The 72,089-nt window shown below is 37.6% G+C and overlaps 2 protein-coding genes, 2 long non-coding RNA genes and 1 pseudogene across 4 annotated transcripts; 2 read left to right on the top strand and 3 right to left on the bottom strand.

The window, feature by feature from the left end:
* Positions 1-17,231: 17,231 nt before the first annotated feature.
* Positions 17,232-18,959, bottom strand: LOC145736746 (uncharacterized). Its single transcript, XM_081991157.1, has 2 exons — positions 18,836-18,959; positions 17,232-17,692 (listed from the first exon to the last, which is right to left on the bottom strand). Exons 1-2 carry the CDS (start codon positions 18,957-18,959, stop codon positions 17,232-17,234), a joined length of 585 nt encoding a protein of 194 aa, XP_081847283.1.
* Positions 18,960-29,612: 10,653 nt separating this feature from the next.
* Positions 29,613-30,674, bottom strand: LOC145736530 (uncharacterized). Its single transcript, XR_014179993.1, has 2 exons — positions 30,435-30,674; positions 29,613-30,371 (listed from the first exon to the last, which is right to left on the bottom strand). It is a non-coding gene; the product is annotated as an uncharacterized LOC145736530 (long non-coding RNA).
* A 1,072-nt stretch (positions 30,675-31,746) lies between these two features.
* On the top strand, positions 31,747-32,846 carry LOC145736529 (myb-related transcription factor, partner of profilin-like). The gene is made up of 2 exons (XM_081990985.1): positions 31,747-32,381; positions 32,474-32,846. The coding sequence occupies exons 1-2, from the start codon at positions 32,193-32,195 to the stop codon at positions 32,675-32,677; spliced, it is 393 nt and encodes a 130-aa protein (XP_081847111.1). The 5' UTR covers positions 31,747-32,192; the 3' UTR covers positions 32,678-32,846.
* A 24,111-nt stretch (positions 32,847-56,957) lies between these two features.
* Positions 56,958-57,985, top strand: LOC145736528 (uncharacterized; annotated as a pseudogene).
* A 7,047-nt stretch (positions 57,986-65,032) lies between these two features.
* Positions 65,033-70,696, bottom strand: LOC145736533 (uncharacterized). Its single transcript, XR_014179996.1, has 2 exons — positions 70,509-70,696; positions 65,033-65,141 (listed from the first exon to the last, which is right to left on the bottom strand). It is a non-coding gene; the product is annotated as an uncharacterized LOC145736533 (long non-coding RNA).
* Positions 70,697-72,089: the final 1,393 nt, after the last annotated feature.

Here is a 72,089-nt window from a genome sequence, read left to right as displayed (position 1 = left end):
CTATGACAGGCTTGCCAGCCGTCACGTTTGCCCTGCCGCCGACCGTTCACTCACCGCCCGCCGTTTCTGGATCCCCGTTTACCACCGTACCGCCGCCGACTGCCCATGTGCAAGTACACAACTGGAAAGTGTACTTTGATGGCCGAAACGACCCCGTGGCGTTTGTGGAGCGTGTCCAAGAGCTCTGTGACGCTCAAGGCATTTCCATGGACGTCTTATTGCCACATATGCCTGATTTGTTACAGGGTGAGGCCGCTTTGTGGTTCCGTAACAACAGGGGAAGTTGGCGATCCTGGGGGCAGTTTCTGGCTGATTTTCGCAGCTTCTACTTCCCCATAAATTATGCCGAAGATTTGGAGCTGGAAATCAGTCGGCGACGTCAGCGACCGAATGAATCGGCTGGTGCGTATATAACTGAGCTGCAGACGTTAATCCGCCGTCATGGGGGAATTAGCCCGGAAGAAGAGCTGAGGTGGCTCTATCGTAATTTGTTGCCGGAGTACCGCCAACAAATCCGTCGGGGCGATTTTTCGGATCGCACCAGCTTTGCCCGATCGGTTCGAGAAACCGAACTATTGTTCAAGGAGCTGCACTCACCGCCGCCGCCTATAATTCCCGCCTCCGTACCGTCGTCACGGCCATTCTCAGGGCCCCGAAATTTTACTAACACCCGTCAATTTACAGAAAATCAAGCAAACCGGGCAATTAGGCCAACGACAGTGCCGCCAGCTAGACCATCCACTGGGACCGAAGAACGAGCCGGACCAAGCCAACAGGCTACGGATAACGGCCCTCAATGCTGGAACTGCGGTCAAAAAGGTCATTACCGTTCGGCCTGCAGAAACCAGGCAAGGCTGTTTTGCTCCCGTTGTGGCAAGGCCGGTGTATTGAGCCGGGATTGCACCTGCCGGACGGGAAACTAGATCGGTGTTGCATTGCAGCAAGGTCCGTCCAGCACCGTCAAACCGAAACCTTGCCTGTCCGTACAAAAGAAGATTGCCGTCCGCACCTGCCTGTTACAATTTTAGAAACACCGTTTAGGGCATTAATAGATACCGGAGCAGCTCATTCTTTCATAGGTGACGCCGTTAGGGAGTTGTGTGTTGCTAAACGTTCGCAACAGATCACCCCGCACACCAGTTCCGCTCAAGTCGCTAGTGGAGGCGTGGTCAAGATCACCGAAGCTTTCCGGCTTACCGTCTCTATTAATGATCTTAGTTTGCAGGCAGATCTCAGCTATTTGCCAAATCTCACTTCCGACGTTGTGTTTGGCATGGATTTGTTAAAACAACATGCTTTTCAGATTGATCTAAGCACCAGTCAGGTTACCGTAGTACCGCTGCCTCTTCCATGCAGTCCGTTGGGTCTTACCGCACCGCCGAAACTGTTGCTAACCGCCGATGAAGAGGTCCGACTTCAGAACTTTTTGGCCGCCGAACTACCCGGTTTTGAGTCTATAGAGGGCACAACACTGCTGATTTACCACCACATTAACTTGACACAAAGCGACCCCATAAAACAAAGATACCACCCCCGCAATCCGAAAATGCAGGAAGTGATCAACACAGAGGTTGATCGGATGCTGGAAGAGGGCGTTATTGAGCCTTCCATGAGCCCTTGGAGCTCGCCGGTGGTGATTGTCAAGAAAAAGGATGGTAAGCACCGGTTCTGTATCGATTTTCAGAAAGTGAACTCTGTGTCTCGTCCGGATGCGTACCCGTTGCCGTTTATCAACGCAATACTAGACAAGCTGCGCAGAGCCAGATACATTTCTAGTATAGACTTGAAACAGGGTTATTGGCAGGTACCGTTGACGGAAGAAAGTAAACCGATTACCGCGTTTACCGTACCGGGTAGAGGCCTGTTCCAGTTCCGAGTAATGCCGTTTGGTCTTCATTCCGCCCCCGCCACCTTTCAGCGCCTAATGGACCGTGTGATCGGGCCTGAGTTAGAGCCGTACTGTTTCGCCTATTTAGATGATATAATAGTACTGGGCGAGACATTTAACGAGCATTTACACTTTTTAAAACAGGTATTTGACCGTCTACGAGCCGCCAACCTGAAACTGAATCCAGAGAAGTGTCAATTCGGGCGCCGGTCGCTCCGGTATTTGGGTCACTTTGTCACATCCGAGGGAATCCGCACTGACCCGGAAAAGGTCTCGGCAATACTCAGTTTACCGCCGCCGACTAACGTGAGGGGCGTCCGAAGATTTCTGGGAATTGCATCGTGGTACCGCCGTTTTGTGGAAAATTTCTCACACTTAGCCGCCCCGTTGAACCACCTGTTGAAGAAAAACGTACGCTGGCAATGGCAGGAGGAACAGCAGGCTGCATTTGAGCAGTTAAAAATCCGGCTTACAGAGGCGCCCGTATTAACCTGTCCTGACTTTACCAAGCCGTTTATTTTACAGACCGACGCCTCCGACGCTGGATTAGGGGCAGCTCTGATTCAGCATGACACCGATGGTGACCATGTCATTGCGTACGCCAGCCGTAGTCTGTCCGCCGCCGAAAAGAAGTACTCCGTGACTGAAAAAGAGTGTCTGGCCATAGTTTGGGGCACCGAAAAGATGAGACCGTACTTGGAGGGCTACCGGTTTACCGTAGTGACTGACCACCAGTCGCTCCGCTGGTTACACTCCTTAAAGAGCCCGTCCGGCCGTTTGGATCGATGGAGTGTGTATTTGCAACAGTTTGACTTCGAAATTAAATACCGTAAGGGAATACTTAATAAGGTAGCCGATGCTTTATCTAGGAGTCCGGTAGGCAAGCCTGAAGACGATGTGGACCCCGTTTCCGCTCTCGAAGACTTCGTACCTTGTCCTTGGTACAGTTCGAAGAAAACCGCCGTGGAAAAGAACCCCGAAGCTTTTCCGGATTTTTGTGTGCGCAATGGCCGTCTCTATCGACATTTCTGGGACACGACCGACTTGACTGAGAACGAAATGGCCGATCCATGGAAGGTTTGCGTGCCTAAAGATGCTCGAAGAGCTGTACTGGATGAAAACCACTCTCAACCGACCGCCGGCCATCAGGGCATAGCCAAGACAATAGCCCGCATTGCCCGCCGCTATTATTGGCCAGGGATGTTCCGAGATACCGCTCGGTTCGTCCGGAATTGCTCTGTTTGTCAGCGATTTAAGGGTGAATCTCAGAAACCGCCTGGAAAGATGCAACCGTCCCGCAACTGTCAACCGTGGGAAACCGTTAGCACTGACCTAGTGGGGCCGTTGCCGAGGTCCTCTAAGGGTAACTCTTATTTGGTTGTGTTTCAGGATAGGTTTACAAAGTGGGTCCAGTGCAAAGCCATCCGCAAAGCTACCGCCAAGGCCGTCAGTCAAGCTTTACACGAGGAAGTCTTAATGCGCTTTGGGTGTCCGAAAACCGTGATTTCCGACAACGGGACCCAGTTTACTGGTAAACTGTTCCGTGGTTTACTGAAGGAAATGGGAATAAACCACCGTCTGACTCCGCCGTACACACCGCAAGCAAACCCGGTAGAGTGTACAAATAAAACTTTGAAAACTATGGTGGCTTCCTTTTGTGAGGAAAACCACAGAAAGTGGGATGTTTATCTTACAGATTTGGTTTTCGCCGTGAACACGTCCCGGCATGAGTCTACAGGGTTTACTCCGGCTTTTCTGAACTTCGGCCGAGAGTTGGAGCCGCCCGCTGCATTGTCCCGTCCGCCCGTCACCGACCTTACAAACGACCCGCCCGTCCGCCGAAACCGACTACCAAGGCTATACCGAACATCTCCGAAAGCTTGCTGAAGTTTATGAGTTGGTCCGAGTTAATCTGGGCCGAGCTTTCTCCGCTCAGAGCCGTAACTACAATTTGCGCCGGCGAGAATGGAGATGTAAGTTGGGGACCGAGTTATGAAACGGGAAAATCCGTTGTCATCCGCCGACAAGGGTTTTGCTGCAAAGTTAGCCCCGAAGTTTTCCGGACCGTACTTGGTAAACGAGTTGTGTCACCGGTGGTGTACGACTTAAGGGATGAGAACGGAAAATGGTACCGCCGTATACATATCAAGGACTTAAAACCATTAAGTTCTGCGGAGGTGATGTATTAATGTACCGTAGAGTCCCGGGGGTTGTAATTGAGGTTGTGCCGTTTTTTTTTGTATCGTCTAGTGATTATGTGGGCAGGTAATGTGCCGAAACACCCGTATTTTACGACTATGTTTACAGAGAATGACTCCGCCGCCGTCAAAGCGCCCCTGTCTCGAGCAGTTTCCCCACCTTCGGGATTGGCGAGAGGAGCTGCTCGAGTTCCTCGGCGATTTAGGGGAGCCGGACAACCGGGTGTTCGCCCCGCCGTCGCGACCGTCACCGCCGACCGTACCGCCACCCCCGCCGCCGTTGACCGACTTATTTGGCCCGCCGACGCCGCCGCCGTCTGTGCCGTCCCCGTTTGCGTCGCCTCGAACGCCGCCGCTGCCATGTCTGTCCCCCATGCCGCCCTTATTGTCACCGTTGCCGCCGTCGCCACCGCCGCCGCCGACATGGAGGTTAATCCCGGTCACTCTGCCGCCCCCAATACCCGGCCTGTCGGCGGCCGAACTACTGCTGGCACGGTATGGCGGTCGGGCACCGCGCGACGGAGAGGCTTGGCCGGACCACCTGGTTGCGGACTTTGCCGGAGTGTATCCGGACCCGAGGGACTGGCCACCCGATCTTGTGGCGGCATTGGGGGGAAGGTTCTCGGCGCCCAGCGGACGCCGCCGGGTCCTATTGACAAGCTCCACTGGGGCGCGGGTACGCGTGACGCTGCCTAGACGGTCGCAGGCACCGCCGTAGGGCACCGAAGAAAAAAAAAAAACAGTTGGTAACACCGTAATGTAGAAAAGGGGGTAGCAAGCATTGTGGGAGTAGATTGTGTTGTCTATTCGTTCTGTTCCTGGGGTACTGTACCGACACTTATTGTTTTTTGTATTTTTTTTGTACTAGCCGACATGAGCGACAGTGACGCGTCGTCAGATGTGTTGGTGGTAGTCCCAACGGGGGGTGACCCCTTCTATCGGGAGGTGGACCGCCACGCACCGTCGCCGCCGCCCCCGAGCCGACCCGAGACGCCAGTGGCAATCCGGCGCCTCCGAGAGGAGACACGGTGGATGGAGGACCACCGGGTAACGGTGCACCCAGACCTCGTGCTGGAGGTGCGGTCACCGGGGGCATTACCAGACTGAGTGCCAACTGTCGCCTCTGCTGTTTTGCTCGCAGTGTGGGAGGCTGGGTGTCACCACCCGTCGATGCTGCCCACAGCCGCTGCCGCCTCCGCCGCCACCGCGACCTTCGCGCTCCCGCAGGTCGCCCGCCAATCCGTCTCCTGTCCGCCGCCGATCCTCGTCCCGGGGTTGCCCACGGTGTGGGTGCCCCGAGAGACGCCACCGTCTAGTCGATTAGTTTTAGATTAGGTTAAGTTAGGTTAAGCTTAGTTAATTATCCTAGAGTTTCTTTTTTTTTTTGGTTTTTTTTTTCTCGTTTCTGTTAATAAAAAAAAAATATTATGTTGGGGTAAATATATTTTTTTTTTCCGTAAGAAGGGGGGGTGTGTAACGAAGTTACTAAGTTTTCGCTGATTTAGTTAAAATACGCGTGACCTTCACTGCTGGGTGCTAGACCGCGGCCGTCGTGGCGTCGATTCTATCGGGACCGTCCGGGGCCGTTCGAAATGGTTCGGTGGGCGCTGAGAGTGGGTACCGCCACTAACAGCCCCCACCGTGGGATTTGTGTATAAAAGAAGGCCCCGAGCCGGAAAATAGGGATTCTTCGATCATCAAAAGATCGAAACCAGCCAGCTAAGCCGATCCGTGCCGACCGTTATCTCTTATCTCCGCGAATTTGTAAGTAAAAAATAGACACATACCGACCGTCCGGTATTTGTTCTGTTTGCTGTTTAAAACCCGTACCGTTAACTGTAGATATTTTAATAGACTGTAAATTGGGGCATTTTCAGTATTTTCCCGGGGTTTCCGTTTGGGGCATTTTCAGTATTTCTCCGGGGATTTTCATTTGGGGCATTCACTGAATTTGTCCGGGGTTTTTTTCATTTGGGGCATTCACTAAATTTGTACGGGGATTTTCATTTGGGGCATTTGCTATACTTTTCCGGGGTTTTCCGTTAGAGGGTATTTCTGGTGAAACGGCGCCGGCTTCAGTTACTTTGTTTGTGAAACAGTCAGGTAATCCTTCTGGTCCTGTTCCTGTTTGTTGAACACCGGGGAAACGGTGTAGCAAGCGGGAACGGTGAAACCTGTGACTCGTTTGCTTAGCTCCGGGGAAACGGAGCAGTAAGCGGGTTTGGGGATACTGGAGGGATTAGCGGCTGTGTAACTGGCAACGTCACGAGACTTCAAACCTCTGTTGCCTGCTTGGGGAAACAGTGTGCAACGGAGGCTCTATTTGTGGAACCCCGGGGAGTCGGGGAGAGGCACCTAGAGGTTAGGTCGAGTGACGGGAACACCGCTGGTCACGTAATTGGGCCTCTTTGGGTTTTGGAACGAATTCCGGCGCCGAATAGTCAGTTTTACATAACCGTACCGTACCGCTGTTCTTTCACCGTGTCACAGTCAGTCTTAATCTACCGTAGTCAGGCTAATCAGTAGTGAAGGGTCCGTAGGTAGTTTTCATTATCGTTACACGCTTTCCCCGTACCACCGTATAAGGTAATTTCCGTTTCATTGGGTATTCGTTACCGTGAGTATTTACTGTAAGTATTGAGAGCCGTAATACAGTGCAATTAGTGAAAACAGTTGTTTTAATTTTGTTTTCTTCCCGAACCCTTTGGAACTTTTCTCCATCTGTCTAAAGGCTACCCAGGTACCGCAAAGTGGACCTTCAGCCACTATAAATAACGAAGGTGGCGCCCGAGGCAACGTAACCGAAGAAAACCGCGAGGAAAAGCGCTACACTAAATTATAGTTTCACATCCAACATCTATTCCTACCTCCCAATCCCCCACCAGTTGTTCCAAATGAAATATCCATAGTGACTTGTGCGTGTATTATTAATATATCAAAATTTTGCCAGGTCAAATATTGTTTATGCTGTAAACAAACATTGCGAGAAATTTTGCGACAGATATTTAATGGTGCGATAATTTAACTGAAAAATGAACTTAGATTCAGAATTACCGAGTGATATCGAAGAGGCTGCAAGAAAAGTTGTGCTGACTCTCATTCCCGAAAAATCTAAGTCGCTGTACAATACAGCTTACGAAAAATTTTAAATATGGCTTAAATCAAAAAAGGTAAAACCCATGATTCCAAGTGACTGTTAGCTAAGGTAGGCCTAAACTATTACACAAAATTTCGATATAATCACTTAGATCATTATTTTCATATTTCAGGTGGTCCTTATTGTAGGTGTAGCAGGCGCCTGTCGAAAGGTGGAATTAACGTTTCTTCGGAATGAAGATGTAATAGATGCACGCATTTTCGGGTTAACATTCCAATCACAAAACCAAAAACATCACGTGAATTTGTCATAACGGAAGGAGGTATTGAGGGAATCAGTTTTGTAGATATACTAAGAAGATACATAAATATGCGACAAAAAAATTGGAGCACAACAGATTTTTTATTAACTACCTACATGGTAAATGCAGTATACAACCAGTAGGTATTAATAGTATTGGCCAGTTAACAAAGAAAATTGCTGAATTACTTGGTTTAAAAAATTCAGGATTATTCACTGGACATTGCTTTCGAAGGTCGTCTGCTACATTTCTTGCAGACTCTGGAGCCAATTTGTTGAAAATAAAACAACATGGGGGATGGAAATCGAACTCTGTTGCCGAGGGATATGTTGAAAACTCGATTGAAAACAAAAAAAGCATTTCTGCTAGCATTCTTGGTGAAACAAGCAGTGCCAAATCACTTGCTGTAACAACAAATTCAAGCAACAGCAAGACAAATTCGGGCATCAACTTGTCGAACTGTACAAATTGTGTAATTAATATTTACAATAACTGATTTTTTAAATTGTTATGTTCCTTTTGATATTAGATTGTACTTATTTTTTACTTTCACAGAAAAGCTAATAAATTGTCCTATTCATTTATTAACTAGTTAAGAAATGGCCATTTCATCACTAGTTATAAAAAGTGCTACTTTTCATAACTAGTTACGAAAAGTAGGACGTTACGTCACTGTTGTCAGTTTCGAAAAGTGCCAATTTATATGTAAAAATTAGAAGAAAAAATATATGGATGAATGCAATCTGTAACACGCGACAGGTTACAAAACGTCATTGAACATTTTTATTATAATTCAAGCACATTTTTAGCATTTAATCAAATAAAAAATTGATCATTACGTGAAATTGTAGTTTCCTTTAATGATTAGTAGCTGCCAAACTGTACAAGTTAACCATACAACATGTTTCATGAAATGTGATCAGAATGAGAGACCGAATCAGAAAATGTCTTTGAAACATAGTCATTCCATAAGAAAAAACTTAACATCAATTCATTGCCATCTTGTGACTTACCCTGTAAATTCATTAATCACATAACGGTAAACGTTTAAAACGCGTAAATTTTTAAATACAATGTTTTTCAAATTGTAGAATATTTTTCGAAACAATTAAGGCTTGCCGGTTATTTTACACACATTTTTTAACCAAAATACATTTTTAGTAAGTAAACTACAAATTCCGACATTTCAGACTCATCTTTCCGATTTATATGTAATCAAACGCAGTTTTAAGTTATGTGGGATATAACTAAACTACGATAAATGTAATATGAAATAAAGGAAATCTAAACTAAACTTACTATCAATGCAAATAAACTCAATTTAGTCCTAATATGGTAAATTCTCCAATATTGTCCCGTTCGCTTGTCGATAGGTCTCGAAATTTTTAGCAAACTGATTTAGATAATTTTTAAAATTATTTTGGATGTTTGATGAAAACGACATTGATTAAGTACTATTTGCATGTCACTGCTACCTTAAAAATTGATTTTTATTTATTTATTTTTTTTAATATTGTTACGGTTTGGGCCTACTATGCTCGATACTGGATGAAACCGATGCGCCGCAATATCTGGCCGGGCGCGTATTAAAGTAGGCCACAGAAGGAAGCGCCATACCTGGAAGAATCGAGGCAAATCGCGAAGCGTTTCGCGGTCATTCTAGAACGTGGTTTGCGAATATAAAAGAAGCGGTGTCGACGTCGGTGTAGTGTGAGAGTAGAGTAGTAGTGAATTTGAGAACGCGGTAAAGTTTAAATAGTGAAATAGTTGTGGAATTGTAGTAGTGTTTTTAATAGCTGAGTTAATTATTGTACGGAGTGTTTTGAAGTGTAAATAAAGTTATTAATTGTTGAGTTAAATTGACTTTGTGTGAACCCACGGGAAAATCGTAACAATTGGTGTCAGAAGTGCGATCAGACTTTAGTGCGACGTGAATTGGAACTAAACTTCGGGTTAGAGACTTGTGTTCAGGACCGGACTAGAGATTTTCGGAACAGTGGTGTGTTAAATTTATTTTATGCCAATAACAAGACGTTGAAGTGCAAACATGGAGGCCCAATTTGAAGTTATGCTTAAACAAGCCAAAGAAGAACAAGAAAGGATTCGAAAACAAAACAAGGAAGAACGAGAAAGGATTCGACAACAATACAAAGAAGAACAAGAAAAGATTCGAAAACGAAACAAGGAAGAACAAGAAAGGATTCGACAACAAGACAAAGAAGAACAAGAAAAGATTCGAAAACGAAACAAGGAAGAACAAGGAAGGATTCGACAACAAGAAGAAAGAATTCGACAACAAGACAAAGAAGAAGACAGAGAGCGGCATGAAAAGCGTAACGTAGAAATATTGAACGTTCTAGCGAGGACCAAGACAGAAATCTATGAGTATGTAACCCATAGTCTCAATAAAATTCAGAATGATGTTCGGGAGGACATTAATAGAATTCGGAATGATGTCGAGATAAAGCTACGCGACTTAGAGCGGAAAATTGACAGCAGAAGAGTCAACTCTACAGTGATCACCGGAAACGGGCTCAACAAGATCAAGCCTCCCACATACGACGGTCAAACTTCATGGGCAATGTACCAACTCCAATTTGAGGCCGCTGCAAATGCAAATGGATGGAGTACCAAGGAAATGGCTGTAGCACTAGTAGTGGCATTACGAGGACCTGCATTGGAGCTGTTACAGACGGTGCCTATCGCCCAACGAAGCAACTATGAAGCATTAGTAGCTGCATTAGAACGTCGTTATGGGGATCAACATAAGAAAGGACTGTATCGAACGCAATTAATGGCAAGACAGCAGAAAACTGGTGAAAATCTAGAAGAGTTTGAAACCGAAATTCGTCGCCTTGTGCATCTGGCTTACCCAGCCGTCCCGGATGAAATCCAAGAAGAACTTGTGGCACAGTATTTTGTAGATGGGATTCGAGATCCGGAGGTAAAGAAATGGCTGAAGATGTTCAAAGGGAGAACAACAGCGAATTACTGGTTCGAGCGCTGGAAGTTGAAGCTGCGTGCAATGACTTAAAGCCAGAGAGTATTCAAGAGGAGAGAGTACCGCCAGCCGATCATGTTGCTACATTAATAGATGAAATTAAATCAATGTTTGGCCAATTAGTGCAACAAATGGCAGCATTAGGAAATGGTCAGTCCACACAGTTAGAACGATCACGTCCGATCACTAGAGTGGAGTGTTATCGATGCGGACGTACGGGACACATTAGAAGGAATTGCAGACAGCGGTCTTGTTCTCCAAACCCACAGTGTCGACGAAATCAGGACATCAGAACAAATCACCGGAACTCCTCTGCTAAAAGAAACATTACGTGTTATAATTGTGGACGTAAAGGACATTACCGCTGGAATTGCAGACAGCAGTCTCGTTTACCGACCCCGCAGAACTGGCGTAACCAGGAGCAGGAAATGAAGAATCCGGAAAGACATTTACCGCGATATGTAGAGGATCGTCAAGCTTTTGATAGTCACTTAAGGTACCGGAAAGGACAAATTCATAATGGTTGGAGGATTGGTCAAATCGCGAAAGTGACAGATAAAGAGGCTACAAAAACAATGAAGAGCAGCGTTTCTAAGGACATAATAAAAGGACAGCGCTCAGACCCTGATTTGAAAGTAATCAGAAGATGGTTGGAGAAGGATTTGAAACCGGATTGGCAACAAATTTCCGGATATGGACCAACATTAAGGGGTTACTGATTGCAGTGGAATTCGCTTCGACTGCGAGATGACTTAATTACTCGCAAACGGGAAAGTCCAGACGGAAAACGCTTTGTTTACCAAACAATAGTGCCCAATTCCTGCAAAGAGAATGTGCTGCGAGAACTACATGACAGTCGCGGAGGAGGACACTTTGGAGTAAACCAGACTTTGGCTAGAATAAGAGATCGATTTTACTGGATTAACTTCAGAAAGGACGTTGAGGAATGGTGTAAACGGTGTGACCAGTGTTCGTTACAAAAGGGATCCATCACAATTTGGGAACTTGAGAGAGAGAAGATGAAACCAAACAACGACCGTATGAAGATGACACTGGACCACAGACCAACTGGTGGCAATTATAAGGAAGGTGATGCTGTGTGGATGTTTCAATCCAGGAGGAGCAAAGAATTAAGTCAAAGATGGCAACGACACTGGGAGGGACCTTACAATGGTAAAAAGGTTAAACGACGTCGCATACAGAGTCCAACGCAGCCCCAAAGGCAAGATGAAAATTGTCCATCTGGACAGACTCAAGGAATACCAGGGATTAGATGAAGCGGATCGGGACGATCAGCTTTAAGAGGGGGGCAGTGTTACGGTTTGGGCCTACTATGCTCGATACTGGATGAAACCGATGCGCCGCAATATCTGGCCGGGCGCGTATTAAAGTAGGCCACAGAAGGAAGCGCCATACCTGGAAGAATCGAGGCAAATCACGAAGCGTTTCGCGGTCATTCTAGAACGTGGTTTGCGAATATAAAAGAAGCGGTGTCGACGTCGGTGTAGTGTGAGAGTAGAGTAGTAGTGAATTTGAGAACGCGGTAAAGTTTAAATAGTGAAATAGTTGTGGAATTGTAGTAGTGTTTTTAATAGCTGAGTTAATTATTGTACGGAGTGTTTTGAAGTGTAAATAAAGTTATTAATTGTTGAGTTAAATTGACTTTGTGTGAACCCACGGGAAAATCGTAACAATATAAAACAAAGTTTTTCTTAACATGTTATACCAGGTGTCCAAGAGCACCCTGGACATAGGAGATTAACATGGGAAAACGGTTTTGATTTTTTTTGCGAAAAATTATTTTTCATTATTACGATTTTTCAATCAAATCAACCGTACAGGCGCAAAAAAATCAAAACTGTTTTCCCATGTTAATCTCCTATGTCCAGGATGCTCTTGGACACCTGGTATAGGGTAATTCACGTTAATGGTAGATTAAAAGTATCTAGAGACCGACTCAATATTTTGTGTTGAAATTTGGCGTGTAGCTTAGGTTAGGTCCAAACTCTCTATCTAAAATATTTTGAACTTTGCGGCGTTGCCAGATCATTCGGAAAGAATATCAACTTTTGATTCTCAAATGGGGCACCCTGTTTCTAATCTCATTTTTGAGTTCCTCGCATGAAGACTAGTAATTAATGTTAATGTTTTGTGGTTTACGATCCTCGGTTGAACGGTTGATGTTAGGTTTCGGGAGTTGGATCATCAATGTCTTGAAATCAAACTTCACAGAGTAGCAAGGTTGGCTACACTGAAAAGTTTGATTTCAAGACATTGATGGTGGATTTGTCAGCAAAACGGTAGTCTAAACATTAATTAAATTCTCAAGTTCTGAAAGGTTTGCTTATGTGACCTTTTGTCTTCAGTCAGACAATACCACATGGTGGAAAAGCCCAGAGACTAAAAATGAAAAAACCTACAGGGTGGTCAATATTTACCTTTATCGGACAGATAGAAAAACTACCAGAAGTTCGTTTTATAAATGGATACACTAATGTATTATGGTTTGTAATAAAAGAACATTAAATTTAGAACTAATCTATGTATACTCTTATACATAACCGTTGCTGATTTATTAAGAGTTTTTCCTTAAAGTGCGTATAAAATCGTGATCCATACTGTAATGGCCCAAAAATGCCTTCTTCCAATTTTGGTTCTTACAAGCTTATTTTTGGGGTTCGAGGGGCAAGCGCTATACCCTAAATGACACAACCACCAATTTCGGATCAAACATTCATTCAGGTTCCAAAAACATATGAGATGAGTGTGAAAAAAAAATCGTATATCGTTGAATTGGCCTTTATAAGTACTCTTAAAAGCTGAAGTAATATACAGTGTGTTAGGTTTGAATTAAGAAAGTTGGTATACTTTGTGACTGACCCTGTATACTTGCGAACCTCATTTCACCCTCACGTCATGCGCTGTTATTTACTATAACAAGACGCAAATTTTGAGAAAAATAAAATCAGCAGTTTTCGAGATATTTACAATATTCCAGACTTTTTAGACACCCTGTATAATTACTCAGCTAGGTACGGTTCGGTTCCAGCGACTTAGGTCTAGTTAGCAATTCTGGCTTTAACGTACCTTCTGGACATGTTGAGTTGCGTTGGACAAGTGACCGGCTTTAGGTCAAGCGGCTACGTGGTTTGTTTACGAGAATTTTGAAAGGTTTTCCAAACACCTTAGTTTCACAGATCTTGCACACTTAAGAATTTTGGTAGAACTTATTTTGCACTACTGAACATAACTAGAACTTGACCCCATTGGGTCTTTTTTGGACTTTAACCGACTTTTCACACTTGTCTTCGACTTGACGACGTTTCAGTTCTGACTGCCCGATTCTGACTGACTGTTTGCCAAAATGGTGGAAATATTTATACTACGAAATTTACGTCATTCTGGGAGCAGGAATGCGTCAGTCAAAAAGAAAATTGCTAATATTTTCCCGGGGCATCACAATACTAATCTGAATACGGACACCTGCTTGTGCTCAGTTTAAACCAGGGTGAATTTGACAAATATCTGTCAGAACATGTTGTTGTTATAGAAACGACAACTGGTCATTAAGCCCAAGCAGGTGTCCGTATTCAGAGCAGTATGGATTACGATTGTATGCGCCCTTTAAGGAAAAACTGTTAGTAAGTCAGAAACGGTTGAAGTAAGGTATAGGAAGTGTATACATGGATTTGTTCTAAATTTAATGTTCTTTTAATACAAACCATAAAACAACGATGGATCCATTTAAAAAAACGAATTTTTGGCAGTTTTCCTATCTGTCCGACTAAGAGGTAAATATACTGTAGGTAAATACCGTGTAGGTTTTTTCATTTTCTCTCTCTGGGGTTTTTAACCATTTAGTATTGTCTAACTGAGGACAAAAGGTCATATCAGCAAACCTTTCAGGACTTGAAAATCTAATTAATGTTTAGACTACCGTTTTGCTGACAAATCCACAATTTTTATGAAATATCTAAGACACGATGCAAGATAGGTATAAGTATTAATATTAATTACTAGCCTTCTTACGAGGAATTCAAAAATGAGATTAGAAACAGGGTGTTCTATTTGAAAATCAAAAGTTGGTGTTCTTTCCGACTGATCTGGCAACATCGCAAAGTCCAAAATATTTTTTTGGAAAGAAAGTTTGAACTCAGCCTAGGCTACACTCAAAAAATATGAAGTCGTTTTCTAAATACTTCTAATATACCATCACCGTGAATCACCCTGTATACTTTTGTGACGCTATTTATTCGGGTGTTCGAATTAAAGGGTGTTCCAGGACAAAAGTTAATAAGAATTGCCTCGGGCGCCACCTGGTTGCAAGAAAGTATTTAGAGTTTTCGAAATGTGAACCAGGAAACACAATTCGTATGCCTTGGTAGCTTTTAAACAGCTGGAGACAAGGTTCCCGTCAATCTGTGGTAACAGTGGTTCAGTTGGTGACAACGCTAATAAAAGCCAAAAGTACCAATCAACCAACGTTTATTTTCTTTGCTTAGTCTAAAGCGCCAGCAAACTTAACCAAATCAATTAATTATTCAAACAAGCGTATCTTAAATCCCCCCTCCCCTTAATTAGACAAGAACGAGAGTGGGAGTGTGCAACTTAGTTACGGTACGGGTCCGATGCGATGCAAGACAGGTCAACGGTATAATGCAGTAACTTAAAAGCCACGCAATATGTGACGCGTTTTTGAAAATCCTTTTAACCAACCGCTTTGGACTCGGGCGCCACCTACTGAATTGTTACGTGCCAGCAGGAACACGTTTGCCTTCGGGCTGCTTTTAAACAGTGGAGAACGAAGTTTCTGGGTTTGTGAGCTCCGCAAGAATGAGTAAAACAAACTGGTAACAAATCAACTTTCTTTATTCGGGAAAGTAAACATACGGTGAAACTTAAAACAAACTTAAAACTCCGCACGGTGCAAGAAACTTAAAAAGTACCCCTTAACCATAAACTTCCGGTCTTATACTAGCGAACGCGTGGTAACCTACGGTGCCTAAAACTAACGCGGTAATGTTCGGCGGCCGTCTCGCTTTGGTGAGAACTACCATAATAGAGAACAAGAGACGGTTTCCGACACTACGCCAGGACCCAAAAGGACGAACGTCCGTACGACACTACGCCATACTTGATTCGGGACAGGACCACGTTCGACCATACGCCAAAACGTGTTGCGGTGGGGTGACGTCATGCGAACTACGCCACCAAGCCACGGTACTTACGGTTACGGACGGACGGAACGGTACGAATTGGTTTACCAGAGAGGGTCTTGCGAAGGCGGTGCGAGACTGCCTGCTTAGTGCTACGGGGCCACATTTATACTATTCTCAGGGCCCCCACTATAATGACGCGTCGGTAGTGGGGCCGCCCACTCAACGCAGGAGCGCCACAGTTTCGATCGGCTCGTCGCTCGATGCTTACCCCCTCCACAATTTCGCCAAACCGCACACGGAAGCGTATTCACAATATTCCACGGGGCACAGTTTCACCCGCTTGGTTGAATATGAGTAACGAATCTAAAAACTTCGTTACACACCCCTCCTTCTTTCTGAAAAAAAAGCGATCAAGAAACTGTTGTACCCCGGCTTCCCTTAAAACAACCTTTATTCAACTATATCTAGAATAATGCGGAAAACTAAAACAATGCGGAAAACTAAAATAACGTGGAGCACCACAACAATGAGGAAAACTAAAATAATGCGGTGACCTAAGCTCTAAATAACGGTAAGAAAAACTTATTTACAAAACGTACAACGGCATGCTTGCTGAATTTTCTTTCTGAATTCTGTGTTGACTATAGGAAGCTTAATGACATAACGAAGAAAGACAGCTACCCACTGCCGCGTATCGATGACACATTAAACACACTGGCTGGTTCCAGATGGTTTTCTACCTTGGACCTGAAGAGCGGCTATTGGCAGGTGGAAGTTCATAAGGACGACAAAGAGAAAACAATCACAATCAATTCAACGTTATGCCATTCGTTTTGTGTAACGCACCTGCCACTTTCGAACGACTAATGGAGCTTGTTTTACGTGGACTTACGTGGGGGACGTCCTTGGTTTACCTGGATGACATAATGGTTATTGGAAAAGACATTAAAGACCACATGAAGAACCTTATTCCTCTAGAACCTCCCTAGAACCTCTTAAAGAGTTATCTCAAGGCTCAGGAATGCTCATTTACAATTAAATCCAAAGAAATGTTAATTTTTCCAAGAAAAAGTTAATTTCCTCGGACATGTCGTTTCTTCAAATGGAGTGGAAGCCGACCCAACTAAAATCGAATCTGTGAAGAATTGGCCCATACCCAAGACTAAAGGAGATATCAGAAGCTTTCTTGGATTGTGTAGCTATTACCGAAGATTTGTAAAGGGTTGTAAAGGTGTTGGATTTATACTTCTCGTTTGTAGTGGACTGTATGATTCGATTGTTTTAATGAAATGAACTTTTTTGCTAATTAAACGATTATATTCGGGAATTAAAAAACGGTAACGTGTCGGCACGGCGACGGCTTCGTACGAGAGAGAGAGATGCAGCGTTGCCAGTTATTAAAGTCCAACTTTAGGCATCTCTTGGTGTGGGTAAAATTATAGGGCGCTACTCTCCCTAAGGGTTCAAATATTTACAATGTTTACAACATGCCGCCGGCCTTGAAATACAAAGATATTTCAACAGTTCGAACAACATGTCCATAGTTAAAAGAAAAATAATTTAAGAGAACAAATTCTTAAGAAAACATTAACAGTCACTGCCATTGTCCGTTATCGGCAACGGACATATTTTCGTAATAGCGCGTGACAGAACACCTTTCTTCGTGCGCACTGACACTACACGCACTAATTTATCAGCTCCGGGGTGAACAGCCACTATGCGACCCATAGGCCAATGCAAGGGAGGTTCATTTTCTTCCTTGAGTAGTACGAGAGTTCCGATCTTGATGTTCTCTTGTCGCGTCTTCCACTTGGCTCTCTGCTGTAACGTGTTGAGGTAGTCTTTACTCCTAAGACTCCAAAATCGTTGCGCTAACTTTTGCAGTTGTTTGTACTGACGTAATCGGTTGGTTGGAATGTCACTGTCGTGGGATTGGGGTACAGCGACTAGACTCTCGACGATTAAGAAGTGTACAGGAGTGAGTGCATCAATATCTGTAGGGTCATTGGATAGGGGTAGGATAGGTCGAGAGTTTAGGATGGCTTCAACTTGTGTAAGAAGAGTATAAAATTGTTCAAAATTTAAATGATTATCCCCAATGACACGTTTCAAGTGATATTTAAACGAACGCACCGCAGACTCCCGAATACCTCCATGATGAGGTGATCGCGCCGGTATAAAATTCCAATTAGTTCGATGATCAGAAAAGTAGTTAGAGTATTTATTAGAGACGCAATCTCGCACAACCTAGCAAAGTCTAAGTAATTCACGGTTAGCACCCACAAAATTGGTTGCATTGTCACTAAAAATATGCTGACATAAACCGCGTCTCAAGACAAATCGTTTGAAGGCATTAAGAAATGCTTCAGAGCTGAAGTCCGTTACAAGTTCGACATGAACAGCGCGGGTACTGAAGCAAATAAAAACGCAAATATATGCCTTAATAGTTACCCGATTCCGCGTTTTACCATCTTTCAGACAATAAGGGCCAGCATAATCAATGCCGCAATGAGAAAAAGGTCGAGATGGTACGACTCGAGGTTTTGGTAATGCTCCCATTAGTTGATTGGGGCTTGACGGTTTTATTCGGAAACAAATAACGCATTTCCTTAACACCTTTCAAACTTCGTTTCTTCCGGTAATAATCCAAAATTTGTCCCGAATTTGATTTAGAATGAATGACGGACCTGCATGTAGAAATTTCCGATGATAGTGATTGATTAACAACTGAACAAATGCATGTTTAGATGGTAAAATAATAGCATGTTTCCTTTCAAAATTCAAATTAGAATTTATTAATCGTCCGCCTGCTTGTAGTAATCCTTGTTCATCAATGAACGGATTAAGAGAAAGAATTCGGCTGTTTTTAGGCAAAACTTGAGAATTCTGTAAGCAACGAATTTCTTCCGAAAACCTTTCAGTCTGCACTAGCTTACATATTTTGTAAATAGTGCTGTCTAACTCACGGGTAGATAACGGCCCTGAAAGTTTTTCCTTATTTCGAGCATTATGAGACCATCTATAAACATGTGCAATAACTCGAATTAATGTGTTATAAGAAGACCATCTAAAAAATATCTCATTAGGATTACCGATGATTTGTTTTACGGTAGAAAAAGATAAGTTCATATTTTGTTTTCGCGCTTCGTGCAATGCTATTTTGACGTTTGGACATTTAGGCCACTGCTCACAATCTGTCAATAAAAAAGGAGGACCATGCCAGCAAAGAGGTTGAGTTTGAATGGCTACAGGATCGGAACCTCTGGAGACTATGTCAGCGGGGTTGATATCAGACTCTATATGATAACAAGTCATATTTGCGGTAAGTCGTTGGATTTCGGCAACTCAATTTGAGACAAACACTTTCCATCGACTCGGTTCAGAATTTAACCAATCCAGAACGATCATAGAATCGGTGAAAAGATTTACTTGATGTATATGAATTTCTAGAGACTTTAACAGCTTGTCGACTAATTGAGCTAATAACAGTGCTCCGCACAGTTCTAAGCGTGGCAAGCTCATCGAACTTAATGGCGCTAATCTAGATTTAGATCAAATCAGATGTGAAGAGGGTTTGTTTGAATTATCGCAAGATACGAGATAAATGCAAGCTCCGTAAGCGAGCTGTGACGCGTCCGAAAAACCACAAAGTAAAACTGATCTATAACTTATTTCGGTATCTATCACGCAACGTGGAATGTGTATAGAATTGAGTTTAGGCAATTGGTAGACAAAAATTGACCATTGATCAGCTATATTCGCAGGCACTGGAGAGTCCCAATCTAGTTGACTTTTCCAAACCTCTTGTAAGATTAATTTAGCTGTCACTATTACAGGATTAATTAAACCCAATATGTCGTAAAGCTGTCCAAGGGTTGCTAGAATGGTTCTTTTAGTTATTATAGAATGATCAATTTTTAATTGAAAATTATAATAAATAGTATCAGATTTTGTATTCCAAGCGGTACCTAACGTTTTTGTTTCATCGTCTCCTAGTATATAAAATTCTGTATTCTGTGAATCGCCAGAGTTTTTGATCACGCGGGGATTATTTGACACCCATTTTCTTAATTGTAATCCATGTTTAGACAATGTTTTGTTGATATTTGCTTCTAATTCAATTGCTTTGTCAAGGTCGTGGTGCCCAAAAATTAAGTCGTCCATGTAGAAATTGTTTAAAATTATTTTACTAACTTCGGGCTGTCAATCTTTATATTTAAGTCCAATGTCATGTAAAACACGCGTAGCTAAGAACGATGCGCTAGCTGTGCCGTACGTCACGGTATTTAATTCGTAATAAACGATGTTTCCAGTGACGTCATCTCTCCAAAGAATGCGTTGCAATTTTCGATGGGATTTGTCAATCTACAGGGTAATTCAAATTCGACCCTCACCATTGGGATCTCGGAAACTATAGGAGATACGAGAAAGTTTAAATTGGGGCAAAGTTGCGCAATGTAAATCTCAACCAAATGCAGTTTTAAAAATTTCGATTTTCCGAGTACTTCCGAAGATATCCGAAAAAAACTGAAAATTTGATTTTTTGTTTTTATTTATTTCTAATCTTATTTGAAGAGATATTCCAAAACTAAAAGCATCTTTTCATTGCCACTTTTTCTCAGCTATTCGATGATGGATTCAAATTTGCCACACGACGTTTCGTTTTTTGGCAGCCATCATCAACTTTCTTTTTTCTTATGGGCGCCATATTGGATTTTTAGCCCACCAAATAGTACGTTTTATTCTGATTTTAGTGATGTATAATAACTTATGATTTGCTTCATAAATAACAAAATAATTCAATAAAAACTATTTTTACTTTAGTTATTGGCTTTGAGTTAATGGGCCGTTTCATAAAATGTCATTATTTGACAGTACTTGTCAAACACGATAATTCGGACGATCATTAGAGCTTTTAGAGATTTTTACCTTAGTTAGCTTTGAGTTAATGAGACGTTTTATGAAGATTACTTGGTAGTACTTGTCACACGCAATTGGCCTGAACATACTTAGTCACAAAGGTGTACACGTGACTTAAACCGGTTTATTCACTCGAAGAGCTTAGGCCACTCGCTAAGCTTGTGGACCTAGTTGTTCTTATCGTGAATAAAAAACGGTTTGTCCCTTGCTGTATAAATAACTATTAAATCACTCTGAATGACATTCGCCTATTTACAGATGTAAACAAACAAACATCAATGTTACATCTACGGGGCGCGGTGCAAATTTAATAGAACTGTAATTTTAGTTTTTTTTTTTAATATAAGAAGTCGAAATTTAATAAAATACTCTATAAGACACGTGACTTAAACCGGTTTATTCACTCGAATAAATATGAATGAATAAAAAATGGTTTGTCACTTCCAAAATAAATAACTATAAACTTGCACTTAACATTATAAAAAATTGAAATTTGGCAAAAAATGAAGTTCCTAAAATGATGATCTTTCTCTTGGAAACATAAATAAGCCTTTTAAGTTAGAGATAATGCTAACAAATCTCTTTTTCTGATTAACCTAAATAGTTCAGCAATGCTTGTATAATAATAACATTTTCTGCGGGGGTTTCTTTTCTAGATACATTTTTAACTATGATCATCCGAATTATCGTGTTTGACAAGTACTGTCAAATAATGACATTTTATAAAACGGCCCATTAACTCAAAGCCAATAACTAAAGTAAAAATAGTTTTTATTGAATTATTTTGTTATTTATGAAGCAAATCATAAGTTATTATACATCACTAAAATCAGAATAAAACGTACTATTTGGTGGGCTAAAAATCCAATATGGCGCCCATAAGAAAAAAGAAAGTTGATGATGACTGACAGAAAACGAAACGTCGTGTGGCAAATTTGAATCCATCATCGAATAGCTAGGAAAAAGTGGCAATGAAAAGATGCTTTTAGTTTTGGGATATCTCTTCAAATAAGGTTAGAAATAAATAAAAACAAAAAATCAAATTTTAAGTTTTTTTCGGATATCTTCGAAAGTACTCGGAAAATCAAAATTTTTAAAACAGCATTTGGTTGAGCTTTATATTGCGCAACTTTGCCCCAATTTAAACTTTCTCGTATCTCTTATGGTTTCTGAGATCCCAATGGTGAGGGTCGAATTTGAATTACCCTGTATATCATACGGTACATTTTTTCAATGTCCGCGTCAATCAAAATTGGGTAAGTGCGCAAACGCAAAACCATATCGAATACGTCCTTTTATACTTTGGGCCCTATCTTGAGCACGTCATTTAGACTATAGCCATAATTAGTTTTCAAATTTGCGTTCAAAACGACGCGTAATTTTGTAGTGCTACTACTTTCCCTTATGACGGCATGATGGCTGAGATATACGCAAATTTCACCTGGTAAATCTAAATCAGGAGTAATGCGGGACATATGACCCATTTTCTCGTATTCCTTTAGAAAGTCAGTGTACTGGGTTTTTAACTCGATATTCTTTTCCAAACGTCGCTCCAAAGAAAGTAAACATTTTAATGCGATCGAATAAGATTCTCCTAACTCTACATAATTTTGCTTTAAAGGAAGTTTAACTGTATAACGTCCGTCTGTTTCGATTTTATGATTATTTCGAAAATCTAACTCACATTCGAGTTCTTCATTAGTTAGCTTATCTTGTTTGCTTCCTACATTTTCAATTTGCCAGAATTTTTGTATGGTGTTATGTAGGTTTTCGTAAGATTTATTGAGATTCAAAAAACAATGACTGATATTTTTCTTTCGGTACACGGTATAAGTTTAAAGGACCAACTAAAACCCATCCGAACTTGGTATTTTGCAAGATAGGACCGTCTTCACCTAACATAATTTTTTGGTCATTTAAACAACGGAAAAATAATTCGGTTCCGATTAAGATATCAATTTCGTTTGAGTTACAAAAATCGGAATCCGCTAATTGAATGTTTTCGGGCAAGTTAAGAAAAGTAGGATCGAAAGAAATTTGCGGCAATTTAGTGGTAATTTTATTTATAATTAAAAATTCAGCCTTTGCCTGGAATGAATCATTTAACGCTTTAACCGTTGTTTTGACTTTGACTGACACATTACAGGACGCGCCTCCTACTCCAAGAACAGGAACGTTTACTATACATCCTGGTAAGTTCAACTTTTGATACAAAGCTTCAGAGCAAAAGTTGGATTGACTCGCAGAATCCAATAACGCGCGACACTTTAAAGCTTGCCATTTGTGTCTATAATGTTAACGATTGCTGTTGCAAGCAAAATTTGAGTTTCACCCGAGGAATTAGTGTTGTGACAACGAGCAGCTGATGACGCTGTTGCATTGCTGACCGTTTCGTTAGCACCTGTATTTATGCTAGGTACATTGCCTCTGAAGTGAACTATCGAGTTCTTGTATCGATTGACGCGTACTGTTGTAATTTTGATCGGACATTTGCAAGATTCTGGAACCTTGTTCGCTATTTTCAAGATTAACGGTATTTTCAGAACTGACGTTTGTGGGACTAATGGCGGTAAAGGTATTATTGTTATTATAAGGAGTGTTTCGATTAAATTGGAAATTAGAATCATGTAAAATGGAGTTATGTTTACGCTTGCAAATCCTACATGTTTTACCTGTACAATTTTCATTATTGTGACCACTTCTTAAGCAATTAGTGCATATTCCTAAACGCTTCAGCTCAAGATAACGATCTTTACAGGATAACGCAAGTAATTTAGGGCACTTGTATGTATAATGATTCTTTTCTTTACAAACGTAACAATAAAAATTATTAAATTGCCCTTGATTTGCCGAATTCTGATAAAACTGTTGTGTGGAATCTCTTGTGTTTACATGAGCTACTGTACTGCGGTTTTGAGGAGCTTTTTCGTACGCGTTGTGTTGTTTATTGTCAATAGTTTCAAGTTCTTGACATTTATTTTTCAAGAAATTTAATAACTCATCGAGCATTGGCGAATCTTTATTGTTCAACACTTCCCACTCTTTACGGGTGTGATTGTCTAACTTTTGTGAAATTAAATATATTATCAACGTATCCCATTGGTCTACTGGTTGACCAAGACTCGTTAATGCTCGAAGGTTTCGAACTACGCTGTCTATGAGTTTTCGTAAATTTTGATGAGATTCTCTAGATACTGAGGACATTTCAAATAAATTTCGAACATGATTGTGAATTAACATGCGCTTATTTTCATATCTTTCACGTAGTAACTTTAATGCCTCATCGTAATTAGCTTCGCAGATTTCTAGAGATTGTAATACTTGTGTTGCCTCACCGCGAAGGCACGACTGCAAGTAATAAAATTTCTGAATTTTTGTTAAGTCGCTGTTTTTATCAACTAACGCTTGAAATACTTAGTAGAATTGAATCCACCCTTCGTACGATCCACTAAACTGTGGCAGGGAAATAGATTGTAACTTTGCGTTATTATTACATTTAAATTTGCTTCAGCACTCGAAACTACGTTATGTTCTTGTTGTTCAATTAATTCAAGCGCTATCGCAACGCTACTGTAATAATTGTCTTCAAACGACTGTCTTTCAACATCCGGTTTTGAATCTAATTCTTCGATTTTTGATTGAATGTCTTGAAACTCTGCCCAAGTTGTATCGAGATCTTTTACACGCAATTTTAAGCTAGTATATCCGGGATTTGGACTGTTCAAAAAATTAGTAAAACGAGTTAGAGTTGCCTTTAATTGGCCTCTTCGAAATACCAACCTTTTAAGCTCGTCTGTTCTTGAATCGACACCATTATCTGTGTCATCGGGCATTGTAAAAAATTGATGTAAGTTGACCGTTTAGACGTTTTTAAAAAACTAAATCTGATTATTTGCTTTAAGCTTCTCACACAAATTTTAGCATGCAGATGGATGTATTCAGGTAGGAACACTAACGGAAAGGACCTACTTTATATTTTGACGTCTTGCTTCTTTCTCGCTGCTCTACGTGGCAACGCTGTGTATGGCTCGCTGTTGTTGATCTTGCACCCGTTCACGGAACGCGGCACGCGGAATTTACATCAAGCCGATGCTTTTTGAGGTTACTTATCACTTATCACTTTGCAATCCGCTCGTATGTACCAAAATGTATGTTGGATTTATACTTCTCGTTTGTAGTGGACTGTATGATTCGATTATTTTAATGGAACGAACTTTTTTGCTAATTAAACGATTATATTCGGGAATTAAAAAACGGTAACGTGTCGGCACGGCGACGGCTTCGTACGAGGCAGAGAGATGCAGCGTTGCCAGTTATTAAAGTCCAACTTTAGGCATCTCTTGGTGGGGGTAAAATTATAGGGCGCTACTCTCCCTAAGGGTTCAAATATTTACAATGTTTACAACAAAAGGGTTTTGGACAGATCGCGAAACCTCTTCATCGACTGACAGAGAAAAACAACCAATTTTCCTGGACAACAGATTGTCAGCAAGCTTTCACGGAATTGAAGAAGCGTCTTATCACAGCCCCTATTCTGGCTTATCCATCGCAAGAAGGGACGTTTGTCTTGAACACAGATGCTTCGCAGTATGGTTTAGGAGCCTTTCTTTCTCAGATCCAAAATGGCCAAGAAGTGGTCATTGGCTATTACAGCAAGTCGTTGGGAAAATCTGAGAGGAACAACTGCGTCACTCGTAAAGAACTCTTGGCAGTTGTGAAAGCTGTAGAACATTACCACAGCTTCTTATACGGGAGGAAATTTCTTATCCGATCAGACCAATGAAGGAAATAATCAGTTTGGAACGGCTCTCATTGGTCGAACTAAAAAGGTTTTTTAATTTTATGGGCTCCCAGTAAAATGAAGGAAATAATCAGTTTGGAATGGCTCTCATTGGTCGAACAAGAAAGGTTTCTTGAATTTGACTCATAGTAAAATGAAGGAAGTAATGAATATTTTACGGCGTCCAATGATGGAACTAAGGTTTCTTGAATCTTATTGGCTTCTAGAACAATGAAGGATATAATCAGTTTGGAACGGCTCTCATTGGTCGAACTTAAAAGGTTTTTTAAAGTTTATGAGCTTCCAGTAAAATAAAGGAAATAATCAATTTGGAATGGCTCTCATTGGTTTAGCAATAAAGCTTTCATTAATTTTATTGACTCCTAGTGAAATGAAAAAAATAATGAAAATTTTACGGCTTTCAATGGTGGAACTACAAATGTTTCTTAAATCTTATTGGCATCTAGAACAATGAAGGAAATAATCAGTTTGGAACAGCTCTCAATGGTCGAACTAAAAACGTTCTGTAAATTTATGGGTTCTCAGTAAAATGAAGGATTTAATCAGTTTGGAATGGCTCTCATTGGTCTAGCAAGAAAGGTTACCTGAATTTTGTTGACTCCTAGTAGAATGAAGAAAATAATGAATATTTTACGGCTTTCAATGGTGGAACTACAAAGGTTCTTTGAATCTTATTGGATCTATACGAAAAATACGCCCAGGTGGGAAAATTTAAAAAATTGGATTTCATTTTCAGTAATTTTCCGACCTGGTCCGGGCATATTTGTATAATGCAACTTTAGTTATTTTAGTTATTTAGTTTATATGACTCAGGAGGTCCTAAGAAATCGCTAGAGCCAATAAAAATTTTCTAACTAATTTTGGACTTATTTTTTTGGATTTTTATGTTCAAGAAAAAAATATTCAAAACTAAAAATATAAAAAAACCATAAACTTATTGAACCTTTCTAGTTCTACCAATGAGAGCTGTTCTAAACTGATTATTTCCTTCCTTGTTCTAGATGACAAAGAGATTCAAGAAACCTTTGAAGTTCCACTAGTGAAAGCCGTAAAATATTCATTACTTCCTTCATTTGACTAGGAGTCAATAAAATTCAAAAAACCATTCCTGTTCGACCAATGAGGGTCGTTCCAAACTGATTATTTGTTTCATTGTTCTAGGAGCCAATAAGATTCAAGAAACATTTGTACTTCGACCATTTAAAGCCGTAAAATATTGATTATTTCCTTCATTTCACTAGGAGCCGATAAGATTCAAGAAACCTGTGTCGTTCCACCATTGAAAACCGTAGAATATTCACTATTTCCTTAATTTTACTAGGAGTCAATAAAGCCTTTTTTAGACCAATGAGAGCCATTCCAAACTGATAATTTCCTTCATTTTACTAGGAGCCCATAAACTTAAGGAACCTTTCTAATTCGACCAATGAGGGTCGTTCCAAACTGATTATTTGTTTCATTGTTCTAGGAGCCAATAAGATTCAAGAAACATTTGTACTTCGACCATTTAAAGCCGTAAAATATTGATTATTTCCTTCATTTCACTAGGAGCCGATAAGATTCAAGGAACCTTTGTAGTTCCATCATTGAAAATCGTAAAATATTAATTATTTCCTTAATTTTATTTGGAATTCAATAAGACCTTTTTTTAGACCAATGAGAGCCATTCCAAACTGATTATTTCCTTCATTTCACTAGGAGCCAATAAGGTTCAAGGAACCTTTGTACCGCCCTTGAAAGCCGTAAAATATTCATTATTTCCTCCATTTCACTAGGAGTCAATAAAATTCATGTAACCTTTCTTGCTAGACCAATGAAAGCCATTCCAAACTGATAAAATCCTTCATTTTACTGGGAGCCCATAAATTTAAAGAACTTTTTTAGTTCGACCATTGAGAGCCGATCCAAACTGATTATTTCCTTCATTGTTCTAGATGCCAATCAGATTTAAGAAACATTTGTAATTCCACTATTGAAAACCGTAAAATATTCATTATTTTCTTTATTTCACTAGAAGTAAATAAAATTTAGGAAACCTTCCTTGCTAGACCAATGAGAGCCGTTCCAAACTGATTATTTTTTTCATTGTTATAGATGCCAATAAGATTCAAGGAACCTTTGTAGTTCCACTATTGAAAACTGTAAAATATTAATTACTTCCTTAATTTAACTAGGAGTCAATTAGACTTTTTTTAGACCAATGAGAGCCATTCCAAACTGATTATTTCCTTCATTTTACTAGGAACCCATAAACTTAAGGAACCTTTCTAATTCGACCAATGAGAGCCGTTCCACACTAATTATTCCTTTCATTGTACTAAGAGCCAATAAGAATCAAGAAACCTTTGTGGTTCCACCATTGAAAGCCTTAAAATATTTATTATTGCCTTCATTTTACTAGGAGTCAATAAAATTCAAAGAACCTTTCTTGTTCTACCAATGAGAGCCATTCCAAACTGATTATTTCCTTAATTTTACTAGGAGCCCATAAGTTTAAGAAACCTTTCTAGTTCCACCAATGAGAGCTGTTCCAAACTGATTATTTCCTTCCTTGTTCTAGAATTTTTATAAATTTGTCAACGTCAAAATTCATGTCGTTGGATTGAAGATGCAATTCAGGCATATCAACCAAAAGCTCGGGGTTGTTGCTTGTCCATTTTCTGAGTTCAAACCCGGCGGAACCCGGAAGTGAAATTAGCTTATTGCGGATTACGAGTCCTTCACTCATGGTTTGCGAAAACCCGGTAATTACATCGTCAACATAGATATCTTCGCTTAGAATGCTCGCAGCTTTCCGAAAGCGGAAACCTTCATCTCGGAAACTGCCGAATACACTTGTTGGTCAAGTATGGAGAACTTTTAAGGCCAAATAAAACACGTTTGAACTTATACACTCGAACGGGTTTCTCAGGTGCGAATCTCCAAAGAAAACATTGATAATTTTGATGATCTTTCGATACCATTATTTGATCGAACATATTTTTTATGTCGCAGCTAAATACTGTCTCATAAATTCTAAATTTTAGTAAAATTGCGACAAGGTCTTTTTGGAGTTTAGCAGCACCTGTCAGTAATGTGCCATTCAAAGAAATTCCGTCCGACATTTTCGCGCTTGCGTTAAAAACGATTCTAGTTTTCCCAGGCTTTAATATGCAGGTATGCGGGATATAAAAAAAACTAGTTGGATTGCCAGTAGATTTCTCGTCGAGCAGCTCGACTATATCAGTCTATGTATTATTGAATAATATTGTTATACTGAGTGCGAATTTCTTTATTGAGTGATAAACGTCTTCCCAAGTAAACAAGTCTTTTATACGCAATAGAATAACAGCTATTTGGATCAAATGTAGGCTCATTAGGTACTTTAAAAGGTAGTTTTACTATATATCTGCCACTCGAACATGCGTGTCTTCAAAAATTTGATCGCAAAGCTCGTCCTCAGGAGATAACAAGGTCTTTTGAGGAATGCTTTCAATCTCCCAAAACCGTTTCAGGGTCTTTTCCAGATCATTTAAATCGTTATCAATTGTACTACGAGAAAGTGAAATAAAGAAGTAGTACAAGTTGAATTTTTAAAATTAGGAATCTTTCCCATAAGAATATAGCCGAAAACAGTGGGTAATAGACGGGCTCGTTTTCTTTGCCCGGTATAGGAAGTCCATTCAAGAGATACGGGAATTCCTCAATGCCTAATAAAATATCAATGGTGCGCGGTTTAAAGAATTCAGGGTTCGCTAACTTTAAATTAGCAGTATGGGGCCGGCTATTTGACCCAAGAACGTGTGTAGGTTTAGAAGGACATAGTTTTGGTAGTATGATAGCTTCAAAGTTAATGCGGGGGTTTGTTTGACCGGAAGGTTTAATTGTACAAGAAACTAACCCTTTAGACGTGGTTTTGTGACCTAAACCCTGAATGTAGAATGACCAGTCGGTACGGGACAGTCTCAACCTTTTGCATAGGTTTTCTGAAATGTAATTTGTCTGACTCCCACAGTCGAATAATATACGGACTTTGTGTGTATGACCTAATGAATCATAAATGTCAACTACAGCGGTTGATAGTAGTGCGGAAGTTTGTGAATGTGTTCGCTGACTGTTAGTTGAGTGTGTTATGATGAAACCTCACGTTAATGAGATTTCAACATTTTTTAATTAAATAGCTCAAGGTCGTGGATTAATTGCATGAGTTCATAACTAGCTATAGATGAACACACTTGGATATACTGCAGGAAATCAAACGAACCACTTGTTGTATATGTACACGTGTATATTACAAGTTAAAAAACAAAACTACAATATTTACAACTTTACAAAAATTTACAAAATTTACAAAAGTTGCCGAGAAACAAATTAGCAAAAGAATTTAAATTAAAATAAAAGAAAACAAAATTGAAGTTAAATTTAAAACAAATGGAAAAGAAACAAGAAAAGTTTTCCCAGTGCCACACCGTCTCTAATTGCCCTTACCAGCTGTCAAAGACGATGTTTGGGTCCTGGAACCTCCAGTATCCTCTTCCCAGTCGTCAGTAGTGGCCACCGCTGATTTCCAGGTAGGAAATGGGGTCCAGAGACTGGTGACAGGTACCTAAGGCAGAAAACAGCAGAACACCAGGGAAAACGAACAAACAACTTCAACACTTGTTCCGGCAACCAAAAAGGTGACCAGAGGTGATGACAAGTGTTGAAGTTGTTTAGAGCAAACTAATATTAACTAAAAAATAAAAATTAAATTAAACCAAACTGAATCAAGTGAGGAATTGTGGTGGTTCGATTCTGACCTTTTGAGACTCTGTGGCCGGTGGTCGGCTTTTCCAACACGTGGGTTGGTCCGGAAAACTCTGGACAAAGCAGTCCCAGTCAGGCTGATTCAATCCCCGATTGAAATGTTATTTGGTCGGGAAAACCCTTGGATCTTTGGTCGGAAAGCCCTTGAAATTCCGGTCGGAAAAATCTCTGAATATCCGGTTGGAAAAATCTCTGAATATCCGGTTGGGCCGAACACAATGCTGTGTTGGAAAATTGGGCCGATACAAAATAATTCAAAAGAACTAACAATAAAACCAATTTACCTGTAATTCGGCCAGATGATCACGGATTAAAAATTCACACGCGCCACACCGCTCAGAAAAAAGATCAGATGTCGGCAGTTCGAGTGCTGTAGTGGTAAAGAGACCGATATCACAAAGTGGGGTGATTAAATAGGCACATGGCACCTGACACAAAGAAACACGACCACAAACCGACGCTTCCCCGACAAAAATCGAAACCAATCACGTGACTACGGCACCTGATAACTTATCAGGGCACGCACCCACATTTACAACAAAATGTGCACAAAGTGCAATTGGAGGATTTAAGCGATCGGAATCGGTCTACTAGCGTAACTAGGCCCATGTTCATTAAAAACACAAATCAAACGAGTTAACAGACGAAAACTCTATTTCGTACGTAACAAGTGAAACACATTTGTCTAGAGATAGGAACATGCTGTTGATAATTATTATCGACAGCGTTTGTTTTCAATAGATGAAGAAGAGAATGATGCTTCTGCGAACAAGTGCGACAAGTAGACTTAGAATTGCAGTTTCTCGTTGCATGTTGAGGACTTAAGCAGTAAGTGCATATGGAGTTGATTTTGGCATAAATTAAGCGTTCTAAAGAGTTTATTTTAAGAAAATCTGGGCATTTGTAAAGAGGATGATTTAATGGGCACATTTTACATTTTATATTGTAGTTGTAACCAGAAAAGCCTCTAAAAATTGTAGGTCTTTTTACCTTTTGCACTAGATCCGTTTGACCGAAATCAACAGAATCCAAAGCATTGCGACGTAATACAAAACTTTTTAAAGAATCAAAAGTTGGAATTTTAAAGATATTAGTGCATTGTTCCATTTGGTATTTTTCCATGGTTTCCTGATCAAGGTGTTTACTAAACAAGTAATGAAAAATAAAACTCTATTCCACAACGGAAAACTGCAGATTCTTTAGAGCAGAAAGGTTTTCAGAAAATGTGTCACATAATTGTCGAAGCACCCTAGGACTTCTAGATCTACTACTAATATATGGTGTGTTTTCTATAGCTTTTAAGTGAGATAGAGCAATAATTCTTTTATTGTCATAGCGGTTTATAAGCGACTCAAAAAGCGTTCCATATTTATTTGCGGTTATAGGTGTACATTGCACCAAGGTCAAAGGTGGGCCTTCTAGAAGTGAGATTAAGTATATACCACGTGTCCAAGAGCACCCTGGACATAAGAGATTAACATGGGAAAACGGTTTTGATTTTTTTGCGCCTGTACGGTTGATTTGATTGAAAAATCGTATTAATGAAAGTTGTAGTACCTATCACGGATTAGTTTTATGTATTTTTTTCAACTTGAGCCAAAACACGAACAAAAATGAGAAAATTTAAACTTTTAGCCTGCACTGTATAAGCGGTTGTCGCACAACGGATAAACAGCAGTGGGATTGCGAACGCTCTATTCGATTCGTATCGGTCACGTTTCGAAGTGAAACGCGATTGGGAACTTTTATTTGTCGATACGATATCAACTCGATACGAAGCCAAAAACTCGATAGCTAAGCAGTCATCGAATACACACCGAATGGTTTCGAATTGGACCATTTTGCGAAAGAGAAGACTTTTTTGTAGTTGTTTTCTTTTTCTAATAAACTTAACCTAACATAGTTTAGACTTTAGAGTTTGTTGTTTGTTTACTGTTTTGCTTTGAGGTTTGATTCACAGGATTCACTGCTTCACATAATAACTATTATAGATATTCATTATAAAATCGCTATTGATTTATTTATAGAAAAGAAACTCTAAAATGTCCTGTAAGTTGACCAATGATCATTGGGAAGTGTTGGTGACTTTCATGGAAAAGCACCCACAGTTCGCAAGAGGGCAATTTTCAGGCCCGTCTGGAAAAATTGGCCAAAAAAAAATGTGGGAAGAATTGGCTGCAAGACTGAATTCGTTGGGCCATGGAGAAAAGACTACTGAAAAATGGCAAAAGGTAAGTTTTTGGTAGTTAAAAGTAAGTATAGCTATACCACTGTTATTATTGTGAGTATTGCATCAGCATTCCTGACCTTTTTGTATTTTTAGACATGGTCTGACATAAAATATGCAATTAAAAAGAAGGCTAGTACAAATAAGTCAAATTTATTCAAAACTGGAGGAGGACCTTGCACAGCCAAAAAGTTAACTGAATATGAAGAGCGGATTTTAGCCCTTTTGGGCAAAAGTTTTTTTGAGGGTGTTGGTGTTCCAGAATGTGGTGTAAAACAGGTCATAGTGTCGAAACAATAAGATTGTTTAGTTATTTTGATTTTTCAGCTTCCGAATTCTGGTTCTATGCAAGTTCCCTGTCATTCATCACCCTCAACATCAGTGTTCGAATCTTCAGTTCAAGTAATTGAGGTAGAAACGTGCAAGGCATGTACAAAATAAATAGTAGTAAGTAGAAATAATAAATGAGTTCCCTTTTCTTTTATTAATTAAGACTTATCTTTAAACTTGACTTAATATTTTTTATTTTACAAAGTTTATAGGTATTACTATCTGGTTCTTTTCTAAGGTCATATAGGTCAAGGAATATATGGGGTGTTTATTGTTTATGTGGATAATCTGTTAAAACACACACTAACTTGTCTTAGGTCCCAGCAACAGAATTACAAATTGAGCCTGACCATTCAGAATTATTTACTCTACCCTTGGATACTACAACTTATGTTAATTATGATGAAAATCCAATAGATGTTACTCTTGGTGACCATACTTATACAGTGTGACCCATTTAGAATGGAAACACCCCTATAAAATTTTAGGTTATTAACCGATTTCAATGATTTTTTTTTGAAATATTTAGGAATGAAATGTCTATTACGGGAGAAAATTTTAAATATTTATTTCAGTTTTCAGGTCATATTACGATACATTTTCTTGATAGAAAATGGAGAATTTTTATTAGCAATTTTTTTATTGAAAAAATTACTACGCCACTGGATCTATAGTGCTTTCAAATAGCTGTGACCAAAATTTCATGAAAATCCATTCATTAATAACAAAGTTATGACAAATTAAAATTCAAAAATCCTCTAAGATAACGGTCACAAAATAACACCCTGCATCAACTGTTGCCATAGAAATGGTGTTACTATTTACTTGTTTATTATTAATTATTAATTGATTAATTTCAAAAAAAATAAAAAATTAAAAAAAAACAAAATTAAAAAAAAAATCAAAAAAAAAATAAAAATTTGGTCACAGCTATTTGAAAGCACTATAGATCCAGTGGCGTAGTATTTTTTTCAATAAAAAAATCGCTAATAAAAATTCTCCATTTTCTATCAGAAAAAGTATCGTAATATGACCTGAAAACTGAAATAAATATTTAAAATTTTCTCCCGTAATAGACATTTCATTCCTAATTATTTAATAATAATATAATAATAATATAATAAATTGGTTTATTTAGCTAATAGCTATATACAAAAAACACAGAACAGTAAGTATAGGTATACAATTCTAAATATTTTCAAAATGCATTATTTCAAAAAAAAAATCATTGAAATCGGTTAATAACCTAAAATTTTATAGGTGTTTCCATTCTAAATGGGTCGCACTGTATAAAAGCCACACCAAAGAAAAGGAAAAAAAACATAACAGCAGAAGAAAGAGAAAATGCCTTTTGTGAGGAATCAGTCAATGAACTGAAGGAAATTAGAAAAGAGCTTCAAATATTAAACCAAAACATGAATGAAATGAATACAACTTTTAGAGGATTTTCACCTTAATTATTTAACATAATAAAATTCAGCTGAAATAAATTAAAAATAAAGTCACATTATCATGATGTGTGGGTCTTATCGTCTCATTCGAGTAGTATGTGTGTTGAAAGTGTTAAATATCACTTCAGAAATACCTTATTACAAATGTATGATTTTCCATTTGTATCAAAAAAAAAACTTGAGTCACTTTTTAAATCAGTTGTCATTTTTTCATAGTAAAAACAAATTTAATTATTCTTAGTCAATGCAACATTTTAACTTGTTATTCCATGTAGGTAGGTAAATTATCATGTGCATTTAGAAAAAAAAAAACATTAAAATTCATCAATCAGCAGTTTTCTTATCGACACCTTTGCGGCGATGCGACTAGACGAGTGCAATAAGGCAAGTCGGTCACACCGGCACGCGACGTCAAATAGAACTAATTAAAAGTGATGGGAAAGAACACACAGCCTTCTCTACAAAAAAAAATTTATTCAAGCCCCCCAAAAATGTTAGAGGGGTCGCTCGACATATGTTTCGGGCACATAAGTACCCATCTTCAGGAGCTAAAAGTTAGAAAGTCTACAATGTATTACCCCTAAATGGGAGAATCAAACATACCCCATATGACAAGGTGAAACGCCGGCTGTCTTTCTTCAAAGGGGAGACAGCAAGACCCAAGTTTTTTTAAAAAATTAATATGCCGTAAGGCCAAACATTACTGTTGTGCTTAAAAAATCTGTAATTAAAACTAGAATGTTATATAAAATAGAGAAAAGTACCAAAATTTTTTACCTTATTATGGAGAAAAAAACACTAATACTAAAGTAATACTAAATAGTTCACATTATGTGTTTAGGTCGGGGCGACCCTTAGAATTTAGGATAGAAAGTTCAATCATCTTAAAATTTTTAACTAATGTCCGGTTGCACGAAGCTAACAGAACAAAATGGGCGATAAACGTTCTAGAATTTACAAAAAAGTTTTTTATATAAACGTTCGCAAAGCGAAGCCGTTATTTTGATGGCGGGGGATGGCGCAGAAAATACTTGCAATGACAACATAGGCGGCACAGCGACAGCACCCGGCAACACCGCCCGCACAAGTGACAGACGACAGAACGACAGTCGACGACTTAATGTCAAAAGCGTCAACAGCGCAAACTACCGTAGATCAAGGAGGGGTCCAAGAGGTATAAACAAACATAAGTGAGGTTAAGGCTATAAGTTGGTTGAACACATTGAAAAAATACATTGAAAAAAAAAATACATTGAAAAAAACTGTAAAAAAGGCAAATCTGGGAGAAAATCGAACACTAAATAGTGCGTGCAGACCTGGGAGATGAAGCAGGTGAACAAAAAAGAAGAAAAACTGAGTATAAGGAAGGGGCTATTAGAAGTTCAAAGATCTGAAGAATGGAGCCGAGGTGTGGTTTAGCTGGTCATTGAGGCAGGTATGCCCGCCACTCTGAGAGGCCTTGTTAATCTCGAGGACCTCTAAGAGGTTCAAGAGATTATTCTTATCACAAAAATGTAAAGCCCTGAAACCTTGTTCAATATTAAATGTATGTTGATTGTAATAGAGATGTCTAGCAAAATGAGACTTTATGTAGTTTGCATTAAGGTTGGGGTTGTTGGAAAATTTATCTGCCTCTCTAATATGTTCGTGGATACGAGTGACGAACCTCCTACCAGTCTGGCCAATATAGAGTGCATTGCAGTTGGAGGTGCAGCAGGAGAGTTCATAAACTCCAGATCTGTGAAGTGTGGGTGTTGTGTCTTTGGAGTTGCAAAGGAATTGGCGTGAAGTGTGTAGGACTTTGAAACAAATAGTGATGTTGAGAGGCTTAAATATGTTTCTTAATTGTAGGGAAACAGGGCCTAGGAAGGGGATAGAATAGTAATTTGATATTTTAGGTTCATCAGTTATGAGTAGCTTCTTGTTAATGAACTTGTTAAAATGATTATAATAAATCTTGTTGAACAGAAAAGCAGGGAAATCATTATTTGTGGCTACTGTCTTAATCCGGGAAAGTTCCTCGTTAAAACAGTGTTGAGTCATGGGAATACTAAAAAGGCGGTGGAAGAAAGAGTTTTACTGCCTGTTTTTGGTTGAAAGGATGGTTGGAATTGTAGGGGATTAAGCAGTCTGTAGAAGTGGGTTTATGATATATGGAGAACTCTATGTGGTCACTAAGTCTCGTAAGGAGTATATCAAGGAAAGGTAGAGAATTTGCTGACTCCAGCTCCATGGTGAACTTGATTGAGCCATGAAGGGTGTTAATGTAAGTGAAAAAATCTCCCAAATCATCTAGGTTGCCATCAAAGATGCAAAAAATGTCATCTACATAACGTCTAAAGAAAAGAATTTTGTGAAAAGAATGGTAGATTTAAGTGACTGTTCTAGATTAGCCATAAAAATTTCAGCTAGGAGGGGAGAAAGACAAGAACCCATGGCTAAACCTTTAATTTGTGAATAAAATGAATTGTTGAATTGGAAAAAATTTTGATCAAGCACCAATGACACTAGAGCCAACAAATCCTCCACTTGGAGAGGGTCAAGGTTGGTGTCCGGTGACAAAAGGTTTCGGACTAAGGGGATGCATTCTGTAGGGGGGATACTCGGAAAAAGGTTAGACACATCAAAGGAAACCATAATAGCAGTAGGGGGAATTACCAGATTTTTTAGTTGTAAACACAATTCATTAGAATTTTTAATAGAGTAACTGCTCTTAAACTGTGTGGCTTCCAAGATTATATCGTTTAACCAGGAAGAAAGGCGGTGGCAAGGGGAACTGCAGAAGGAAACAACTGGTCTAATAGGGATATTGGCTTTGTGGATTTTGGGAAGACCATATAATTTAGGGATTGAGGGATTAATGGGGATAAGTTTAAATTTATTAAAACCTAAAGGGGCGAGTGTGGAGTTGGTTCTATTGATGATAGATTTAAATTTCACTAGAAGCCTCTTCAGTGGGGAAGTTTGTAAAGGGTTAAAAGAATCGGAGTTGAGAAAATCCAAGACCTTGTCCACGTATTGGTCTCTATTCAAGACCACGACACAGTTACCTTTGTCAGCCTTGGTTACGACTAAATCGCTGTTCTTGAGCTTTCTTCGTAACGCGGACAAGTCCCTGATTTCATGGGGAGGGGGAGGAGAGGAGGTTGTGTTTAAAGATTGTTGGGAAAATTTGTTGAGTTGGACCACACAGGATGATCGGACCATACCTTGTGAAGCATCGGGAACGCCCCTCAGGATGACGTTCTCAACGCAGGCAGAGAGAAATTGGAGGTCTTTGACTTTTGGCTGAAAGGGGAAAAAGGTATTTAAGGCCACGATTCAAAATGTTTAAGTCTGAAGAAGTCAACAAACAGTTGGAGAGGTTAAGTGTACGAGGGTGGAAAACAAAATTGGAAGTAGGGATGTGTGGTAACTGCGGAAAATTAGACTAATATCCGTTCGTGAATTTTTCAATTGCGCATTAAATTCAGACGCGGATAAGAGAATAAAAATCCCTGAGCTCAGTAACTTAAAATTTTAGGTACAACTCGGTATGTGAAGTTTGTACCCAACAAACGTAATATGTGTATTTCAACAAAATTAATACTTTGTATACAATCTTCATGTCAGTTAGGGATAGACGGTGCCTTATTATCGTTTATTTATTTTACTTATGCGGCACTGCATTCACAGCAGTTTTGTCATTTTATGGACGAAACGGTCCTTTACATTTTCGTCTCCAGTCACTTTCTTTGTGAGTCTTAGTGAACAAAGTTGTTTCTCTCCGTTCAAAACCAATAATTTTCCTTTTTTTTCCCTCTTCCTTGTAACCTCGTGTTTTTCCTTTATTTTATAGACAATTCTTCACCACGATTTACACCAACTCCCGACAGTGGGTGCGCGGGAGCGATTTCAGAAGACTTTTAAGTATCGCTCACAATATAAAAGTAACGTGTGTAATTGCGGTGATTTAAATACATTTACATATTTTTCTGGTCGATTATGTTACATGCTACAGTAATTCCAGTGATGCGTAACTGATAGTAGAGCTGGACTGGGTTTATCGATAGATCAGTTCCTCGAAATTGTTTCCCAGTGATTTTCTGGGAGAATTTATACAAAAATTATTTTAATATCGTTTTTACATGATGATTCCTAACTAAACTAAGAAAAAACAAAACAATGTTAATCTTGAATATAGTCCAATTTGGAACAGTGATCAAAAATTGTACCTGTAGGATGATTTTAATTTTACAACTCTTGAGGATGATTCTTAAGAATTTGAGATAAAAACTCGTTGAAGACCACGTTTTCCAATAATATTATCCCAAAAACCTTATACAAAAGAGGTTTCTGAAGAAAACTCTATATCTTCTAGGCAACGAAGCAAACAACTGCTAGAAAATACTTGAAATAGCCTGAAAATTTCAAACAAGATATTTGGTACGTAAAAACTACACATTTCAAACAGTTGTCTATTCAGAAAGTGTCAAATAGTCTGAAAATTTAAATTCTTAAAATAGTAATCTAAAAATGTTGGTTGGAACCAAAAAACGTGTCAGTTGACCAAAAAGTCGAAATTTAGGCTTGACTAGTCTAACAATTTAAGAAATAAATTTAGACTTGATTACAAGGTTATACAGGGTGTTACAAATAACCTGGTTGATTGTACCTTCAGGCTTTAAACCTTCTAGATCAAATTAAGTATCTACATCTGTCTGTATACAAACGAAATTCTCAAAAACCACCCCTTAGTGGATTTGCATGGAGGGGTAGTTTCGATAACACCGGCAACCAACCATCAATAACCGATAGACGAAATTGCATCACCAGCATCCCAGAGTGGCAAAGCACCGCCCATTTCTGGGACTCCCCCACCCTTCTTCACGGTACCGCCCTACCCCCGCCAGCCCCTCTCGGTGCAGTCTTGGCATCTTTCACGAAATCCCACACCTGACTCACTGAAGGCTCGATCTATGGTAGTACCGCACCGCACGGCAGTACTTTAGTTTTGAAATCGAATTCAGTACGAGAATACTGTGACGTATGCGATACTTGTTTGGCGTCAGTTCGGGGGTGACTCTGCACACTGTTGATACAGTGTTGTGAGGTGATTTTGAGTGCTAGTAGGATGCAATCAGTGAACGAGATTAATAAAGTGAAGAGTTGTCATCATTATTCCACAGACGGATTTAATGTTTGTATTTTAGTTTTTACACTAGTTAGGTTGAGTCTGGTACTGTCTCAGTTCAGTTAAGTTAAACTACCCTCAACTGCTTAGGTAGGTTAGCAGTTTTTCACTCAATTACTGCCTGTTTGTGAGTTAATGAGGTTTGAATGTGACAGATCCGGTGATGACAGTATAAACTAAACTCACGCATCGCCGCCCTATAGGTCATGGGCTGCATGGGGCGCCCGTAGGGATGGTGAAAGGGGTGAAACCAGTTCCCGACCACCCACGCATCACAGCAATCCGTGGGTGTCCCCTGAGCCGTCGAGGCCTGCGACGCCCCCGGCCCAAAAGCAGGAACCTACAAAAGCGGGAGACAGGGCTGCAACCACTGCGACACAGCCCGCTGCTGAGGAGGCCCCTTCTCCTAAGCATGGAGCCACAATATTCATCAGTGGGTCCAATTGCACAGTTAATTTTAATTATTATTGATTTTTTTTATTTTTTATTTTTTTTTTCCGTTCTTTTTTAAACAAAATTTTTCAATCACAATAAAATCTTTGGTGTGTAAAGTTGTTTCTTTTGTGTGTCCTTTCCCATCTTTTTTTGTTCTATAAAGGCGTGCATTCTGGGGCCAGGGATCATAATAGGGTAATATTCTGCTTACGTGCACAACTTCTCTCTTTGCTTTATCTGATCTACCTTTTTGTATCTCATAGTCCACGTCCGACATCTTTCATCTTATATAATAAGGTACGAACCACCTAAGCAGCAATTTTTCACTTTTCCCAACTTTCCTTACCGGGGTGAGGACTTTCACTTGGTCACCCTCATTAAACTCCACATGTCTATGTTTACAATCATAACGCAGTTTGTCTATATCCTGTCGTTTTCTTATATTTTCAGCTGCAAAATTACGTATTGCCAGACTAGTTTCCCTAAGTTGATTGCTATCTAGAGGTTCAGTATGCGGCATAATATTTGCCTCAGTTGGTAAAACAGGTTCTCGCCCATATACTAGCATAAAGGGTGAGAATTGCGTGCTGTCTTATTTCGCTGAATTATAGGCAAAAGTTACATGTGGTAAGTATTGGTCCCAATTTGACTGATTTGTGTTGGTGTACATTACCAACATATTTGCAAGTGTCTTATTAAATCGCTCCGTAAGACCATTTGTTGCAGGGTGATATGCCGTTTTAAATTACAAGTCAATTTCTTTCAATAGTTTTATTACCAATTCTGATTGAAACACTTTTCCTGTCACTTAATAATCCCTTAGGCGCTCCATGCCTCGTAATTATTTTTTCCAAAATAAATTTTGCTACGGGCCCTGCTTTTCCACTCGGTAAAGCCTCAGTTTCTGCCCAACGTGTTGCATAGTCTGTTGCTACCACTAGCGTTAGCCATTCCTTTCCATAATCCTATCGGTTTTTGATTCTGCTGACCTTTCCTAGCTTGACAATCGGAACATCCTTTTTGCCAAACCCTTGCCAATAATACCGTTGCTTAATTTTTGATAGAGTTTTTGCTATTTCCAAATGACCACTCAGCGGTTCCAAATGGTGAGAACACAAAATTTCTCCCACTTACTGTTGTGGTATTACTAACAGCTTATCTCGACCTAAATCATTCGGATTTACTCGGTATAAAATTCCGGATTCAATTCTGAAGTTTTTTGCCTGCTTACGTAACCCAAAAGTAGCATTTTCTGGTTTTTTGATCGCCATTATTATTTGAGGAATTTTTTCATCTTTCTTTTGTAACTCCTCAATATTACGTATTTCCTCAACGTTGTGTTTATCCGTATCTGGTTGCAGTACCGGATATCTACTTACACAGTCAGCGTCTTTGTGCGCAATCCCTGATTTATGGCACACCGTGTAATCAAACTCTGACAGTTTTAATGACCATCTGGCTAATCGACCTGTGGTATCTTTTAATGTTTTTAGCCAACATAAAGCATGATGATCAGTTACGATTTTTACAGGTTTACCATAAATAAAGTGTCTTAAGTATGAAAGTGCCCATATAACGGCTAATCCTTCTAATTCAGTTATAGAATAATTTTTCTCCGCTTTGCTAAGACTTCTGCTTGCGTAAGCGATAGGGTGTAACTTATTTCCTGTATCTTCCTGCAATAATATAGCGCCAATTCCATCCTTACATGCGTCAACGCGTAACACACATTCCTTGTTAGGCTGAAAATGAGCTAATACAGGTTCACTAATCAATTTGATTTTTAATTCTTGAAAAGCCGTTTCAAGCTCTGTGGTCCATACGAATTTATTATGCTTTTTTGTCAACTCATGCAATGGACGTGCAATTTTCGAAAAATTTTGTATAAACTTAGTAATTACAGAGTCCTAGAAAACTTTGAACATTGATATTTTTCGGTTTTGGAAAATTTTCAACTGAAATTATTTTGTTTTTGTCTGGAAAAATCCCATCTTTAGAAATTGTGTATCCAAGGATATTAATTTTTTCCTTTAGATATTCTCACTTTTTAGGTTTTAGCGTTAAACCTGCGCTTCTCAAACGATCAAAAACTTTGCGTATTTTTTCTAAATGTTCACCTATTGTTTCTGAAAAATTATTATGTCATCCATGTAAATTAAAATTTCTCTCCATTTTAAATTCCTAAACACAACATCTCCAAGTTGCTGAAAAGTAGCTGGAGCGTTGCACAAACCAAATGGCATTACATTAAATTCCCATACACCATGTCCAGGAGCCGTAAATGCTGTAAGTGGCTTACATTCTTCCTTCACTTTAACTTGCCAATAACCGGAGTACATGTCTAATGATGAAAAATATTTTGCATTTCCCAAATAAGTCAACATGTCATCTATATTCGAGCTAGACCAAACATTTTTTATAGTGACATTATTTACCTTATGATTCTCAACACAAAATCGTGTTTCTCCGGATTTCTTCTTTACCAACACTACTGGACTTGACCATGGAGAATTACTCATTCTTATTATGTCATTCCTTTCCATTTCCACTATTTGTTGATCTATAATTTCTCTTTCTTTTTGTGAAACGCGATAAGCCTTTTGCTTTTTTGGTTTGGCATCTCCCACGTCAATTTCATGCTCAATAACGTCCGTTTTTCCCATGTATTTTGGCGATTTCGAAAAAACATCCCTATATTCCAAAAGTAATGTTTCCAATTTGTGACGTAATTCCACATCATCGATGTTGGCCAAATTATGGTCAGCTATGCTTACCAACTCGCTATCTTTTTCCTCCTCGGTTACGCAATAGATTGGTATTTTCGTCATGTCCATTTTAATTGTTTTCTCGAGATTACCAATCGTGGAATTTTTTATTACAAAAATTCTACGATGACCGACATTTTTAAGCCTAATATAAAAATGTCCATTCTGCAAAAACGGCAATTCTACGCAAATAAGACGTCTCGGTCGTAAAAAACTATCTTTCTCAATAAAACAATATTCTGCTAAGTCGGTCGGTCGCAGGTTCAAGTTCAATCGAGTAATTATATCATTTCCGGGCTTCAACACGTAGTCGGTGGCGACGGTAATTTTCAGGAAATTTACTGTCGGCTCGTTTGCTATGTTTACGAACAAATCTTGCTGTGGCTCGCATTCTTAACAAATCTTCGCTTTTAAACAATCATTTAACGGTAAAGGTGTATGATTATTATTTAGGTATATTAATTCAATCAATTTATATTAATTTTAGCCGGACAGTCCCGTTTGCCCAAGGAGATTTTTCTCGTTAAGTCTTTTTAAAGACTCCGAAAAATACCTAACTCAATCAAGGTAAAAACAGTTAAATATTTAAGTTATTATATTGTTGTTCCGGCAGAATACCTACTGAAGTAACATTTCAGTGATTGGTTAATTATGAACCATAGTCGGGTATCTTTTAACATCAACATATTTGTAGTAAGATCAATAAAAAATGATGTGAAAATTGAGTTAGATAGGTTGGAAAAATTAGATATAATAAGTAAAGTTGAGTATCCTACAGATTGATGTCACCCACTATTAGTAGTTAGAAAACTATCAGGCAATGTGAGAGTCTGTCTGGATCCTAAAGAATTAAATAAGGTAATTTTAAATTCTCTAAAATTGATTTTTCTGGTGTATCAACAAATTAAACTTACCGAAGAGTCAAAAAAATTGGTTACAATTTCTACACCTAAAGGATTATTTTCCTATACACGGCTACCTTACGGAATAACATGCGCACCTGCCATTTTCCAAAACATTATGGAGCAATTGTTTACAATGCCGGGAGTGTGTTTTTTGGACGATATTCTTGTTACGGGAGAAACCGATGCGTTACACATTGAGCGTTTAGAGAATGTTTTTTGTAAGCTACAAGAATGCGGTCTGAAGGTTAAGAGAGAAAAATGTAAATTCTTTCAGGAATCTGTACAATATTTAGGACATAGAATTGGCCAGCATGGTTTGCATACTACAGATGAAAGGGTTTCCGCAATAAATGATTGTAAAATGCCTAAAAATGTAACTGAACTTAAATCCTTTTTAGGAATGGTTAACTATTACTGCAGGTTTATTAGAAACGCTTCCTCAATTTTAAAACTTTTATATGACCTGTTAAAAAAAATGTTAAGTGGAATTGGACGATTGTACAAACACGTTTCTTTAACGCAAAAGAAGTGTTATTGTGGTCAAACGTTTTAACTCATTTTGATCCAGTCGTAAAGATCAAATTATCAGTTGACGCGTCACAGTTTGCATTAGGAGCTACTTTAAGTCACGTGTTTGAAAATCAACAAGAAAAACTTGTTGCTTTTGCGTCACGATTGCTGAATAAAGCATAAATATCATATTCGCAAATAGAAAAGAAAGCTTTAGCTATCATTTTTGGTGTTTAAAAGGTTCAATTCAGTTTTTCAATCAGAAATGTACTCTTGTTACAGATCATAAACCGTTGCTGGCGATCTTCGGAGATAAGAAAAGTATTCCAGTTTTTGCAGCAAATCGTTTGCAAAGGTGGGAACATATTTGTCTGCTTTCCGGTTTGATATTAAGTAAGCAAGTTCGTCTCAAAATACAGCTGATTTTTTATCTCGAGCACCGCCTAGAAAACCGGAATCTGAAAATGATAGTAGGATGCTGTTTTTTTAAATTAATAACTCAGCATCTTATCTACTTTTGATAAAACAATCTAATTTTCCGATGATTTTTTACGAGTAAAACAGGAAACTAATAAAGATAATGTATTAAAAAGGTTACTTTTTATTTAAGATTTGGTTGGCCTCGAAATTGCCCTGGCAATAATTTTAAACAGTACATTTTAAATAAAAACGAGCTCAGCGCTGAACAGGGTTGTATCTTTTGGTATAGGATAATTTGTTATGATGAAACCTCACGTTAATGAGATTTCAACATTTTTAAATTAGATTGCTCAAGGTCGTGGATTAATTGCATGAGTTCATAATTAGCTATAAATAAACACACTTGAATATTCTGCAGGAAATCAAACGAACCGTTAGTTGTATATGTGCACGTGTATATTACAAATAAAAAAAAAACTACAATATTTACAATCTACAAAATATTAATAAAATTTACAAAAAGTTAAATTTGAAATAAAAAGAAAACAGGAAAAGTTTTCCCAGTGCCAAGCTGTCCCTAATTGCCCTTACCAGTTCTCAAAGACGATGTTTGGGTCCTGGAACCTCCAGTATCCTCTCCCCAGTAGTCAGTAGTGGCCACCGCTGATTTCCAGGTAGGAAATGGGGTCCAGAGACTGGTGACAGGTACCTAAGGCAGAAAACAGCAGAACACCAGGGAAAACGAACAAACAGCTTCAACACTTGTTCCGGCAACCAAAAAGGTGACCAGAGGTAATGACAAATGTTGAAGTTGTTTAAAGCAAACTAATATAAATTAAAAAAAATTAAACAAAACAAAATCAAGTAAGGAATTGACCTGGTGGTTCAACTCTGACTGAGGCTCTGACCTTCTTAAACTCTGTGGTTACTGGTCGGCTTTTCCAACACGTGGGTTGGTCCGGTAAACTCTGGACGGAGCAGTCCCGGTTAGGCTTATTTAATCCCCGATTGAAAAGTTCTTTGGTCGGGAAAATCCTTAGATCTCTGGTCGGAAAACCCTCGGATCCCTGGTCGGAAAGCCCTTAGATTTCCGGTCAGAAAGCCCTTGAATCCCCGGTTGGAAAGTCTTTGGATCTCCGGTTGGGCCGAACACAATACTGTGTTGGAAAATTGGTCCGATACAAAATAATTCAAAAGAACTAACAATAAAACCAATTTACCTGTAATTCGGCCAGATGATCACGGATTAAAAAAACTTATGACACACACGCGCCACACCGCTCAGAAAAAAGGTCAGATGTCGGCAGTTCGGGTGCTGTAGTGGTAAAGAGACCGATATCACAAAGTGGGGTGATTAAATAGGCCACATGGCACCTGACACAAAGAAACACGACCACAAACCGACGCTTCCCCGACAAAAATCGAAACTAATCACGTGACTACGGCACCTGATAACTTATCAGGTCACGCACCCACATTTACAACAAAATGTGCACAAAGTGCAAATGGAGGATTTAAGTGATCGGAATCGGTCTACTAGTGTAACTAGACCCACGGACATTAAAAACACAAACCAAACGAGTTACTGACGAAAACTCTATTTCGTACGTAACACACTCCCCTAAGTAACCAAAAAAATAGTTACTTAGAGTGAAAAAGCACCTCGAAACTGACATGAAGAAAAGCAAACCAAACCGATAAACCACCAAAATCAAGAAAACAAATGATAGGCGCCAGTATACCATTTGAAGGAGGCAAACAACCTTTCAAGCAAAAATTAACCTCATCACAGCTATAAAGTAGCTCTGAAGAGGGACAAAAAAACACAAGGTACCAGTTGACTCGCTCCAGTCTCCCACTCAAACAATATTCCCAGGAGAATTCGTCATGACCCTACAAATCTCTAACCGGTTTATGTCCAGAAAATTAAAACGGGGTTGAACATGAAACCAACGTTGCGTAAACCTCGTTATGTGAGAGGAAACCTCATTCATTGGTCTCGGTAGAGATAAACAGAGACAGGACTCAACGCTCAGGAAAACCACAGAAAGAGAAACCAAAACAAATCACCTGGCTGGTGGAAATGAAATAAAGAAAACTAACAGGAAAGAAGACAATCGTCCACCAACAAAAGGAAAGGTTTTTGATAGGAACCCTCTCTAGAAAACCCGAAGAATACACCGAACGATTAGTGTATTAGTAACCACACAAAAATTAATTCTACTGGGGTGTTCGGAACGAAACCACTGACGCCAAATCTCACGTAACCAAGCAATTGGGGCTGAGGTCGAACACAGTAGAAAGTCCCCGTACTCCAGGGCCATTAAGGTACTTACAGGGACTCTGAGACTTTCCCCCCATGAACTACCCTCCCAAAAACCTTAGAGGTTAAGTGACCATGGCGGCACCCAATTCCGCTCAGCCCTTTACAACAAAGCAAAGTGGTTACAAAGTCAAATCCGGTAAAAGTCAAAATCAGGTAAATTGTCAAAACTGACAACAAGACAAAATAGAGAATAGAAAAAAAACGAAATTCCCTACATGTACGCAAGATTAAACATTAACGCATACAAGTTGCGGGGAAAAACAATTGACACAATCGGGCAAAAGAAAAATTGACTCCCTGACACTCCTAAATCGTCCCAAGAACACTGACCACACGGTAACACTCGTTCCTGAACAAAAAACTAAGAGGAGTATCCAAAACGGGAAAAATCAAAAAAGACACAATTGAGGAAAAATATACTCCCTGCCACTCCCAAATCATTCCAGGAACCCTGACCACACGGTAACACTCATTCCAGAACAAACAAATAAAAGGGAGTATCCAAAGCGGGAAAATCAATTAATTAAAGTCACAATCGAGAAAAATTAAATCCAATAATAAACAAGTCAAATTAAATTAAATTAAAAATGATACACGATGTTAAAATGTGTTATTCTGGGTAATACGGTATCCACAGAATCTTTCAATTAAACAATTGAGTATATAAGTACCCTCCACTGTCCCTTAATAATGACACTTATTGAAAAAGGTGTTAGGTAACAAATGTCATTATCACCAAAACAAGAAAACAAAAACTTGTTCATTATGGATTCAATCAATTAGAAAACATACGACCGACTCAATTCGTGTACACCTATTAAACCAACGGAATTGCATACAAAGTTAGAGTCAATCCTAACAAAAACTAAATCTCAATAATCAGTCAGACGAATGAGCATCAGAATGCTCAGACTCGTCACTTAAAGTCACATCCGGTTTAATGTCGGATACATGCCAATCTCCCAAATTATTTCCATCCCTGTCAACCAAACGGTATACTAAATTAGAGAGGACTTTAGAAATAGTACACGGAATGTACCCAGGTGCCAACTTGGCAGCAAAACCGTCTACTGCTTTAGATAAAACATAATTTTTCTTCCAGACCTGATCTCCAACATGATACTCAACATCTCTCTTTCGAAAATCATAACGTTGTTTACTTTGAATGTAAGAATTATGAAGTCGTTTCCGAACTTCTTCATAGATGTTAGGTAATTCCTGAACTGTATTGGGGTTATACACTTTATCCGAGATTTCTACTTTATTGTCAGCATTATCACTGATTAAACCATAAAATGAATCATCAACAGGTATATTCCTGCCAAAGTTTAAAAATGCAGGAGAGAAACCAGTAATTTCATGTTTAGCCAGTCTAATAGCCTGGGCAACTTGGAAAATAGATTTATCCCAATCCCTGCGATTTTCATGAATGTAGGATCTTATTGCAGTGATTATCACTTGGTTGACTACCATTGTCACAAGAGAAAATTTGGCAAACCCCAAACAAAAGAAAAACTTGATTTTCAATGAACTTAACTATGGCCTTAGAAGTCGCTTTCGCCATAGGGTGCACAAGTACAAATTTAGTGAACCAATCCACCACAACAAGAACGTACTGGTTTCCCGATTTTGATCTTGGATAAGGACCAATAAGATCAGCTGACAATAACTGGAAAGGAAAATTAACATTTCGGTATTGACCCATAAGACCTGCCTGGGGTAAATGACTAGATTTACTAGCAGCGCAAATAGTGCATTTTCTAACATAACGGTAAACAGAATCTCGCATATTTGCCCAATAATACAGTTCAGCAACCCTAGACAAAGTTTTAGAGATGCCTAAATGACCGGCTGTTTCATGATCGTGAAACTTTTCAAGAATTTCCTGTCTATGAGCCGTAGGCACAACAATTTTCCAATTGGAAACATTGCCATCCAAGTTGTACTTAGAAAATACATATTTATAAAGACAATTATTTTTCATCTTAAAAGTCGGAAATTTATCAGGTGATTCTTGAACTTCCACTAACATGTCACGATACCATTTATCCAAAATTAGATTGGTCAAATTTAAAACTGCAACATCTCCCAAACTTCTCGAAAGAGCATCAGCTACAGTATTGGCAACACCCTTTCTATGCACAAAATTAAATGAATACTGAGATAACTTAACAATCCATCTAGCTATACGAGCAGAAGGATTTTTCATGTAATTCAACCAAACTAAAGAGGAATGATCAGTATGGACCGCAAAATGTGTCCCTTCCAAATAATATCGGAATTTTTCAATTCCAAACAAAACAGCTAACAATTCCTTTTCAGTGGTTGTATATTTACGTTGACATTTGTTCAAAGTTCTACTCGCATAGGCAATAGGGTGTTCCAAACCGTCCTCCTCTTGATACAACACACAGCCAACTCCTGTGTCAGAAGCATCACACATTAAACTAAAAGGTTTGGTATAATCAGGACTGGCAAGAACAGGAGCAGTAGTAAGTGCCTCTTTAATTTTAGCAAAAGCAATGTTTGCTTCAGGGGTCCAAACAATAAGTTGACCTTTTTTACGCCCTTTCAAAAGATCGGTAATTGGACTACATAGGGACGAAAAATCCTTAAGAAACCTATCAAACCGACAAGTCTACGAATTTGCGTAGTATTTTTAGGAACAGGGTAATCCAAAATAGCAGAAACTTTATCAGGGTTGGTCCTAAGTCCATCACGATCAACAATATAACCTAAAAATTTGAGAGACGACCTACAAAATTGACTTTTGTCCAAATTAATAGTCAAACCAGCATCCTTAAGACGCATAAATAGTTTTTTCAAAATCTCACAGTGTGTGTCAAAGTCAGGTGTGACAATAATAATGTCATCAAGATAATAAAATACATAAAGCTCTAAAGCCGGTCCTATAACCATGTCCATCAATCGACACATACTTTGGGCACTATCATTCAATCCAAAAGGTAAAACTTTATAATGGAAAAGCCCTCTACCATGCACTGCAAAAGCGGTTTTCTCTTTTGAAGTGTCATCAAGTGGAATTTGATAAAAAGCTTGCTTTAAATCGATTGAAGACAGGAATTTCGCATCTCGAACCTTGGTGACAATAGAATCAATAAGAGGCATTGGATATGCACTAGGAATACTAACAGAGTTAAGCTTCCGGGCATCCAAGCACACTCTAAATGAGCCATCACTTTTTTTGACAAGCCACATAGGCGAACACCAATGTGAATTAGAAGGTTCTATTATACCAAGCTCTAGCATTTCATCCACCTACTCAAATTGCATATGATAATGGGTATTGTCTCTGTTTGACAGGCTTTTCATTACCGGTGTTAATGGTATGTTTAATTAAATGGGTTAAACCCAATTTATTTTTTGGTGCAATAGTTTTATACAGATCCTTGATCTTATTAAGTTCTTCAGTCTGTGTCAAAGTTAACTCTTCAGCGGACTGAATCTTATTTATAACAGACACTGAATTAAAGATTGATTGACATGACAGGTTTCTAAAATTTAATTGAATATTAAATGCTTTAAGAAAATCAATGCCCAAAATCAACTCATGTTTTAAAGAAGGAATAACTAAAATTTTCAACAGTCTGGTAACATTACCTAAAGTTATAGGAGCCCAAAAATAACCTGACACACTCTGTAAGTTTCCGTCAGCAGTAGTGACGTGAAATGACGAATCTTCGGTCAAACATAAGTCTACGTCTTTAAGTATCTGCAGACCATCAAAACCCAAAATAGAGATAGAACTACCACTATCGATCAAAGCCAAAAACGAACGATCAGAAATTCTAACATTTAAATATGGACGGTCATCAAACGATTTTTTAGCACAAACAGGGTAAACGGAAATTTTCACCAACAATAGGAACTTTTTCAGACATAAAAAATTTCACTTGGTCCAACCATTTATGCCAATCCAAAAGATCAGTCACTACTGACTGTCTTTTTTGTTCTCTTTCTTTTGAGAATTTTTTGTCGACCTGACAGAAGGATTGTCGGTCTTCCTGTCAGGCCTTGTGACGTTTTTTGAACAATTAGGACAGTTGGACTTCGTAAAATTTTCTTTACCACAACTGTAGCAATACAAACTCCTTTCGGCAGTACATTCAGTGTTTATATGACCGCGTTTCCTACAATTCCAACAAACCACACTGGAGGAAACAGAACTAATATTTCCAGAAAAGCCTGGCCTACTAAGATCAGGTTCCATTAAATTACCTCTATGTGTAGTTGGTCGGTACTGATTTGAAACATAGAGACTGTTCTCTATTCGTTTACACAAAGAAGTCAAGTCACTGACAGCGGTTATGTCATGCAATGCCAAAGTCCTAACATAATCCGGCATTAAATTTTCTCTGTTAATGTCTACAACTTCTTTGTCAGAAGGAGCCTCAGTTAATCGATTGAAAAGACCCTCCATAGAACTAATAAATAAACAAACTGGTTCTTTAGGGTTTTGTTTCCTAGCTTTGATTTCTTCTAATAAGTTTCTATCATAGTGGTCACGCAAAAAAGTCTCTTTTAATTTACCCACTAAATCATCCCAATCAATAAAACGCCCCTTTTTATGATGATTATACCACCAAGTCCAAGCTTGCGAATCAAAAAGGTCTCCAGCAGAAGCAAAAACCTCATCTGTTGAGCAGCCACGAGACATTCTAAAGGATTCTACCTTTTCAAGAAAAGCCATTAATGAACCCTCGCCAGTAAACTTTTGCAGTCCCCATTTATGTACAGGCACAGACTTGCTAACAACCTGATTAACTGCATTAGCATTAAAACTGACAGAACCCAAATTTGGGTCAAGAGGAGTTGAAGCAGCTGGAAAAACTTTAGCATCGAGATCACCTTCCAAAGTTAATATCTCAACATATAAATCATTCTTCCTTTGAGTTTCCTCATCAGAAGTATGATTCATACGATTAAGTCGGCCTGAGACATGCCAGAGCCGATTTGAAATGTTTTTGTATGAAGGATCACTAGATGTACCGGTAAAACCTACTATTTTAACCTTAATTGATGCAATAGATAACGCCAGCTCCTTTTCATCAAAATCAAATTCAAATGGGTTCGACACTTGACAAATACTACGATTGGCATTTTCTTGAGCCAACAGTCCCCTCAAAATTTTACGTCTCTGATCAACAGTACCCAATGGCTTCATAGATCTGATAGAATCTGATAGAAATTTCATAATCCAGCTCATGGGCTTGCAAGGCATTAATTTGGAGAGCCATTATTAAAATTTCCAGTTTAACCCCAAAAACTAAATAAACACAAGTGATATATAAATTCTACAGCTAAAGTGCAACAAAAACAACTGACTTGGATAACAATCAAAAACTTGATCACTACCTGTGATCCAAGTTACTCAAAACTGATTAAATAAATCAGTCAATCAATAATTAAACACTTAATCAAATTAGATTAGGTCGTTGGGCTTTGCGTTTACAGCAATTCGACTATAAAATCATACATCGTAAGGGTCGTGATAATATTGTGGCAGATACTCTTTCGCGATCAGTTCCTATCTCTTGTGATATTATTAATCTCGATTCGGAAGATTTCTCACAAACCAGGGATTTGTGGTATAAAAGTCTCAGAAGGCAAATTGTGGAGAATTCTCTAAAGTTTCCAGCTTGGAGAGTGCGAGATGGAAGGATTTACAAGCACGTAAAATTGGACTTTCCTGAGCTTAGATTTGAAAGTGATTTTTGGAAGTTAGTTATTCCCAAGGATAAACGTTCGGAAATTTTAAAAAGCTGTCATTCTTCTACTGTTGGTGGACACCTAGGAGTTCATAAAACGTTTATGAAGGTTGCTCGTTTGTATTATTGGCCATGTATGAGAGCTTCAATAGCAAAATTTGTTAGACATTGTATAGTCTGTCAGAGAACCAAACCTGAACAGAAACGTCCTTCTGGGTTGTGTGTGAATAACTTAGTTCCACAACGCTGTTGGCAAGTTATCAGCATGGATTTGTTTGGTCCATTGCCAAGAAGCAAAAAGGGTAATGCGTATATTTTCGTCGTAACAGATATCTTTAGTAAATTTAATAGATTTTTTGCCATTCGTAAGGCAACTGCTTGTAAGGTCGTTGAGCTTTTGGAGGAGCAAATTTTTCTGTTCCATGGTGTTCCTGAAATTATCCGTTGTGATAACGGCGTTCAATTTAAAGGCAAACTTTTCCGCGAGGTTACTCAGAAATACGGCATTCAGGTGTTATATAACCCAAACTATCATTCTTCACCTAATGTCACAGAAAGGGTGAATAGAGTTTTGAAGTCAATGTTAACAGCTTTTACAGGTGATAATCAGAGAACATGGGATTCTGACCTAGCTGCATTGAATTGCGCGATAAACACTGCAAGTCATGAAGTCACTGGTAAAACTCCATACTTTATAAATCATGGAATTGATATGGTTTTACATGGTAGTGAATATAGAATGCAGGAAGACTGTACGTCAGAATGTTCTGATGATGTTTCGGTTAAGTCATCAAATAGGGTTGTGGCTCTTCAAAAGTTGAGAAATTTCGTGAGAGAACGATTGAGAGAAGCAAAAGAGAAGGTTCAAAGTCGTTACAATTTAAGACGAAGGGATGTTTCTTTTGATATTGGAGATTGGGTTTGGAAAAGGTCTTTTGCATTGTCTAATGCAGCGAATTATTATACAGCAAAATTGGCAGATAAATTTGAAGGTCCTTTCAAGGTTAAACGTAAAGTTGGATATTGCGTTTATGAATTAGTTGATCGTAAAGGTAAGTCTAAAGGTAATTGGCATACCCAAGACCTGAAACCTTATTATAGCGAGGACAGTGATTCTTTCACCTCGGAAGTGTAAAAAAAAATTTTTTTTTCTTTTGTAAAATTTTTTTTTTGCGGAGAAAAGGGGGTGATGTTACGGGTTGATTTGGCAAGAATAGATTTGTCTGGGAGTACGTAGTATTACCAGCTCTACGTGACAACATCGCATTGCAGTTTCGGTCACATACGGTCGTACCTACGCCGGATTGGGCTAACGTACTGCCCGCTTTCTGAGGAGTCTGCGCCCTCTTGCTCGTACGAGTATTGATCGACGCGACAGGTGCTTTCTTCTTGAATCGCGCCTTCGACGTTGCCACGAGGTATTCTTTCTCTGTCTTCATTTGGCTTGTGGACAGTAGATTGTCGTTGAAGGGTCATTTTTTTTTGCTGGTAGAGATATTCACTTTTGGTTGAGGGAAAAGGGAATCTAGAGAGGGCTTTTTGACAAAACCTTTTCACGTGTGAAGTTCGAAAAATGGAGGCAATTCTATTTAGAATCCTGAATTGATTCTACCCCACTGATTGGGACTTTGTATAGCCTCTGTTTTTATCAATTAATTGCCATAGTTTTGGTAGCATCGCCGTATGAGTTTTAGCGATCGCATTGTGTTCTGGAGGCAATTAATTAGCCGCATGGTGGCGTTATAAAGGTTCGAACTTCGGCCATTTTAAATCGGCTATATTATCGGCGGTTGTCTTAAAGACGCGGATCTTTAATTTTTGGTGTTCCTCGTTAAACGAGGTAAATAATTGGTTTTAGTTTGTGTATTTGTATTATATATAGGGTTGTACTTACAGGAACTAGTACCAGGACTAAGGTCAATTAGTCCAGAAGGCTTTTCCAAAGACGTTTGGATTAGTTCATATAGGTAAATTGGGAATTGTATTTGTCTATGGATGTACGGAGGGTCTGAAACACTGAGACCGGAGTTGGGGAGAACCGTTTTCACGCACCTTTTTCACCTAACAAGTCACCAGAGTATTTCACGAGTTGACCAATCGGGATAGCTTCATATGTGGGTCAATGGATGGTTTAATTAATCTAAAACGTCACTAGATTCGGAGGTCTGTCAAGATAAGTACCTATATCTAAGTTTCTGTTAGTGTAATTTGATCATACAACAACTAATTACTTCATTTATTACTGGCTCTACAAATTTGTATTTGCTCAACATATTGATAAGGGTTTTCATATTTTAATTGCTTTGACCCAGTGTAAAAAAGCTAATCACAGTCGACTATGGTTTCTTTTGGGGGTGTACTCAGGGTACATAGTGCTATATTTGGTAGCGTAATTACATTTTTAAGTGTTTAACCTACAGCGGTGTAAACCCACTCATTTATTGTTTTTATTACTGTTTGGTAGCGTCCGCAGGGTGCCCAGCGTTGTAATTATTTGCTGCACACCTTTGCTATTTGTTTTGTCATTATTCCGATAATGATTAAATGTATTTTGTTCACTTAATGGTGTGGCCTTTCTTTGATTAGATTTTGAAGCCATATTACGGGCAACAAGTCAGTATTTGTTTTCCATATTTTGTTTAGGGTTTGTTGCAGCTAACTTTAAAGAACTTTAGTTGTTAAATCAAAATTTCGGTGGCGCCTAAAACTTATTCTCGATTTTGACAAAGCAGCAGTTTGGAATACAGAGGGAAAAACCTCACGAACCCCCGTCTGAGCTAGAGTATTTTAAACACCACCTAGGGGAGGAAATTTGTTGGTAAGTTGGTTTATCGGCAACTTAATATTTTGGGTGAATCCACACTCTTCCTGTTTCGGGCTAAGGAAGGTTGCAGCAATTTGCTTTGGGTAGTGCTATAAACGCCTACGTGTTATAATTGCGTTACAGTGGGTTACCCATCGCAAACCCAGAAGGGCAGAAGTTATTAATTTTCCGATTGGCGCGTGTTAGCGTGCACGGTCCGAGGTGCTTGTAGCGGTCTGCGTGTACTCGTGTCTTGGCGGAGTGACCGTCGGACTCGCCCGTTACCTTTAATTCAACGAAAGCACGAAAGCACGATGAGCGTCACTCGGCGTAACACGCACCCCTATAATACGCGACAAAACCCCACGAGAAACCTTACAGCGTACACCCCTAGCTACTGTACCCAAAACCGCATTCAGGAGTTGAGATACCCTGAAGAAGACGACACGCCCTCTCATCAAGAGGAAGTGCCTCGCCCTTTGGCTATGTCACAACCGTCGTCGATGCCGCGTCAATGGCTCAATGTGTATACCGTTCAGTGTGAAGACGTAAATGAGCAATGGCGAGTCTTTATGTTCAAATTTAATGGTATGTTTAATCAACATTTTCCAAAAAGGATATTTAATAGCGGATATAAATATTAAACAAGTGTCAATATCTAAATAAAGTTGAAGTAATTAAGAGTAAAAAGAAGCGGAACAACTTGCTTATGTCGTCTAAATTAAGACATAAAATATCTATTATAAACAAAAATATAACAATACCGAAAAGAACAGGATAACTTACTGGTTTCTCAAAGAATTCAATCATATACTAACTTAGAAATGTAGCCTATTAATAAAAGCAAGCGCACATGTCATGAGATTCTGTATTGTAATTGCAGAAAAAACTTAAAAAGAAAAACAGATTTGGGAAAGATGTGATTCCCACGAGTATTTTAAAATATCTCATTGAAGCACTTGCTGTTGTTATCAGTTTTATCATAAACAATGCATAAAAATTTGGAGTGTTTATAATTTTGTGATTATAATGTGTAGAATTAATATTTTTTCATATCACTGCCAATTACTCTCTGGTACACAGATACAGTATGGATTGCAAGATAGATCAACAATTATCGCTATATTGTACCGGGTGTTCCACTAACAGAGGTCATCGGCCATATCTCGAAAATTATGAAAGATACAAGTTTGGAAAAAAAATTTTTATAACTAATGTGGCTAAGAGAAAATTCTGAAAATATTTTTTTTAACTAACTAACTGCTAGAGGGCACTTTTTCAAAAAAATCGCAATTTTTTTGCAATTATCTCAGAAAACTTAAATGAAATTGTACCTTTTTTATATTTTAGATAGAAAGAGCATACAATTTTGATTACGTCCTGAAAGTTTCAAGTCGCTATCAATATTCGTTTAATAAATATGCATGTTATTACATCTGACCTACGGTAAGAATTTTGCAGTGCCTAGGTATCTTGATTAAAAATATGTAGTAGGCTGCGGAAACAAAAGAAGCGGAGTTTTTTGTCATAAACAAATTTAAATGGCGTTTTGTTGATAGTTTCCTAAAAATACAGATTTTATCACTTTTTCGGCTTTTCCTTTTTTTGGCATTGTTTATGGTATATAACAGTTAAACCACCCATACCATACCCGGTTTGTCCACGTTTCACTTTATTGAAGTTATTCGAGGTGTTTTTGTGATGTTTATTTGGACCCATTAGCTAGAATTACTTATTAAATAAAATAATAACAATTACTCCAAAATTATAATACATTGAATGATTCATATTTAGACTACATCCGTATCATATGGTTCGCCATCAAGTTGTTTATATAGAAGATTTTGACCGTCGTTTAATCCATTGCCATTGGATGCTAAACATGCTTGCGCAAGACCATAGATTCTTATACCGAATATTATGGACCGACGAAGCAACGTTTCACATTGATGGAACAGTAAATCAGCGTAGTACTAGGTATTGGTCGCGTACCAACCCTCGATGGTTACATGAGGTTCAAGCCCAAGGTCGCTGGCTTTTAAACGTATGGTGTGGAATTTTGAGCGGTCAAATTATAGGACCGTTTTTTTTGGAACAAACGCTGAATGGCGAGAGGTACTTACATTTCCTCGAAAATAATTTACCTCTTCTGTTAGAAGATGTCTGGACACCCGTCAGAACATGTTTTTTCAGCATGATGGTGGATGATGATGTCCTGCACATTATACGCAAAATGTTCGGCGCCATTTAGATGTTTCTTTTCCTAACCGCTGGATTGGAAAAGGCAGTTTATTTCGGTGGCCTCTTATATTAATCATCACTTAAGTATACCTACCTGTTTAAAGGTCTCCGGAGTTAACCTGCTTAGATTTTTACCTTTGGGGAAAAGTAAAGCATGAGGTTTATTCGTCCAAACCCGCTACAAGGGAAGATATGATGCAAGCAATAGTTTAATGCATAGGTAGAATTCCTGAAGTAGAAAAAAAATCTGCTGTCACATCAACTAGAGACAGGCTACTTATGTGCATCGAGAACGACGGGCGTCAATTTGAACATTTAGGACGGCACTAGAGGACTTTTTTCATTTATTTATCTGCTTTTTTCAATCATTCCTGTTATATAATTTAAGTGCATACGTTAAACACTATTTTTAAGTTTAACTCGTTATTAATATTAAGGTATGAAGCCCGTTAATTTTATAACCTAATAACTATAGGCATAGTTTTTTAATTTAATATGTTTACGGCGCATCGATTTTAAACATGCATATTTATGAAACGAATATTGATAGCGACTTGAAACTTTCAGGACGTGATCAAAATTTTATGCTCTTTTTATCTAAAATATAAAAAAGGTTCCATTTCATTTAAGTTTTCTGAGATAACCGCAAGAAATTGCGATTTTTTGAAAAAGCGCCCTCTAGCAGTTAGTTAGTTAACTACAATAAATTGTGTTAGACCATTAAATAGAGCAAACCAATACCTTTCTAACGAGCTATTACTTCATTAAACAATAATTATCCGTTATCAAGATATTTAAATTTTTCTGTGACTAGATTCGCAGCGCCCTCAACGGAAAACGCGTGAAGTTAGAGAAAACTTTCTTATACAAAAAATGTGTGGAATTGCTTCGAAAACGTAAGTGTGTTATTTTAAACATAGCTTTTCATTTAGATTTTCACAGTTATTTCACTTTTTTTGCGTTTATTATGTAAGTTGCGCGACTTAGCAGAAGAGTTAAAAAAAATATTCTCAGCATTTTCTCTTTGCCACATTAGTTATATATATTTTTTTTTTCAAAGTTGTCTTTCATAGTTTTTGAGATATCGCCGATGACCTCTGTTAGTGGAAGACCCGGTACATAAAACTGTGGAGTTTAATACCAGAAAAGATGTAAGTAAACTTTCAATTGCACGTAAAATAGAGTGTGCTGTAGTGGTCTGTCATTTTCAGGGGGTAACAAGGGGTTAGGGTAGTTTGTATTTATAGGCCACCTTCGGGTGATTTCGTTTTTTTGAAAAGTAATTGAAAAACTGAATGCCGGTATGGGACAAAAACCCAAAACAATTTGCATAGCAGGAGACTTTAATGTTGAATTGCTAAAAGATAATAAGCTTAAATTGAATATGCTATCAATGCTGGAATCACAAGGATTTAGACAAACTATCTTGAATACTGGAGAAAACAATAACTCTGCAACATGCATTGAAAATATTTTTGTAAATAGTAGTTTAGACTATCTAGATAGCGATACTCTGGAAACGTGTATTTCCGATCATATGGTTCAAATTATTGTTTTGTAATTAGCGGCACCTAGTATAAATATGGCATCTTATAGGCGATTCTATAGTAAGGAAAATAAGTTGTATTTTGTCAATTACTTGAAAAATGATTATTGGTCTTTAGTCTATAATAACTGAAATGAAAACATTGATTCACAATGGAATATTTTTATTCGAGATTTTATTAACATCTTTAATTATAGTTTTCCTTTAAAATTAAGTAATAAAAACAAGTCAACACGACAAATCGAACCCGAAGGTACAAGATTGCAAAAATAGATTGGACATTCCTCCTATGTTATGTAGATTGGACAGTAAATATAAAACTCAGTACAAAGTAGTAAAAAAAGAATATGACAATCTTTTGCAAATTACTAGGTCTGAGCGGTATCAAAAACGTATTTTGACATCTGATAACAAATCTAAATGTATGTGGGCAATATATAGGGAAAATATAGGCAAAGAAGAACACTCGGATATTGGTATTGGTGAGAACATAGAGCAGTTGCCTACTCTTTATAATAAATTTTTGTTAACAATGTTAAGACTGATATTCAAATTAATCCTAATAGCCGGTCTATGTTATTAAGGCCAGTGTCTGAGGCCGAGGTATGTGGATTTGCTACCAAAATGAAGAGTACAAGAATAAGTACAATGCTGGTGTGGATGAGATTCCTGCTAGTATTGTAAAGATGACAGTTCCATACATTTGTCATGTTTTGTCATTTCTGATAAACAATGCTTTGAAGCAGGGTGTTTTTCCTGGCCAGTTAAAAACAGCAGTAATTAGACCGATCTTTAAGAAACGCGATCCAACAATTTTGGACAACTACAGATCTATTAGTATTCTGCCTTCCTTTGCAAAATTATTTGAAATGGTAATGTGTGATAGACTTTTACACTTTATGAATAGGTCTAATTTAATACAACCCATTCAACATGCATATTTGGCTGGATCATCAACATACACTGCTGTGATTGAATTTACAAGAAAAATAATAGACCTTGGAAAAAGGCTGTTTAGCAATGGGAATATTTTTAGACCTATCTAAAACATACGACTGTGTAGATCCAAATCTTTTTAAATCATACTTAACTGGAAGAAGGCAGATTGTTAGGGAGTCCACATGTGGAAAAAATTATTGCTCAGCGTCTATGGCAACTAGTCCGGATGAGGCTATTACTTGTTATGCAGATGACACTAATCTTCTTGTAGGGAATAGACAGTTGAGTCAGGTAACTCGCGGTGGAACAAAATTTGGTGAATTCAGTGGTTCTCAGGAAATAAACTTTTGCTTAACAATGATAAAACCAATGTCGGACTGAACAATCAAAAACAGAAAGACAGCAGTTTTTGTCTCTTTGTGATAGTGAGTTCAGCGTCTTGCATAGTACAAAGTTCTTGGGACTTGCTATGGATGAATTTCTGAACTGGGATGAACATATGCAAGGGTTGATACATAGACTTGCTTAAATATGTTACGGAATAAGGGTTACAATTAGGTATCTGCAGGATACAAATAGGTTGAGAATTTTGTACTGTGCAAACTTCGAGTCCGTTATTAAATATGGGATTATTTTCTGGGGTTGAAACAGTTCAATGAACAAAGTATTTTGTTCATTTTGTTCTGTTAGCTTCTTGCAACTGGGCATTGGATGATTCGCTTAACATGATTGAAATTTTAATTTTAAATTCTAAGGGTCGCTCCGACCTACTTAACACACATTGATTATGTTAATTAGTTAGTGTTTACTTTAGTTTTTAGTGTTTTCTCCACAATATTTTTTTTTAAACTTCTTTAAGTACGACTGTAATGTTTGGCCTTACGGCATATTAATTTTAAACTTGGGTCTTGCTGTCTCCCCTTTAAAGAAAGATAACCGGCGTTTCACCTTGTCATATGGGCTCCTGAAGATGGGTACTTATGTGCCCGAAACATATGTCGAGCGACCCCTCTAACATTTTGGGGGTTTGAATAATTTTTTTGTGGAGAAGGCTGTGTGTTCTTTCCCATCACTTTTACACTTACACCTCCACTTTAAGAAAAAATGGACTACTACTTCACAAAGTATTTGTTGCTCAAAACCGCGCTATAAGAGTTATACTAAAAATGGGCTTTAGGGATTCTTGCAGAGGTAAATTTAGGGAAAATCGTCTATTAACAGTTTTTGGACTGTATGTATATGAATGTGTGTCATTCTTTTTTAAAAATAAGAGTAGATTTATTCTGGAAACGTTTCATTCTTACAACACCAGAACAGCAGATGTAAATTATCATCAACACAGATTAACTTTGTTAAAAAAAAGTCCTGTATACATGTCCTTAAAATGATTTAATCTACTACCGGATCACATTAAAAGAATAACGACCTTTAAGTGTTTTAAAAAAGATATAAAAAATGCATTACTAATTCTACTCGATGAATGACTTTTTAAATTAGATATACCTAATTCTAGATTTAAGTTGTTTGTATAATACCTTAGACATACTTATATGTTCGCACTGTCGACGTGTACATTCTTAACGCTGTTTCCTTTTATGTTGTATGTTTCATAGTGAAATATATTTATGTAATTGGAAATAAAGATTATTACTATTACTATTATTATTATTATTACTAGCGGACATCAGTAATTAAAAATGTAGTTTTTTTTTTATTTTCAGTCTCTGGGCTTTTCAACAGTTTTCAGTCAGTTGAATTTTGTTGTATTGTGTAACTGAGTGCAAAAGGTCCAATCAGAAAACATTTCAGGACTTGAAAATTTAATTATTGTTTATAGTGTTTTACTGACAAATCCACTATTTTTATAAAGTATAAGAAATGGTGCAAAATAGGTATAAGGAAGTATTAACTATAATAATTAATAGCCTTCTTGTGAGAAATTCAAAAATGAGATTGAAAACAGGGTGTTCCATTTAAAAATCAAAAGTTGGGATTATTTTTGGCTAATCTGGCAACACCGCAAAGTCCAGATATTGTAGAAAGAGAGTTTGGACCCAACCTCGGCTACACTTCAAATTTTAACGAAAAATATTGAGCTGTTCTCTATGTACTTCTAATATATCATCAGCGTGAATCACTCTGTGTATTTATGACATTGATACTTTTTATTATTATTATTATTATTATACTGATTATAGTAATACCTATATACTGATTATAGTATAAATATTATAGAAGATGAAATGTGTCACAGCAGCAATTCTACACTTGTGAGAGTGACAATAGATGTGTTTTTGAGTTGCTCTATGCACATAGCTAAGTTAATTTCAAAATTGAGTCAAGTAGGTTATAACATTAGGCTCCTTAGCAAGTAGGTGGAACACCCGATACACTAAAGATTTTTTATTATGCAAACTTCTAATCATTGATAAAATATGTCATAATATTGTAACATAGCAATTACACTATGTTCCGTACCTAAATTTGCTTCGGTCTCCCCCAATACCAGACTAATGTAAACAAGATCGGCGAATTGGGGTCATGATGTAGGTATAAATACAGCTTCAAAGCACGTACTAATTACTGATCTCTGGGTTAGTCTGGGTTCACCATCTGTGTAGCTTTTAGTGGAGCAGGTGGAGACCAAGTGCAAGCACCCGGGAATCAGCCTGTTAAAGGAAATAGCACGGGCGAGCAGCATTAGTTGCCGTACCGGCTTACCTCCCTTTAACAGTACCATAGCGTCTTATTCGGCGTGGTGAATGCCCTGGGACACTAGTCTAGGGTTCTATTCACCCCCGGTAAGCGTGCGCCCTCCGCGAACCTCCACAACCATTCCCACAGACACCCCGCACATCATGATCCTCACCTTCTTGGCAATCGGGGGGTAAGACCATTGTAGTGTTATCTTAAATAAAAGCGGATTACCTGTATACCTGTGGTTTTCTTCTTCTGAGCTACCCCTTAACGTGACAATATTCTGGGGATGCAATACAGATACTCAATCTGTATTGTATTACAAAAACAAATAATTAGAATTAATAACAAAATTGATTATAACAAAAGTTGTAGAGGTATTTTTTACGAAGAGAAAAATCATGACTGTTTATGCACTATACATATATGAATGTTTATTTTTTATTTTCAAAAATAGGCTATCTATTATATATATTATTAGCAACGAGAGTAGCAATTATTACAGCACCAGAACAATGGATTTAAAATATCCACATATATTCCTTGTTCTTAATTTGGACGGATAAGAAAACTATGTATAAGTCAGTCAAAACATCTGGTCACATTTTTCAAGTGGCTATGGAACCCTTCATGAAAAAGCAAAACATTGATGGAAATGCTACTTATAAGGAGTATAAATTATTACAGGAAGTGTATACTAGATGGAACAGTACTTTCTATGTGATAGAAAGGATCCTGAAAGTTAACGATTCAATTGAGAGAGCAATATTAAAGTTAAGAAAAGCACCTCAACCTCTCTCAGTTGATGCTTTCAATTACCTGAATTTCATTGGTGTTGTGTCGGTTTTTTTATATTGATATTAAGTATACTTTCTAATTATTATTAAATATCTGGAAAATATAATAAGGTGTCTTTTGGTTTTCAAAATTTTTACATTTAAAAACTCAAAGTTGCTATATACATAACCTTCTGCCATCTAACTTATCAAGTTTTAAAATTGCTCCCTTTCGACTCAACATCCTCATGACTTGATTAGATTACTTCAACAGAAGAAAAAAAAAACCTGCTTGGTGCACTGGTGCTACGAACCCCAATTAAAAGTGACCCCGATCAGGAGGATGACGTGGAATGTAAAAAAAGTGATCTGGTAAGGCAGGACGAGCTCCGATGTAGACCGTGCAGGTACATCGTAGTTGTCGCATTATGTCACATACGCGTACCAAATTGCGCAAATTTTTCTTCTTCTTGTGCCCTGTGCTTAGCCGCACGTTGGTGATTGTACTAGTTGTTGGGTAGTGTACTCTCCATACAATGTGCCGAGTGCCGTTCTCGGCTCTTCCAAATATGGTGACTGCGTCGCTGATGTTACAGCAGTCCCGTATGTTTTTTTAGCCAGGAGTGTTGCTTTTATCCTCGACCTCGATGCCCCTATATTTTTCCTTGTAGAATTACTGTAGGAATGTGATATTTGCCACCTCTAAGGATATGGTCGAGGTAGGAAACTTTTCTTTCTTTAACGATGCTAAGTATTTCTCGTTCGTAGCCTGCAGTTCTTAAAATTTCTTCATTCGTGGCATGTGCGGTCCACGGCACGCGCAAGAGTCTCCGGTGGGTCCACATTTAAAACGCTTCGATGCCGTTCAGGGTTCCAGCTTTGAGAGGCCACGTTTCTGCGCCGTACAATAAGATGGGCCATATGTAACAATTTACTACCCGTAGTCTAAGTGCTAGCGGCAGACTGCACGCTAATAGGAAGTTTTTAAGTTTGAAAAATGTTGTTTTTGCATAGTTCTTTCTAAGTTTAAGCGCGTCTACAACCGGACAAAATAAGAACACCGAACAAGTGGAGGTCGGTAAGGAATAAATAAATTCAGTAAATAAGTTTGATAGATATGAATAGCTGATTGCCGGTCTTTGTTCACTCCCAATGTCAACTTTTGCACAGTTACTCAGTTCGCCATGCGTAGATTGACATTAAAAGGAATGACACTTTCCCTAATACACATTACTGACATTAAATAAGAACTCTTCGGCCAAATACTATAATTGTACTATATATTGTAATATAATTGACCTGACAAAATAATAAATAACACACGCACATAATAAATGCTGCATATGGCAAAACAGTAAAAGTACAGTAATAGAAAAGCAAAATAAAAAATTAAACTACACCCAACTCACCCGACCATCTTTAGTTTATTATTAAAATAAATAAGAATTCCATGCTATGAAATCCCATACATTTATTTATTTTTTATCAGGTGCATTGAACCTTTTTTAAGGCAATAGTATTCGTGGTATACTTGGTATAGATCACAATTGCTAATTCGGGTATCAAGTTGCCTACAGAAGTACTTGCAGGATTGTTGATTTTGATGAAATTTTACGTCATGATGATCCTTTCATGGTTCTAGGCGCGTCAAACATTTGTAGTAAGGCTATTTTTCTTCATGATCCACATTTGGAAATTGTGTACACAGCAACTTGTGCCTGAAATTAGAAATAGTTTACTATCAATTCTCAACCAACGTAAATGTAATTTGTGAAAGGACAGGATAGCTATGACTTTATGTACATTTATTATAGTGTCTCAATGTCCAAAATTTGATAAAGTCTTACAAAACCTTTTTTGACCTGTTTTTGCAATAGATATGGTAACCAAAAGATCGATGGCTACGCACATACATCGTTAGTTTTAAATAAACCTCAACGCTGGTATTAAATAAATTAAAGCATTTTAGCCACGTTAATATAAATATAATAATTTTTGAGCTGGTGTTAAGCCCTTTGCTTAAGAAAACACTGAATGAGTATAAATACAGGAAAAAAATATCATAAACATATGAAATAGAGTTATATTCTGCTGGACAAACTAATGTTTGAGGTAGATTGGTTTTAACCAAGATGTAAGTTCTAGTCTAGTGCGTTGCAAACAAAAAGAACTAACCTGGCGCTATCTAGTTGGTGAAGACAGAATTGCTTGCCGCTTCAAAAACCCTAAATTGTGTAGTTTTTTTAATCAAGGTCTTTCAACGAGTCAGCTTAAACTCACTTTCGAAACGATGTTTTTTGCGTATACGTAACTAAATATTTGACGTTTAGTGTGTGATCAAAAAGGTGGTGGGTAACAATGTAACTGGTTATATTTCCCTAACAACACTGATCTGAAAATCAAGATTTTTACCGCGGTAAAAACTGGGATTTCATCGATGTGAACAACAGTTTATTCAATAGTAAATTGATCTGATTGGATGGAAATGCCACGTTAAATTGTAAATAATACCCATTACACGCGAAGCACAGTGGTAAATCTGGGAATCTATTTGGACACAACTAAAAATTTTTATTATCTACAGTTAAGTAGTTAAATACGTTTTTTTAAGGAAGTTGGTAGTGTATAACTACAACCATATGTTACTAAAGTATTGAAAAGGTGTAAGGACTTTAAGCTTTACAATTTATTACAGATGAATCGGAGGACGAATTTCCAGTTTAAATTTTGTTCTCATCCGGTGGTTAATTAATTAATTGTTACTTTGAGAGTTTTTAAAAAGTATAGTGAATACCACACTTTGTAAATAGCATCTTATTTCCTAGAGATATTCTTGTGCATATTTGGCATTTTGTATTAATTGAAATATGATCAGAATGAGAGACGGAATCAGAAAATGTCATTGAAACATGTCATTCCATAAGAAAAAACTTAACATCATTTCATTGCTATCTTGTGACTCACAAACGTTTAAAATTCGAAATTTTTTATATTCGATGTTTTTCAATATGTAGAATATTTTTCGAAATAGTTAAATGTTGCCGGACATTTTACACACAGTGTATGTTTATTTTTTAACCAAAAGACATTTTTTTCGAAATAAACTACAAAATTCCGACATTTCAGACTCAGCTTTCCGATTTATATGTATTCAAACGCAGTTTGACGTTATGTGGGATGAACTATAAACTAAATAATGAAAAATGTAATATGAAATAAAGGTCTAAACTTAACTGACTATCAATGCAAATAAACGCCATTTAGTCCTAATCTGGTAAATTCTCAAATATTGCCCCGTTCGCTTGTCGATAGGTTTCGCAATTTTTAGCTCACTTATTTAGATGATTTTAAAAAATTATTTTGGATGTTTTGACAAAAACGACATTGCTTAAGTACTATTTGCAAGTCAATGCCACCTTAAAAATAGCTTTTTATTTATTTTTTTTTAACATAAATACAAAGTGTTTCCTAACCTGTTATACAGGGTGATTTACGCTGATGGTATATTAGAAGTATCTAGAGAACGCCTCCATATTTTTTGTTTAAATTTGGAGTGTAGCCTAGGTTGGGTCCAAACTCTCCATCTAAAATATTTTGGACTTTTCGGTGTTGTCAGATCATTCGGAAAGAACACAAACTTTTGATTTTCAAATGAATCATTTCAAACACTGTTTCCAATCCCATTTTTGAGTTCTTCGAATGAAGACTAGTAATTAATGTTAATGTTTTGTGGTTTACGATCCTCTGTTGAACGGTTGATGTTAGGTTTCGGGAGTTGAATCATCAATTTCTTGAAATAAAACTTCACAGAGTAGCAACGTTGGCTACACTAGAAAGTTTGATTTCAAGACATTGATGGTGGATTTGTCAGCAAAACGGTAGTCTAAACATTAATTAAACTCTCAAGTCCTGAAAGGTTTGCTTATGTGACATTTTCTCTTCAGTCAGACAAACCTTTAAGTCGGACAGATAGAAAAACTACCAGAAGTTCGTTTTTTAAATGGATACACTAATGTATGATGGTTTGTAATAAAAGAACATTAAATTTAGAACAAATCTATGTATACTCTAATACATAACCGTTGCTGATTTATTAAGAGTTTTTTCTAAGTGCGTATAAAATCGTGATCCATACTAATCTGAATACGGACACTTGCTGGTGCTCAGTTTAAACCAGGTTGAATTTGACAAATATCTGTCAGAACATTAAGCCCAAGCAGGTGTCCGTATTCAGAGCAGTATGGATTACGATTGTATGCGTCCTTTGAGGAAAAACTGTTAGTAAGTCAGAAACGGTTGAAGTAAGGTATAGGAAGTGTATACATGGATTTGTTTTAAATTTAATGTTCATTTAATACAAACCATAAAACACCGATGGATCCATTTAAAAAAAAAAATTTTTGCCAGTTTTCCTATCTGTCCGACTAAAAGGTAAATATTGACCACCCTGTAGGTATTTTTCATTTTCTCTCTCTGGGGTTTTCAACCATGTAGTATTGTCTAACTCAGGACAAAAGGTTATATCAGCAAACCTTTCGGGACTTGAAAATCTCATTAATGTTTAGACTACCGTTATGCTGACAAATCCACAATTTTTATGAAATATCTAAGAAACGTTGCATGATAGGTATAAGTATTAATATTAATTACTAGCCTTCTTACGAAGAATTCAAAAATGAGATTAGAAACAGGGTGTTCAATTTGAAAATCAAAAGTTGGTGTTCTTTCCGACTGATCTGGCAACATCGCAAAGTCCAAAATATTTTGGAAATAAAGTTTGAACTCAGCCTAGGCTACACTCAAAAAATGTGGAGTCGTTTTCTACATACTTATACCATCAATGCTGTTTTAAACTAGATGAAAACAAAATTTCGTCCATAGAAAAAAATAAGTTGATGATAATATCTTAAAACCGAAACGTGGGAATTTAAATCCAAATACTCAGGAAAATAGTCCTTAAAAAGTTGCTCTAACAATGTTTAAGCTAAAATTTTAAAATTTTTCTAATTAGCTTGAACATTGCAACAAATAACTTTTTTGAAAATGCTTGTGTATGATTTTTCGAAAATAACTCAAGAACGAAACAGATATTGAATGGTGTTGGTGGCAAATGGTGTTAAATTGCTCAATAAATGCAATAAAATATTTCCCATTATAAAATTCCATTCTTCTGGTTACCAAATTGTTGAAATCATAGCTACTATGTAACAAACTGGCGGCATATCTAATGAAATCTGTCAATTAAAACTAAAAAAGGTTATATTATAGAAATGACAGTATATTTCTATTCGGGATATAGTCCACAAAATACGTTTCGTGTATGTAAAATTTTAGAAACTCTTGCCTTGTTGCCCTAAAGAATTATAATTTGATAAAAAAATCATATCAAGTTTAAAATGGACTGAACTCATTAGTAGGTATGGCCAAAAATTTTGTAATAAACATACAGGAAACATAAAAAATTAATATATTTTGTTGCAAACTGCTGCAACTGATGATATAAAATATGCAGGATACAAAGTATACAAAAATATTTAAAAATATTATATTGTATGAAGTCACAAGCTGTTAAATGATTGTCAAACCTGTTAAAAGATTCGTTAAAGAAATACAATGTTGAAATTTTCATTTTCTTGTAGTTGTAGCCCCTCAAATTGTTTTCTAGTGAGCCAATAATGTTCTTTTCTTAAAAATTCAAAATTCTTATTCGGTTTAGAAACCTTTTTGTATAATTTGTTTGAGAATTTAGGGTGGTTTTTCTGATAAATTTGTAACTAACTTGTAACTGTGACAGGAACGGATAAAATTAAAGAGGAATAAAAGATGCTTAAGTAAATGTTTGTGAACCCCAAACCCCCAAAAAAGACCTTATCTTATATCCCCAAAATAAGAACTCGTCTTATCCAATGATGCATGGCATTATAAAATACATATAGTTCAAATTTGAGCTAAATGTCTCAAAAACCGTAAGAACCATAAGGAAAAAACTAAAATAAAAATAAAACTTTAACACCCTGTATTTCTTTAACAAAGCATGTTTGGAATACTGTTTATATAGCAAACTATAGGTATTTTTAGACGTAGAATACGCAGTTTAAGTTTGCGTATTGAAGCCTGAAACACCCTGTATAAGTCTGAGAATGTATGTTGTATTGTATAAAACTCCTAAAAAGCGGTTAGGAAGATACCTAATCTATGAAAATAAACCTGTAAAATATGTGTACATGTTGTACTACGTACAACACAATATTTCTTAAGTATGATAAATTTTTAGCATAGAAAAATGAAATACAGTGCATGATCTTTTTGGATATCTACCCTATCCATGGAATTTTCTCTGTATAATGAAACGACAACAATTTTTTAAACTCCGAGAAAGAAATTTTTTGGTTTATTATTCAAAGGGACACTGAACGTTGTCACATTTAAATAAAGAATTATCATTATTTGGCTGATGTATAATACCAACAGTTTTAAGAACAACTTTTGTACGGATTAATTATTAAGTAATAGATGTCTATCATTAAAACACCAGCTTACTGTCCTTGAAATAACCGTTTTACCAAAATAAAACAAGTTATTTAATGTATATTAATTTATATATCTTGTTTAACTCTAAGAAGAAGACACTTGCATTATCAAACATCTCATTATTAGTTGGCAACACGGCAATGACATTAAAAGAAATATTTTCCTATAACCTCAAATAAAAATCGTTAATAAAAATATACAGGGGGCAAAAATTCAAAATTCAAACCATAGAGTAGAAACAAGGTCGTGAACAGACTATAAGTAGTACAATAAAGAACTAATTAGTTAAAAAAAGCAAAAAAAATAATTTTTTTAAGCTTTGAATTTCTTTGACCAATTATATGTAATAATTCGTTATGTTTTGTTGGTTTTTGGTGAACTTTTCAGACCAATTCACTAATAAAACAGCATTCAAGTCAAAATTTCTTCTAATAACGTTTCGGACTTTATTTAAATTAAATACTTTTCCAACACAAGATTACGGGTGAACAATAGCTAGAAGGTTCTACATTTCAATAAAAAAACAATAAAAAAGTTTTTATAAATAGACTTACCTATCGACAAAAAGCAGCACACAAAAACACACATAACACACACACATAAAAGTGACAACAAAATTTTGACCATGCAGGCAGCTAAGTATTGCGCCATATTATTTTTTTTTTTTTTAATAATTTATGTTGGGTTATATTTTAAACATTTCGGCCATACTGTCAGTAGACTTGAAAATAAGCAGGCCCAAACTGAACAGTCTATTTGTTGGAACCAAAATTTGTTTATATTAACAACATTCCTCAGATAAAACCTGAAACGGTCTATCTACCCTTCCACATTAGCATCAATTAGCTATACCAGAATAAATTTTACATACAGGGTGGTCCAGTTTTAAATGTCACTAATCCACTATCCGATAGCACCATCAAAAAATAAGTTGACATACAGTATGTCATTTTCTTGCAAAACGCTTCCTAAAAATTTAGTTTAAAAAATCGCGTTTTTGCTGTAACTGTCAGACCGTTTAAGCAATTTTTATCAAATTTTGAACAAGTACTTAAGAAATGAATGCCCATTATGTGATGTGAATGACGTTTTGTCAAACTTGTTGGTAAGTGGCGTAGATACAGGGAGATTAATTTTCTCACTCTATTTTCTAAGATGACTGGATATTTCACAAAAATTACAGTTTTTTAGAAAGAGAGATGATGTATCTGCTGTAAAATTTTGATTCAAAATTCGTTTTGAATCAAAATGAGCGAATTTTTGTAGTGTTTTTAGTTTTCCCTAAAAAAAAAACCTTCATTATAATCATTTATCATCCCTTTGAACGAAGTCCAGAGGTATAAAAATTAATGTAGCTCAAAATAAATGAACGAATTCTCTTGTATCTACACGGACAGCTTAGATCAAAGTTACTTTCGTCCAGTAATGAGTATCAGCTTTATAAGTACTTGAACCAAAGTTGATCTAAATTGCTTCTACGGTCTCAAAATTCATTGATGATAAAATAAACTATCCAATTTTTTCCAGCCCAGATATCATTTTTTTTTAGGTTTTAAAACGTAATAACTCAATTATCTCGTAGACGAAAATTCAAATTAGAATATTACAAGAAATACTTCATTTTCCAAATTGAACCATAAATTTACAAATTAGTGTCATTTTTGAAAAATGTCCAGTGACAGTAGAAAATAAGGCGGGAAATCAAAATCATCTCCCTGTATCTACGCAACTGAATAATTTTGATAAACGTCATTAACATCACATAATGAGTATTAATTTCAATAGTGCTTGTTCCAAATTTGAACAAAATTGCTCCAACGGTCCGTCAGTTATGACCAAAAAACTTTTTTAAACTGAATTTTGGAATTTTTTTTTTTAATGGGCTATCGAATGGTGAACTGTTGACATTTAAAACTGGACCACCCTGTATAAAACAAACAACAAAAAACCAAGATATTAGAAAAACAGCTACAAATTATTCTCGAGAAATAGATGCTGCTCTCACAAGTAAATCTGAGGTTGAAGCATTATTTGGTTTGAGAACTTCCAGAAGAATTTGCTCGTCCTGAAAAAAACCGCCCAGTAAAATTTTGTATGTTTGGTTTTCGACAAAACGCAACGCTCTTGTCCTACAA

Source organism: Ips typographus, linkage group LG12, assembly GCF_016097725.1.
Source record: "Ips typographus isolate SLU linkage group LG12, UJ_Ityp_2.0, whole genome shotgun sequence".
NCBI classification, from domain to species: domain Eukaryota; kingdom Metazoa; phylum Arthropoda; class Insecta; order Coleoptera; family Curculionidae; genus Ips; species Ips typographus.
The sequence above is the reverse complement of the archived record's forward strand: the minus strand, read 5'-3'. Positions and strand labels throughout refer to the sequence as shown.

Coding starts and splice junctions, on each gene's coding strand:
- LOC145736746 (XM_081991157.1), bottom strand. CDS start 18,959: ATGACTTGTTATCATATAGAGTCTGATATCAACCCCGCTGACATAGTC. Junction 17,693..18,835: donor TCCTTTTTTATTGACAGATT/GTGAGCAGTGGC, acceptor TTCTTACACAAG/TTGAAGCCATCCTAAACTCT.
- LOC145736529 (XM_081990985.1), top strand. CDS start 32,193: ATGTCCTGTAAGTTGACCAATGATCATTGGGAAGTGTTGGTGACTTTC. Junction 32,382..32,473: donor CTACTGAAAAATGGCAAAAG/GTAAGTTTTTGG, acceptor TTGTATTTTTAG/ACATGGTCTGACATAAAATA.